Below are 72,089 nucleotides of genomic sequence, written 5' to 3'. Positions count from 1 at the left end.
TTACTCCTGACACTCTTCTTCAATCTCTCAACCCCACATCCTTCAAACCCAGAGCCAGCCACTGGCAGGGCTGAGAATGTAGCAGGAGGTACGCCGAGTCTAAGTCCCCACATGACTCTGGCCGTGTTCCCTCAGTTTCATAGAAGGACCACACCCCAGCAGGACCGAGGCGGAGGGACCCAGGGGGAGGTAGCAGAGAATCCTGACCTTCTTTGCCAAGCAAGTGTGTCCTCTCTGCCTTAGGCAACCAGATGCTGTTGGTGAAAAGAGAAGATTGAAGAATGCTGTCAAACTGTTCCAGAAGAAATGCCTACTGTCATAAATCCACTGCCTAAAATACCAAGCCCTACTCAAGTCCCAACTTGAGGGCAAAGCCTTGGCCTGTCTGCCTGGGCAAGAAGCTGAAACAAAAGCAGTGCTCTGAGTGATGGCAGCAAAAAGGGCAGGATTCAGGATGACTCCTAGGAGCCTTGACACCAGGACAGCCACAGCAGAATCTGCCCTTGGAGCAGAGCCACCGCTTGACAAACAAGTCAAGCACCGGGTTTGTGCCAGAAACAGGGCTTGATCGTGGTGGAGGAAGCCAGGAGTTTGCAGGGGAGGCAAGAATGTCCATGGGGCTTGGCTCTTCATAGGAACTGAACAGGCTGGCTGGACCAAATGCATTGACTCTGCAGAGGACCCTGTTTTTGTAGAGCTCCTTTCTTCCTCCCTTCCCACGGCAGGGCAGTGTTAGGAGAAATAGTGTAGGCCTTAGAAACGGAAGTGGCTTCAAGTCTTACTCTGCCTTTGCTAGTTTCGTGACCTTGAGCAAGTTGCTTAACCCCTCTGAACCTTAATTTCCTCATAGGTAGGATGAGGACCATTAACCTTACCTCTGAGAGTAGTGGCAAAGACTGAATGAGCTAATGTAGATGTACCCTGAAGTGCGGCATGAGTAACTATGACATGGGGACAAATATTTTTTTAATTCTAATAGTTATATGTTTATTTAAATACGCATTAGAAAAATAACTAACATACCAAACCATTCTATAGATATTGATTGGTAGACGGCTAAAGTAGGTATATAAGTTAACGAAAACAAGAGAGTTGATTTAAAGAAAACGAGAGAGAGGCATGGACATATATACACTACCAAACATAAAATAGATAGCTAGTGGGAAGCAGCCGCATAGCACATGGAGATCAGCTCGGTGCTTTGTGATCACCTGGAGGGGTGGGATAGGGAGGGTGGGAGGGAGGGAGACGCAAGAGGGAAGAGATGGGAACATATGTATATGTATAACTGATTCATTTTGTTATAAAGCAGAAACTAACACACCATTGTAAAGCAATTATACTCTAATAAAGATGTAAAAAAAAAAGAAAGAAAACTACTAAGTAGATAATGGTATAGCTGGTGTGTAGACATGGCAAAACCCATGAACGTGCTATATGAGTGACTGAGGAGTGGGAAGCTGTACAGAACCCAACACAGTGGCTGGCACATGGCAGGCTTTGGAGGTCTTTTCTCCTTCTTTCTCTTCTACTCCCAAGAGATGAAGGAGAGTAGGGAAAGTAGGAGGAAAGAGGGAGGAAGCAAACCTACTTACTTATGACCTACTTGACTTGTATGTCTATTTCAGCCCCACCCTTCTTGTTCCCAAGTTTCCCTCTATGTAGGAATTGCCTCCTTACCTCTGTTTCCTCCCAGATGCAGGTCTTAGCTGTTCCACTAGAACATGATTTTTGCCTTAAGTCTTCTGATATAATCAGGTATTGGAAGCTCTAACCACCTATACTAAATCCTCACAGTTCAGTACGTCCTCCTCCGGCGCTTTGCAGGAGATAAACGTTTTAATGGATGTGAGAGAGAAAGAGACAGAGAGAGCACGAGAGGAGATGGGAGGAGAGGGAGCCGAATTCAGGAGGGGGAGGCTGTGGGGCTGCAGAGTCAGATCATGGCTCTTGAGTCTTTGGGACTCTCCGGAGTTGTCTTCCTGTTTCCTAAATGTTTTTGTTTTTGTTTTTTCTCTTGAGGAAGTGGAAATTCAGAGAGGGGAAGTGATTTGCTCAAGAAAGCAGCAACTTAAACCTGGATATCTCAATTCTTGGTCCTATTTCTTGCTTTCTGTCATAATGGGGGCTCTGGGCTTTACAATCCTAGGAGAACCAAAGCAGTTCTTAAAAAGAAGCTCTGCTGTTCAGAACAAAACAAAAGCCAAAACACTGGGACGAAATATCTCTAAAACCCATACTCTCTCAGGTCAAGGCCCGGCTTTTACATAGCGCAGGTGAATGGGCGCTGGAGAAAGAATCCCTGCCTGGATGAAGATTTCACCACGTGGAGCTGGGGGAGGGGCACGTGACCCCAATGTCACAGGCTCTCGCTCTTCCTACTGAGATTTAGGAGTTTTTCTTAAGTAAATGCATTTGCTGTATGGCTGTAGAATAATTTCCAGAGACGTTATATGATTTTTTAATAATTTTCACCAGTTAGATGTTTGTGTTGCTTGGGGGGAGTCCATTAAGTTCCCCACACCACCAGTCACACAGTCACTTCTCTCATGGTGACTCTTTGCTCCCCTTATTTCAAGGATTTTTGGTATGTATATGTATAAAGTACATATACATAAAATATATAGGTATATATACATATATATAACATATGTATATATGTATATATACATGTATATATACATTACATAAAACATATAATAAATATATATATATATTTTAAGACAATACACATCTATCAGAATGACCCAGATCTAGAAAACTGACAACACCAAAGGCTGGAGAGACTGTGGAGCAATGGCAACTCTTATTCTTTGCTGATGGGAATGCAAGATGTCACAGCCACTTTGGAAGACAGTTTTGCAATTTCTTACAAAACTAAACATGCTCTTACACTGAGGAACTGAAAATTTATGTCCACACAAAAACCTGCACACGGTTGTTTATATCAGCGTTCTTCATAATTACATCTTGGAACCAACCAAATGTCCTTCAGTAGGTAAATGGATAAATACACCGTACATGAAGAAAATGGGATATCATTGGCATTAAAAAGAAACGAGCTATTAAGTCATGAAAAGACATGGAGGAAATTTAAATGCATATCACTAATTTAATTTAATTACTAATCTAATTACTAATGCAACCTGCAAAGGCTAAACACTGTATGATTCCAACTACATGACACTCTGAAAATGACAAAACTATGGAGACAATAAAAAGATCAGTGGTTACCAGGGACTGGGGAGGGGTAGGATGAATAGGCAGAGCACAGCGGATTTTTAGGGCAGTGAAGCTATTCCGTGTGATACTATAATGATGGCTACATGTCATTATACATTTGTCCAAACCCACAGAGTATATAACACCAGGAGTGAACCCCCATGTAAACTATGGACTTTCACTAATTGTGATGTGTCAATGTAAGTTCATCAGTTGTAACAATTGTACCCTCTGCTGGGGGATATTAATAGTGGGGGAGGCTATACATGTGTGGCGGCTGAGGGTATATGAAAAATCTCTGTACCTTTCCCTCAATTTTGCTGTGAACCCAAAACTTCTCTAAAAAGACAAAGTCTTAATTTTAAAAAGACAACACATATATGACAGACACTACTAATTACAAAGCTCGTATCCTTTCTCTCCATTCTTACTAACAGAACCCCAGTTTTACATGAGGTGGCAATATGTCCCAGCCTCCCTTGCAGTCAGAAGTGACAGAGCCACACAAGTTCTGAGCAATGAAATGTAAGTAGAAGTAAGCTGAGGAGGGTTACCAGACAACTCTTTTAAGTGGTCATAATCGGCAGGCACTGCCCTTTGCCCTTTCACCTTCTTGCCTGAAACACAGGGGTCGTGCCTAGAGGTATAGCAGCTGTCTGTGAGCTTGCCGCCTGATGCAGGCCAGAATCTCAGGAAGGGGAACAGAGAGCTGGAAGGAGCCTGCGTCCTTAATAACATGGTACCAGCTCTGGACAGCCTGCCCCAGACTTCTTATTTAGTAAGAATAATAAAATCCCTTGTTTGCTTAAGTCACTGTTTCTCAGGTCTCTTTTATATGCAGTCAGTTGGCATTCCTAACTTAATATGTATCCGGTAAATGAATTCAATGAGGATACAGTGAAAAGTCAGTCTCTTTGTTTCCTTAACCACCAGACTCTAGGTCTCTTCCCTAGAGAAAAACCACCGTTAGCACCTTCTTTTAAATCTTTTCAGTTATTGTCTAAGCACACACAAGTATATGCAGGCATCATTGTGTGTGTGTCTATTTTTTTCAGTGCTCTTTTGATAATAATTTAAATCTACAATCCTAAACCTTAAGACTTGGGGGTGTGAAACATACAAAGGTCATTTTGTTGAGATTCTCAGAGAAGGTCAGAGAATGGGCCACACTTGTTGACCATCACTGTGTCCAAAGAGGTGTTTTGGATGAGAGTGTGTAGAACGTGTGATGGTGTAGGGGCTGAAGAGAAGGTCTGACCTACTGACTGACACCAAACCCCACATTTCCAAGGTCTCCAAGTAAATTAGTGAAGAGCCAGGACTAGCACTAAGTTTCCAGTTATCTAATTAACTGCTCAAATGTCACCCAAATATAATCATTAAGGACAGAGACTCTGAGCCAGAGGAAGTCCTCCTGGCTGTTTTGCTGCGGGGCAAAGCTGAAGAGAGGCCAAGTGTGTGGGGCCTGTTGGAAGCAGTTAGTGGCTCGTAAATTCTTTAATTGGTCCTGTGTCTCGATTGACTTGAAATTCCACTTCCTCTCATGTTCCCTGTGCACAAGTCCTGTGAATATTGCCACCTCTCTGAGAGTCAGCCTACTTGGACTTTCCAGGACTTCATGCTCCAGAGCGGTGAACAGCGCCGTTCCCAGAACTTCTAGTGTCCTGACTCTCTTCCAGCAGACAGGGTTCTAGCATTGTTTGCCAGTCACTCTTCCGGTTTAAAGTCAGTAACTTCCTTGCTGTGAAGGGCCATGTTATGCCAGCACAAACTTGAGCCCTCTGTAGTTTATACCTTTCTTTATAGATGCATGAAACTAAGAGCTAAATCTGATGTGTGGGAAATCCCCACTTGTCCTTGAGAACTGAAGAAACTTTAGTATCAGATACATTCGGTGAAGATGAAAATTGCCAGTCAAACCCAGCCAAGAACCAATAATTCAAACTGTAAAATAATTCACTCATAAGTCACCTAGCGCCAAATCCATGTTTCTTTCCCTCATCCAGTATACAACAAGATCAAAACAGGATGGAAAGTGCACCCTTTGCACTCATTCAGAGCGGGCTGTTTGAAAAGGTGTGGACAAACTTGATAACTAAGCACGATGGTTGGCTGGGAAAGGCGGGCAGCTTACAGAGAAGAGTTGATCATGTGTGATCAAGCCTCTTCCCTGCCTTTTCCCTGCTAAGAATGCCCTTTCCTCCAATTTTTGTTTGTTCATATCTACCTTTTAAGGAGTGGCTCAAATGTCTTCCATGAATCTCTCCTCAAGTCCTCTTCACTGTTATTGTTCCCTTCTCATAGCAGGTAAGCCTGCAGAACGCTGCTGCACAGTGTTGTCAGGTTTTCTCTTCTCATCTCCTCTGTTAGACTGTTAGAGTTAACTCTTTAGAGGCAGGGATTCTATTTTATTAATACTTTTTTTAGAAAAATAAAAAATTTCCTGGTACATAATTTTACTTTCCTGTTAATAATTTATGCATATTCATTCTAGACAGCAGACAATACAGCAAAGCAAAATCAGGGAATACAAATCATTTGCATTTTGTTGTACAACATTCTAAGCTTTTAAAATTCCTACATTTAATAACAAAACAGCAGACTCAGAGATATAGAGAGTAAACTAGTGGATACCAATGGGGAGAGAGAAGGGGAGGGACAATATAGAGATGGGATTAAGAGGTACAAACTATTAGGTATGAAATAAACTAAAAGAATATACTGTACAACACAGGGAATATAGCCAATATTTTATAATAACTATAAATGGAGTATAACCTGTAAAACTTGTGAATCAGTATATTGTACACCTGTAACTTATACAATATTGTAAATCAGCTACACTTGAATTAAAAAAATTCCTACATGGGCTTCCCTGGTGGCACAGTGGTTGAGAGTCCGCCTGCCGATGCAGGGGACATGGGTTCATGCCCCGGTCCGGGAAGATCCCACATGCCACGGAGCCGCTAGGCCTGTGAGCCATGGCCGCTGAGCCTGTGCGTCCGGAGCCTGTGCTCTGCAACAGGAGAGGCCACAACAGTGAGAGACCCGCGTACCGCAAAAAAAGAAAAAAGAAAAAATTCCTACATTTAAAATTCTTACCTTTATAGGTGTATCAAAATTGGATTACCCTATAAAGTTTTTAAATCTTTTTTTATGTTACTCTATATCATTAACATCAGTAAATATGACGTTATTTTTTTAATGAAAATATGTTGTTTTCTGATTTTTTAAAAATGAGAATATGTTGTTTTTCTGATTATAAAAATATGTGATACGATTCATAAAAATTGAAAGAATACAGAATTGCATACAGTATCAAGATTATCTTTTTTTTTAACATCTTTACTGGAGTATAATTGCTTTACATTGTTGTGTTAGTTGCTGCTGTATAACAAAGTGAATCAGCTATACGTATACATGTGTCCCCATATCCCCTCCTCTTGCGTCTCCCTCCCACCCTCCCTATCCCACCCCTCTAGGTGGTCACAAAGCACCGAGCTCATCTCCCTGTGCTATGTGGCTGCTTCTCACTAGCTATTTACTTTACACTTGATACTGTATATATGTCAATGCCACTCTCACTTTGTCCCAGCTTACCCTTACCCCTCCCCATGTCCTCAAGTTCATTCTCTACGTCTCCGTCTTTATTCCTGTCCTGACCCTAGGTTCATCAGAACCATTGTTTTTTGATTCCATATATGTGTGTTAGCATATGGTATTTGTTTTTCTCTTTCTGACTTCACTCTGTGTGACAGACTCTAGGTCCATCCACCTCACTACAAATAACTCAATTTCATTTCTTTTTATGCCTGAGTAATATTCCATTGTATATATGTGCCACACAAGATTATCTTTTAATCACACCACATAGACCACTATTTCCATTCTCGTATGTAGCCTTCTATATATTTGACTAGATTTTCTTCTGAGAGCAAGTGTGCGTATATGTATCACACTCATATATATTAATACTTATTTAAATATGTTCATTCATACATACTTTTTTTTTTCTTTTTGGGTACGCAGGTCTCTCACGTTGCCTCCACTGTTGTGGAGCACAGGTTCTGGACGCGCAGGCCCAGCGGCCATGGCTCATGGGCCAGCCGCTCCGCGGCATGTGGGATCCCCCTGGACCGGGGCATGAACCTGTGTCCCCTGCATCGGCAGGCGGACTCTCAACCACTGCTCACCAGGGAAGCCCCTACATACATTTTTTTAAAACATGAACATCTTTCAGTGTCAAATTCTCATGTATCTACATCATCCCTTTTAATACCTGCATAATGTATGGATCTGCCACAAGTTAATAAATTTCCTATTATTGAACATTTACATTTTTTCCAAAGTATTTCCTTTTATTAACAAATTTATGGATCATTTTGTTATATGCACTTGTATATGTATACTTTTAAAGGTTTTGGTACAAATTGCCCTTCATGAAATGTGTTTATGTTTGAATTTTCCAAAATGTCTAAAGAGAGCCTTGCACATGGTGGACATAATAAATGTGAGGTGGATGAATGCATGGAATATAGAAAAATATTTTCCCCTCCCTCTAATCTTTCTTCTTGTCTTTCGAGACCTCTGTGGAAGATCTGTTGATTCTTCAGGCACCATGGGAAGGGCCCAGGTTACACAGGCAGTGCCTGTGTAAACTAACCACCTCAATTCTCTTAGCACTTTGGAGGCTGGGGAGATGGGCCCTGAGAGGGGGCGTCTGGCTCTGAGCCCGCCTGTGGGTGAGCAGCAGGGCTGGGGCCAGACAGAGCCGCCTGAAGCTATGGACTCCCAGCCCAGCCTATGCCTTCCCCACTTCACTCCCCTGGACAGCTCTTCACCTCTTCCCAAACCTTTAGATTCTGCGTAAATCACATTTATAGTCAAGTAACTTACGTTATGTCAGGTGGTAAAAATAAAGTGAAACGCTGTACATATACAAGTTACTCTAAGCATCCAGCACGTGAGTGAGCTTAAACATCTTTTTTTCCATTTATTGTTGTTATTATTTTTTTAACATCTTTACTGGAGTATAATTGCTTTACATTGTTGTGTTAGTTGCTGCTGTATAACAAAGTGAATCAGCTATACGTATACATATGTCCCCATATCCCCTCCCTCTTAAGCCTCCCTCCGACCCTCCCTATCCCACCCCTCTAGGTGGTCACAAAGCACCGAGCTCATCTCCCTGTGCTATGTAGCTGCTTCCCACTAGCTATTTTACATTTGATACTGTATAGATGTCAATGCCACTCTCTCACTTTGTCCCAGCTTATCCTTCCCCCTCCCCATGTCCTCAAGCCCATTCTTTATGTCTGCATCTTCATTCCTGTCCTGCCTCTAGGTTCTTCAGAACCTTTTTTTTAGATTCCATATATATGTGTTAGCGTACGGCATTTGTTTTTCTCTTTCTGACTTACTTCACTCTGTAGGACAGTCTCTAGGTCCATCCACCTCACTACAAATAACTCAGTTTCGTTTCTTTTTATGGCTGAGTAATATTCCATTGTATATATGTGCCACATCTTCTTTGTCCATTCATCTGTCGATGGAGACTTAGGTTGCTTCCATGTCCTGGCTATTGTAAATAGTGCTGCAGTGAACACTGTGGTACATGACTCTTTTTGAATTACGGGTTTTTTCAGGGTATATGCCCAGTAGTGGGATTGCTGAGTCATATGGTAATTCTATTTTTAGTTTTTTGAGGAACCTCCATACTGTTCTCCATAGTGGTTGTATCAATTTACATGCCCACCAACAGTGCAAGAGGGTTCCCTTTTCTCCACACCCTCTCCAGCATTTAATGTTTCTAGATTTTTTGATGATGGCCATTCTGACTGGTGTGAGGTGATACCTCACTGTAGTTTTGATTTGCATTTCTCTAATGATTAGTGATGTTGAGCATCCTTTCATGTGTTTGTTGGCAATCTGTATATCTTCTTTGAAGAAATGTCTATTTAAGTCTTCTGCCCATTTTTGGATTGGGTTGTTTGGATTTTTGATATTAAGTTGCATGAGCTGCTTGTAAATTTTGGAGATTACTCCTTTGTCAGTTGCTTCATTTGTAAATATTTTCCCCCATTCTGAGGATTGTCTTTTCGTCTTGTTTATGGTATCCTTTGCTGTGCAAAAACTTTTAAGTTTCACTAGGTCCCATTTGTTTATTTTTGTTTTTATTTCCTTTTCTCTAGGAGGTAGCTCCAAAAGGATCTTGCTGTGATTTATGTCATCGGGTGTTCTGCCTATGTTTTCCTCTAAGAGTATTATAGTGTCTGACCTTACATTTAGGTCTTTAAGCCATTTTGCGTTTATATTTATGTATGGTGTTAGGGAGTATTCTAATTTCATACTTTTACATGTAGCTGTCCAGTTTTCCCAGCACCACTTATTGAAGAGGCTGTCTTTTCTCCATTGTATATTCTTGCCTCCTTTATCAAAGATAAGGTGACCATATGTGCGTGGGTTTACCTCTGGGCTCTCTATGCTGTTCCATTGATCTCTATTTCCTTTTTTGTGACAGTACCATACTGTCTTGATTACTGTAGCTTTGTAGTATAGTCTGAAGTCAGGGAGTCTAGTTCCTACAGCTCTGTTTTTCTTTCCCAAGATTGCTTTGGCTATTCGGGGTCTTTTGTGTTTCCATACAAATTGCGAAATTTTTTGTTCTATTCTGTGAAAAATGCCAGTGGTAGTTTGATAGGGATTGCATTGAATCTGTAGATTGCTTTGGGTAGTAGAGTCATTTTCACAATGTTGACTCTTCCAATCCAGGAACATGGTATATCTCTCCATCTGTTGGTATCATCTTTAATTTCTTTCATCAGTGTCTTATAGTTTTCTGCATACAGGTCTTTTGTCTCCTTAGGTAGGTTTATTCCTAGGTATTATATTCTTTTTGTTGCAGTGGTAAATGGGAGTGTTTCCTTAATTCTTCCTTCAGAGTTTTCATCATTAGTGTATAGGAATGCAAGAGATATCTGTGCATTAATTTTGTAACCTGCTACTTTACCAAATTCATTAATTAGCTCTAATAGTTTTCTGGTAGCATCTTTAGGATTCTTTATGTATAGCGTCATGTCATCTGCAAACAGTGACAGGTTTACTTCTTCTTTTCCAATTTGGATTCCTTTTATTTCTTTTTTGTCTCTGATTGGTGTGTCTAAAACTTCCAAAACTATGTTGAATAATAGTGGTGAAAGTGGGCAATCTTGTTTGTTCATGATCTTAGTGGAAATGGTTTCAGTTTTTCAACATTGAGAACAATGTTGGCTGTGGGTTTGTCATATATGGCCTTTATTATGTTGAGTTAAGTTCCCTCTATGCCTACTTTCTGGAGAGTTTTTATCATAAATGGGTTTTGGGTTTTGTCAAAAGCTTTTTCTGCATCTTTTGAGATTATCGTATGGTTTTTATCCTTCAATTTGTTAATGTGGTGTATCACATTGATTGATTTGCGTATACTGAAGAATCCTTGCATTTCTGGGATAAACCCCACTTGATCATGGTGTATGATCCTTTTAATGTGCTGCTGGATTCTGTTTGCTAGTATTTTGTTGAGGATTTTTGCATCTATATTCATCAGTGATATTGGCCTGTAGTTTTCTTTTTTTTTTTTTTAACATCTTTATTGGGGTACAATTGCTTTACAATGGTGTGTTAGTCTCTGCTTTATAACAAAGTGAATCAGTCATACATAAGCATATGTTCCCATATGTCTTCCCTCTTGCGTCTCCCTCCCTCTCACCCTCCCTATCCCACCCCTCCAGGCTGTCACAAAGCACCGAGCCAATATCTCTGTGCCATGCGGCTGCTTCCCACTAGCTATCTACCTTACTACATTTGTTAGTGTGTATATGTCCATGACTCTCTCTCGCCCTGTCACAGCTCACCCTTCCCCCTCCCCATAACCTCAAGTCCGTTCTCTAGGAGGTCTGTGTCTTTATTCCTGCCTTACCCCTAGGTTCTTCATGACATTGTTTTTTCTTAAATTCCATATATATGTGTTAGCATACGGTATTTGTCTTTTTCTTTCTGACTTACTTCACTCTGTATGACAGACTCTAGGTCTATCCACCTCATTACAAATAGCTCAATTTCGTTTCTTTTTATGGCTGAGTAATATTCCATTGTATATATGTGCCACATCTTCTTTATCCATTCATCCGATGATGGGCACTTAGGTTGTTTCCATCGCCGGGCTATTGTAAATAGAGCTGCAGTGAACATTTTGGTACATGACTCTTTTTGAATTTTGGTTTTCTCAGGGTATATGCCCAGTAGTGGGATTGCTGGGTCATATGGTAATTCTATTTTTAGTTTTTTAAGGAACCTCCATACTGTTCTCCATAGTGGCTGAAGCAATTCACATTCCCACCAGCAGTGCAAGAGTGTTCCCTTTTCTCCACACCCTCTCCAGCATTTATTGTTTCTAGATTTTTTGATGATGGCCATTCTGACTGGTGTGAGATGATATCTCATTGTAGTTTTGATTTGCATTTCTCTAATGATTAATGATGTAGAGCATTCTTTCATGTGTTTGTTGGCAGTCTGTATATCTTCTTTGGAAAAATGTCTATTTAGGTTTCTGCCCATTTTTGGATTGGGTTGTTCGTTTTTTTGTTATTGAGTTGCATGAGCTGCTTGTAAATTTTGGAGATTAATTCGTTGTCGGTTGCTTCATTTGCAAATATTTTCTCCCATTCTGAGGGTTGTCTTTTAGTCTTGTTTATGGTTTCCTTTGCTGTGCAAAAGCTTTGAAGTTTCATTAGGTCCCATTTGTTTTTTTTTTTTTATTTCCATTACTCTAGGAGGTGGGTCAGAAAGGATCTTGCTGCGATTTATGTCATAGAGTGTTCTGCCTATGTTTTCCTCTAAGAGTTTGATAGTTTCTGGCCTTACATTTAGGCCTTTAATCCATTTTGAGCTTATTTTTGTGTATGGTGTTAGGGAGTGATCTAATCTCATACTTTTACATGTACCTGTGCAGTTTTCCCAGCACCACTTATTGAAGAGGCTGTCCTTTCTCCACTGTACATTCCTGCCACCTTTATCAAAGATAAGGTGTCCATATGTGCGTGGGTTTATCTCTGGCCTTTCTATCCTGTTCCATTGATCTATCTTTCTGTTTTTGTGCCAGTACCACACCGTCTTGATAAGTGTAGCTTTGTAGTATAGTCTGAAGTCAGGGAGCCTGATTCCTCCAGTTCCTTTTTTCATTCTCAAGATTGCTTTGGCTATTCGGGGTCTTTTGTGTTTCCATACAAATTGCGAAATTTCTTGTTCTAGTTCTGTGAAAAATGCCAGTGGTAGTTTGATAGGGATTGCATTGAATCTGTAGATTGCTTTGGGTAGTAGAGTCATTTTCACAATGTTGACTCTTCCAATCCAGGAACATGGTATATCTCTCCATCTGTTGGTATCATCTTTAATTTCTTTCATCAGTGTCTTATAGTTTTCTGCATACAGGTCTTTTGTCTCCTTAGGTAGGTTTATTCCTAGGTATTATATTCTTTTTGTTGCAGTGGTAAATGGGAGTGTTTCCTTAATTCTTCCTTCAGAGTTTTCATCATTAGTGTATAGGAATGCAAGAGATATCTGTGCATTAATTTTGTAACCTGCTACTTTACCAAATTCATTGATTAGCTCTAATAGTTTTCTGGTAGCATCTTTAGGATTCTTTATGTATAGTGTCATGTCATCTGCAAACAGTGACAGGTTTACTTCTTTTCCAATTTGGATTCCTTTTATTTCTTTTTTGTCTCTGATTGGTGTGGCTAGAACTTCCAAAACTATGTTGAATAATAGTGGTGAAAGTGGGCAACCTTGTTTGTTCATGATCTTAGTGGAAATGGTTTCAGTTTTTCAACATTGAGAACAATGTTGGCTGTGGGTTTGTCATATATGGCCTTTATTATGTTGAGTTAAGTTCCCTCTATGCCTACTTTCTGGAGAGTTTTTATCATAAATGGGTTTTGGATTTTGTCAAAAGCTTTTTCTGCATCTACTGAGATTATTGTACGGTTTTTATCCTTCAATTTGTTAATGTGGTGTATCACATTGATTGATTTGTGTATACTGAAGAATCCTTGCATTTCTGGGATAAACCCCACTTGATCATGGTGTATGATCCTTTTAATGTGCTGCTGGATTCTGTTTGCTAGTATTTTGTTGAGGATTTTTGCATCTATATTCATCAGTGATATTGGCCTGTAGTTTTCTTTTTTTATGACATCTCTGTCTTGTTTTGGTATCAGGGTGATGGTGACCTTGTAGAATGAGTTTGGGAGTGTTCCTCCCTCTGCTATATTTTGGAAGAGTTTGAGAAGGATAAGTGTTAGCTCTTCTCTAAATGTTGGATAGAATTCATCTGTGAATCCATCTGGTCCTGCACTTTTGTTTGTTGGAAGATTTTTAATCACAGTTTCAATTTCAGTGCTGTGATTGGTCTGTTTATATTTTCTATTTCTTCCTGGTTCAGTCTCAGAAGGTCGTGCCTTTCTAAGAATTTGTCCATATTAGCACTTGACATGAGGTGGAGAAGAAGGAGGATGAAATTAGGAGTCAAAGGTTTAGATTTGAGTCTGGCTTCTGCTAAGACACAGAATCTATCTGGGCCTCCATTCTCTTCCTTATAACATGGCAGTTGTACTAAAATCTACTCCTAGGAGCCCGGTAAGGATCAGGGGAGATGGTGAATATAAAAGCAAATGTTGTGATAATTGTACAAATATTTAACAATGTTAATAATATTTGCTGCTATTGATAAGATTGAAAAATATTTCCTTAATCTTGCATATCCGACTCTTGAGGCCTTTCTAAGATGGGTTTCTTAACTGAAAAAAAGGAAGGGACCAAAATGGCAGCATGTAGAGCAGAGTGTGGCAAGCAGGGAAGCCCGCATCCTAGTTCCAGGTGTTGGGGCTCACTGTTCTCTTTGGTGGAAGGAAGAAGTGGGACAAATGACCTTCAATGCTCTTCCAGTTCTGAGCCCAGGCCAGTTTATCCTGTGACCATAGGCAAATCATTTCTCCAAAGGCCTCAGTTCTCCCATATGCAAAAGGCAGGTTTGGGCTGAATGAACTTTCTGGGCCACTTCCTTTCTGAGGACTTATGCAACTCCCCGGGGACCTGCCCTCTGTCCTTCTTGTTTCCTGGCAGGCAAACCACGGGACCTGCCCTCTGTGCTCTTGTTTCCTGGCAGGCAAACTCCGGGACCTTCCCTCTGTGCTCTTGTTTCCTGGCAGGCAAACCCCGGGACCTGCCCTCTGTGCTCTTGTTCCCTGGCATGCTCTTGGTGCCTGTGCTCTTGTGCACACCGCCAGCCTTCTGGTGGTGGCTTCTTCTCTTCCTTGTTTGATTTTTCACCCACACACTCACAGGTGGCTGAGTGACAGCTTGACAGAGTGAACCAACCCTTCCGTCAAGAGGCATCACGGATGCACTGAGCGGGGCTGCCTTCTGATGTCCCTTCCTCATGCCCCAGGATCGTGTCCTCAGCCTGTTTCCGGGCAGAGCTGGCCTCCCCCACCCTCTCCCACTGTCTTCACGCTGGTGCTTCCCATAAACTCACGTGCAGTCTTTTCCTGAGAAGGCTACCTGCTCTCCTCTGCCTGGAATGGCTCTCTCTGGTCTTTTCCTGCCTCCCCCTCAATAAATAACTCTTTTTAATCTCCGCAATCGGTGGCCATCACTTGTTCTGCAGCTCTTTCCAGCTCTTATGAGTTTCTGCTTTTAAAACAAGTTCAGCTTCTCCCTAAGCTGCTCCCTCTCTTCCTGAGGGCTTGGAGTCTCCAGTCCTGACCAGTTCCCACCCCTCCGACAGACATTGCGTGAAATGAGCACTGACATGAACTGTGAGGGACTTTTACAAGTCTACTCTCCCTCCAAGGTTTTGCTTTATTTGTTTGTTTGGGTGGGAGTGGAAAATTTGGACATAAACACATTGAAGTTGAGGCTTTGATATCAGTTCCGAAGGGGCCCTTCCTTCTGTCCAGCCTTGAGTTAACATCATTGTCACCAGTATCAGTAACAACAATATCCTGAAGGCAAGACCCAGAGACACCCTGGTGTCACTGAACTGGAGGATTCATCAGAGACAGGGTAACATAGATAGGCCTCTGTTGTCCAGCAGACCCGGGTTCAGATCCTGCTTTGCTACATGTTAGCTGTGTACCCTTGTCAAGTTCCTTAGCTTCTCTAACTAAGCCTCTGGTTTCTTATTTATAAAATGGAATTGTACTATCTCCCTGGGAGGATTGTTGCGAGGTTTAAAAGTCAACTGATGTGAAACACTTGGCACAAGGCCTGGTGTCAGGAAACGGTGGCCAGCCATGCAGACTCACACACTCCCCTCCTGAGGAAACGTCACTAACAGAGTCAGATCGTGTATCGTTAGGTGCCTGATGCATGACACTGGACAAGTTCCAGAGGCTCACACGGAGAGAAGTCAATGCACCTTGTCATTTACAAAGAGCTTTTACGTGTATCATCACATGATTCCTCAGAACGCTCTGGAGGGTGAGCAGTGCTGGCATCATCATACCCATTTTTCAGAGGAGAAACCTTAGGCTCAGAGATGTTAAGTGATCTGCCCAAGGTCCATGTGATTATAAAGATATGTGCTCATGAAATGTGTCTGGGGCTTAAACCTAGGTTTGCTTGTTTCATCACAAACCCTTTTTCCACAACATACTGGAATGACCAGGAGGAGAGGAGACACTTGCTTTGGGCCTTGGAAGCGATGAGACCTTGATACAGTAGGAATAGGGAAGGTGTTCCAGGCAGGGGCATTTTATAAACAGGTATAGAGGCAGGGACAATCATGTGGGGTTCCAGGAAAAATGATTAGACATGCTTTGCTGAATAGGAGAGTTCGTGTAAGAGTGGTAGAAAAAAACAGAATTAAACTGGACATTCGCTGAAGTGAATGCCAGACTAAGGAACTTGAGCTGTGATAGGCCATGGGGAGCCACTGGGAGCCATCGAAGCTTTCAGAAGAGGGGAGCACATGATCTCATCAAGAGGAGAGGCCTCTAAATCATGACTCACCAAGAATGGTTGGAGAGACGGACGTCTAACCTAGAGAAGAACAGACTTATTGGGAGAGATGGGGGTGTTTGCCAGACTTGGGGGAGAACACGATGGCTGTTGGGTGAAGAGGGGGATGGGGGACTCAGGTGGGATCAGTGAGGGGTGGGGAGAAGCAGCGAGGATCAATGGGCAGAAGCTCTAAGGAGACAGATTCTCAGTTCAAAGGAGAAGAACTTTCTGGTCCTTTCAACGCACTTTAAACCCCAGTTCCTGAGAGCCCACGGTGTGCTCTGGGCACAGTGATGCACTGGGGATGGCGCAGTGATGGATCTGGAAAAAAGCTCCTGCCTTCACAGAACTCCTATGAAATGGGGGAAGATATGCCTTAAACAGAATCATCCCAGAAATGGATGTTACAGCCAGAGCTGTCTGGTTCGTGTATGGGCTGCTTTGAGACTGTGAGTTCCCTGTCACCGGAGTTTTCAAGAGAAATGTGTCAGGAAAGGGGATTCTTACACTGGGAAAAAGGCTGAGTAGATGACTTCTCATAAGGTTTTGTACCTTTACACGTGTAGTGAAATCTTCAGCAACTCTAAATCCCTTAATTAGAGGGAGAAAAAAAGGCAAATGATCAAATAGCGTCTCCTTTTTTTTTAAAGCCCATATTTGCATGTTCCATCCTAATGGAGTCTGAGGTGCAGAAAGGGTGGCCAAGCAGGAATTTCATCATGCGTGTGGCTGGGTGACTCCACCTGTGAATTGAAAATCATTAGCTGAAATTGTGACACAGCATGCCAATTACAGCATTACCCCCGCCTGCAGGCTGGGGCTGTGGCTGCATCTGTGGCCGTGGTACAATCCTCCAGCAGCTAATGTGAAGTCAGCTCAGAGCAAGGAGGCAAGGCCCCACTGCTGGGCAGTTAGCAGACTGCAGGGAGCCGGGCCAGAGCGGCAGGCAGGGCGGAGGGACGCCGGCACCACCCTTCTATAGGGGAGTGTCATATCTACGATTTCAGAGTTCTGAACCTCACAACAGCACTGGGAGGTGTGTGCATAGGCTGATGAGGAAACTGAGGCTCAGAGAAGGAAAAGGATTCTGCCAAAGTCACACAGTGGGCAAGCCCCAGAGCCCGGTGTTTAGTTGGGCTCCTCTGAATCCAACTTGGGCATCTTTCTACCACACCACCCTGGGGTCAAGACTGATCAGCTACAGATCTTTCCAAGGGGAAACCAAGGGGCCGGTGGGCAGGCACCACTGTCCATACTGTGGGTCCCATCGCGAAATCTATGACACTCGTTACTGCGGGGTGCTGTACGGGCAATGAGCATACCAATAGCATCAGTGCTACTGTGTTATGCTGAGTGGTGACAGAAGTGATGACGAGCACTTGTATTCATGCTCTCTTTCGATCCTCGTGGGGCTTGTATCTCAGCTTTACTGATGAGGGAACGGAGGCTCCAAGAGTTGAGGTGGTGGCACAGCCGAGTTTGGACCCCGGTCTGTGTGACTTCAGGATTCTTCAAGGGCAGCACTGCCTCCCTGTCCCCTTGTCAGTTTTTCCTGCCAGGTCACTGAAAGGGATGCCCAGGGTCCAATTCTTGGCTGCCAGGCCAACAACAGCAGTAGTAGTAATAAGCAGCCCCTCCCCCCATTTCTTTATCCCTCGCTTGAGGGCTTGTGCAGCCCTTCACATCCGCTCATCCCCTTGGAATCACGCAGCTCTCGGGGTTTCTGGCAGGACTGACTCAGCATAGTGAGGGCCTTGCCCAGAGTGCCAGCCAGTGCCACGGCAGGGGCCAGGATGCATGCCACACACCCAGCTGCTGCTGGGGCCAGCTCTCCCCGCCATTACCTCTCTACACTCTGCTCTCTTCCGAGTCATCTGCCAGAGCCAACAGTGGCCACAGTCCACGGGGCCATGGGTACAGAGCCGCCAGAGGCCTGGGAAAGGCTGAGGTCCCACGTCACTTAGGCGGCCAACCTCCAGGTTAAGCAGATGGGCTCTGGAGTCGCTCACATATGGGTGTGAATCTCCTGGTCACACAGACTTGTGTTAACCCATTTCTCCCTCCCATAAGATAGCAAAATGGTACCCATGCCATAGGACTGATCTGAAGACAAGAAAAGGTAATACATGTGAAGCGTTTAGACAGTGCCTGCCCAGGGTGGGCTCTACATTGATGGTAATTATTTCCACCTTTACACTGATTGTTTGATCCACTCATTCAAAAATATGTGTGCTCCTGCCGTGTGACAAGCCTATGCTCTGTTCTGAGAAGATGTGGATAACACACAGCCTGGACCTTCAGAGAGTGAGTAATGGGGACAGACCTAACCAGATTGCCCCAGTGCAGGGAGATGCATTTGGTAAGAGAGGCCCTAAGATGTACCAAGTGCTGTGGGAGCCCAGAGCACAGAGACACAATGCGGATGCCTCTTTCCCCGTCCGCCTGTCTATTCACTCTCACTTCTCTCAAGATCCAGCATTCCCACCTTCTCCCTAACGCCCTAACAGTGTCCTGGTGCTTCCCTCCCCCTCCAAGCTTGGGGGAAGCCTTGGGAATCTCCACTCTGTCATGGACCCTTGGAGCACTATCACGTTTTAACAGTCCCTTGTCTGTCACAGGAAACCTTGGAACTTGTAAACAGCCACAATAGGATCTTTTGAAAAATATATCCCCTTAAAACAACAAACAAGCAAATAAAATACGTAGAATGAGAGTCTCCCTCTCCTTTATGTAACCAGTATAGAAGCTAGGCTCAGAGATGGTCCGTGACTTACCCTCCAGTGTTACGGAGAGTACATGGCAGAGCCAGAATGAAAGCATGCCACAGCTACAGGTTCAGGGGCTGTCCCCACTGCCTCATTAAAAAGAACAGTCCCCCCCCTGCCCCTCCCCACATCTGAATCAAACCGACATTTGATTCCAGGTGACAACTGGATTTAATCCATTATGGTGCACATCCGTGCACTTCCCACTCACATCACCTATTTGATTATTCCCCCACTTATCGAGTTGAGAAGGGTGGGCATGCCTCCACTCTAGTCAGAGGAGGCTTCCAAGGTTTCAAGGTTTAGTGATAGCCCAGGACCCAGCCAGCATCGGAACTGAGTGCTTCTAACCCCAAATCAAATGCACTTTCTGGCACACTGCAACCTGAACAGTGAACCGTGATGAGCATCTCACGCCCCTCATGCAAGTGGAGACCATCAGCGTGTGCAGATGGTGAGAAAGGACTAGGCAATTTTCTGCTTGCATTCTGGGGAGACATTTCTTTGACCTCCCCAAGGGACTTCTCAGCATCAGCTCTGGACAAACTACTTCAAGAAAAGCATGACATCGGGCTTCCCTGGTGACGCAGCGGTTGAGAGTCCGCCTGCCGATGCAGGGGACACGGGTTCGTGCCCCGGTCCGGGAGGATCCCATATGCCACGGAGCGGCTGGGTCCATGAGCCATGGCCACTGAGCCTGCACGTCTGGAGCCTGTGCTCCGCAACGGGAGAGGCCACAACAGTGAGAGGCCCGCGTACCGTAAAAAAACAAGAGAAAAACATGACATCATTTCCTAAACCCTACGATCCAGGAAGTTGCTCATCTTGAAAAAAAAATCATAAACTCAAACTCTGCATGTTTTTTCTTACCTCCCCTCTTCTCCCCAAGCTGGTCTTGCACAAGCAGCATAACCTTCCATTGGGTGACAAGTATGTGGTTAGTGAAACGCTTACAGGTACTACAGGAAGGACCTGTAATGAGGTGGGTGCCTCACCCACCTCATTAGGACTCTCACTGGGGTGTGTAGGAGAAGCTTCTATAAATGGTAAGGTGATCCCAGCGGCCAGTCTCCCCACACCATCTGTGCCATTCCCAGACGAACCCAGAGAGGAGGCAAAGGAAGGTGAAACATGTCTGGTGAGTACATGGAATCTTCTCTGCCAGCCCCCGCTGGATGCCCATGCTTCTGGGCCGACTGAGAGGCAAGAGTGTCCAGCTCGGGACAGCTGCCTTGGGAACTCTGAAGGCTAGACCTTGATATTTTAGGGTTCTCTTTCTCAGTGGCTGCCTATTCCCTCTAGCATGGTCCCGGAGATAGAGCGTGTTTGGGATGGAGTCCTGAATAATGGGCAGGGTCTTCAACGCAGCTGGAGGTCACGTCCCCTTAGACAGACAGACAAGCTTTGCCTTTTCAAGCCAGCTGGTACCTGCTTTCTGTGTTTCTCAGTGCAGTTTTACCAGCTGTCAGTCACTCTGGCAAAGAAAAGTACATCTCAGGGCTACAAGGGAGGGAGGGAGTGACAGCATGTGAGTTGATTTAAAAGAAACCATTGGCAGCGCCGGAATTCTCCTAAGTAAACTACACATCCAGAAGCACCAGCAAGCTCTTTAAAAGTGACTTGGTGAGCTGGAACCGCCAGGAGCAGAAGGGAGCAGGTGTGCCGAGGACAGTTCCTACCAGCGGCCCCTGGGAAGGGGGTGAAATATCACTGCTGAGGAGCTCAGGTTCTCTGGCTCTGAGGTCACTTTGAGGACTGGGCTCGGCTTTGACGGCGCCCCTGCTAAGCAGCAGGCTAATTATTGCCTGTCATGGGTGCTCTGCCCAGTGGTTTGGCAGCTACACCAAATCCAAACAAGGCAAGAGTCAAACCGGTAAAATACTGTGAATGGTGGTTAGGTCTGCAGGAAGGTTTGCCCAAGAAATCGCTGAGCATGATGCAAACGGGCAATGCTGGTTACTTCAGAAGTCACAAAGACCAGGACAGGGTGGCAGCAAAAAGGACCATTCCCTTATCCCCAGCTTCCTCCCGTGAGCATGCAGCAGTGCTGGGTTGCTAAGAAGGGGAACTTTGGATCCTGTAGACTTTAGCAAGTGGGGATGCCAGCTGTCAGCCAGGCCATCTCCCTCCCTCTGGAGGAGATGGTGGCCCAGGAAGGTACAGACACTTACCGGGGTCCCACAGAAAGCTGATAGCAGGGCCCAGACTCGGTTCTAGTAGCACCCTTTCCACTGTGTCCTACTATCAGAGCCGAGCTTATCCATGAGTGTGGGTGACGTCTGCGACACAGGAAAGCAATACTGAACCTGGTTCCTCATTTGAGCCTGAGCCTCTGCTGCCGCTGAGCCTCAGGCTCCCGATTCAAGACAAAGGGCTTGAAATGGATAGACTTCCAGGCTCCTGCCAGTACTGACAGCTCTCTCACCATGAAAGGGCACCCGGGACAGAGAGCAATGGGCCCCAGCAGAGGCTCACCCTCTGGGGGCATGTGCACCCACAGCAGCCTGCCCACCGGGAGACCTGCATGACGTCCTGAGGGGCCCAGTGTGTCAGTGCCTGTGACTCATGGAATTGAGCTCTTAAGGCTCAACTTCTGGATCCACAAGATATTCTAAGGTCACAGTGAAATGTGGACGATGGTCAGTTCAGAGAAAATCAAATTTTTAAAAAGAGAGACAGGGAAACACCTTCACTCCTTTGAAGCTCTCACACCTGAGTTCCTGGCCCGTCCTGGTCAGTCAGCCAAGCAGGTTTCAGAAAATGGTTCCTGAATGAACGGGTTCACTTACTGGACACCCAGGGAAAGAGCCACGAGGCGTGGTGGAGCACAGAGATCATGAGCTGCGGTCTCTGCCCTCGTGGGGCTCAAAGTGGATTGTCATTAGGCTGTGTTACAAATCCAAACAAGAGCCAGGGGGCCAAGAGGAGGAGGGGATTAATCTTGGCCATGGTTTGGGGTAGGAAAGACCCTGGGACCCAGGTGGCACTTGGTATGGACGATGAGTTGGACTCAGTCAGAAGTAGTTTTGTGGGGGCTTCCCTGGTGGTGCAGTGCTTAAGAATCCGCCTGCCAATGCAGGGGACACGGCTTCAAGCCCTGGTCTGGGAAGATCCCACATGCCGCGGAGCAACTAAGCCCGTGTGCCACAACTACTGAGCCTGTGCTCTAGGGCCCACGAGCCACAACTACTGGGCCCACGTGACACAACTACTGAAGCCCGTGTACTTAGAGCCCGTGCTCCACAACAAGAGAAGCCACCTCAATGAGAAGCCCACACACCGCAACGAAGAGTAGCTCGCGCTCGCCACAACGAGAGAAAGCCCGCGTGCAGCAATGAAGACCCAATGCAGCCAAAAAAACAAATTAATTAATTTTTTTTAAAAAAGTAGTTTTGTGGAATGAGGAGTGTTCTGGGCGGAGGGAACAGGAAAAGAAACGTGGGTGGTTGGGCACGTGTGACCCAGGGGACTATCAGGGTCACAGCGTGCTGGTCTGAGAGGGCTGCGTCTAGCTCCCAAGTTAAGGTTCGTGTTGGAATCCGGGGTGTGCGGTTACTCCGCCTCCCGGAGTGGGGGATGATGTGGTGGAGGAAGGCCTGGCAGCCTTCTGCACAGAGTGGTCGGGCACCATCTGCCTGCCAGGCACCGAGGCCAGAGCCCCACGCCAGACAGGAATGCAGGCTGTGGACACAGACGCTGGGCCCAGTGTGGAGGGGAAGCATTGTTCCCCATCCTTGAAGCCACTCGGAGGCCCTGGGTCAGAGGCAGGATCCCCAAGGTTCCAACCTGGATGCAGACCTCTGCCTGCAGGAGGCCAGAACCTCTGTGCTGAGGACTGACGCCCTGTCCCGCTGGGATGGTGCGCTTTCCCGCCAGCCGCTTTGCTGGGCAGAGCGCTGGCTTCAGGACTTACCCTCTCTGGCCTCAAGCCCCAGTGTGCAGAGGACCCGTGCCGTTCTGGGCTGTGGGTCTGTACAGAAGCCCTTTCCTGGGAGCTGGGATGCCAGCGGCTCTTTCCCCATTTCCAAGCCCCTGCGCTGTGTCCGTGCTGCTCTGTTCACCTCAGAGAACTTCTCGGCTTAGCCTCCACCCTGCTGGGCTGCGCTCCACAGCTGGAGCAATGGTTCCTTCCCCAGGGCCCACGTGTTGGCCTGGGATGTGAGCTGGAGTGAGGAAGTAAGGAACGGGGACTCAGGTCTCTGGATCGCTGAAGTAAGGAACGGGGACTCAGGTCTCTGGTAGGGGCTGAGGGGGATTCCGAAGGAGTCTGCACTCGTCTCTCTCAGCCTGTTTTCCTCCTTTGTAAACAGGAGATGGTGACTGCCCCATCTGCCTCCCTCTCAGAGCAGCTGTGTGGCTCAGGGGAGAGAATTCACTGAAAGGAGCTTTGATTAGTGTAAACGCTATGTAGGCCTAAGGCAGTGATTCTCAGTCCTGGCTCTGGCTCCGAATTAGAATCACCAGGAGAGTTTAAGGGAAAAAAATCAACGCTGTCCCTAACGCAGAGATCGAGATCCTGATTTCGTGGGTCAGTGGTGGGGCTTAGGCTAATATGAATTCTCCAAATGATCCTTGGACTCAGTGAGGGTCTAAGAGATCCTAAACTCTCTCTGGAAGTGAAGGGGGCCCAGAATCCTTCTTCCTTCCTCTCCTCTCATGCTGACCATATAATGTCGAGGCGGGGAGGAAGCTGTGGGTGGCCCTTTCTCTCTGGCAGCTTCCTGGAACTGTGCCCAGGTCATGCCACCACCACGACCTCAGCTGGTTGCAGGGTGGCAGCGTGGAAATTGCGTGTGGTCAGGCTGCACCAGCTCCCAGTCTGGGCTCAGGCCAGGCTCTGCCTGAGCAAGTGATATTTGGCAAGTGACATCACCTGACTGGACTTTCAAATCACTCATCTGTGAAATGAGAATGACAACATAGAAGGGTTTGTAACTATAAAAGAACACATGCTCACACATGCTTAGCAGTGTCTGCACATCTGAGGCCCTCAATGGCAGCCCATGAGAAAGCTCAAACCCTCCTCTATCCTGTGTTGCTGGTGCCATTATGTGTGGGATCCTAAGGCATTTGTATGCCCCTACCAGAGGGCCAGGCCCTAGTGATGGGCACACGTGGGATCCCAACAAAAGCCCTACAAGGGAGGATGTTTGGTTTCACTGTCCCCTTCTACAGAGATGCTGAGACCTTGCTCAAGGCTGCTCAGACCATCCGTTCAGGGCTCATTCATCCCGGGATCCTCAGCAGCCCCTCATTCAGCCACCCAGGGAACCCCCATTTCCCCACGACCTGGGTGCCAAGAAATTGTACCACCCATGCTGCACAGGGATTGAAAATGTCTGAATGTGGGGGAAAGATGAAGGGAAGCAGCACAGGCTAGAGAGAGAGAAAGAAGAGAGTGGCAAGGGCTGGAGTGACTGGGGGTCCTGCCAGGAGCTGGAAACATCCCGGTGCCTGGAGCTGAGGGGGACATTGGGAATGACTCACAGCCCACCAGTGACCAAGATCTAAGACCTGGTTTCTGAGCCAAGCTCTGCCTCTAAACTACCCTGTGACCTCAGCAGATGGCTTCCCCTTCCAACGCCTCAGCTTTCTTACCTGTCATATGGGAATATTGGATCACATCACTGTTTTTCAAGCTGCCAGTTGTCACCCATTAGCAAGTTGTGAAATCAGTTTAGAGGATTGTGATCAGCAAATTAAAAAAAAAACAAACAGAAAATATCAGTGCATTGTACATAGTAAGGGTTAGTATTTTTTTGTGAAGCTTTACGTCAATCATAGACCCATGTGTGTAAGCAATGTACAAAATGTATTTCTGTATTAATGAAGTCTCTAACAAAAAGCTTGAAGACACTTGGCTAGATGACTTTTAATATATCTCTCAGCCCTAATTAACTCTAGAAATCTGTAAGATTAAAAAAAATCTTAGTCTAGAGAAGAGACCTAGGGAATAGGGTCTGGGCAGGTGGGGAAGATGCAGCCCCTAGAGTATCATTATGTGATGGGCACCTGCCAGCAGCTCTCTGTGGTCCTCCCGGAAACAGCAAGTGAAAACCCCAGTCCCACACCTGCAACCAAGTCATCCTCCCCACCTGCTGCAGGTGACTGGATTACAGAGCCCAGCTGATAAGGATGGAGACGGTTGCCTAGTGAGCCCGCTTTCACAATCTGGAATCTGTTCTGTGCTTCTCATGTTACCCCTGCCAAAGGTGGACCACAGAAGAAGGGGAGGTTACATTATCAGGTATATGTAATTAGGTTTAGCTGTGAATGACAGTGAACCCCAAATAACAATGGCTTAGAGAAATAAACAAGACAGAAGTTTACTTCTTCCCTACACAATAGGCCTGGATGTAGGCCATTCTGGTGGAGTGGACAGCTGCACAATCCCCAGGGGCCTGGGCTCTGTGCAGTTCCCCACTCTGATGTCCTGAGGGCATGCGTGGTCTAGAGTTGAGTCTACATCACACCCACACCCCGGGCAGCAGGTGGAAGAAGATGGAAGTGAGCAGGCTAAGGGCATTTGCCAACTTTTGAAAAAGAGGTTTCCTCAGAAGGATTGAAAACAGGTATTCAAACAAATACTTGCAAATGAATGTTCATAGCAGCACTATTTACAATAGCCCAAAGGTAGAAACAACCCAAATGTCCCTCAACTGATGAATGGATGAACAAAATACAGTATATAAACATAGTGGAATATTATTCAGCCATAAAGAAGGAAGGAGCTACTGATAAATGCTACCACATGGATGAACCTTGAAAACATTATGCTAAGTGAAAAACCAGACTCAAAGACTACGTACACGTGTGACTCGATTGATATGAAATGACCAAAATAGGCAAATCCAGGGGAACAGAAAGTAGATTAATGGTTGCCAGGGGCTGCAGTTAGCGGGGAATGGGGAGTGACTGCAGATGAGTGGGGGATATATTTGGGGTTGATGCAAAAGTTCTGAAAGTAGATAGTGGTGATGGTTGTACAACATTGTGAATATACTAAATGCCACCGAATTGTATGCTTTAAATGGTTAAAACAGTGAATTTCACCTCAATTTAAGAAAAAGAGGTTTCCTAGAAGTTAATACACATCACTATACCTACAAGTCATTGCCCAGAACTCATTCACATGACCCCCAGCTGCAGGGGAGCCTGGCCATTAACATGGGGGATTTTATTACCAAGAAAGAAGGAGCAAGTGAATACTGGGATAGACTTTTTTTTTTTTTGCAGTACGCGGGCCTCTCACTGTTGTGGCCTCTCCCATTGTGGAGCACAGGCTCCGGACGCGCAGGCTCAGCGGCCATGGCTCACGGGCCCAGCCGCTCCGCGGCACGTGGGATCTTCCTGGACCGGGGCATGAACCCGTGTCCCCTGCATCAGCAGGCGGACTCTCAACCACTGCGCCACCAGGGAAGCCCTGGGATAGACATTTGTCAGTTGCTACCACATTAGTGTTGCTGGTGGCACTGATATTCTCAGGAAAAAAATATTGGGGAAATTGCCCCCGGCCTGATGGTAGAGTTAAGCAGTGACTCAAGGAGGCGGTGTGGGATTGTGAGACGGGCCCTGGATGAGAGTTCAGAAACATCCCACTGTGGGCAAACCACCTCCTGGGCCTCCACGTCCTCACAGCCAGAATAAGGGTGTGGGGAGATGCTCGGTCTCCAAGGCTTCTCCCTTGGAGAGTCTGTGTTTTTGAGTCAATTGTAAGGGCAAAGCCACTCTCCTTTCATCCCTGCCCTTCATCCAGGCAGGTGTAAAAAACAGCTCTGAGGCTCATAAACATCCATGGAGTTGTAAACTCAAGAAGAAACTTGGATGGCTGTGCACCTCCCCTACCCCCTGCCCTACCCTTTCTAGAACACTCTGGCTGTGATTAGTGCTATGCCAAGGGGTGGTGGGTGGGAGAACAAAGGCCCTGGATAATCCACAGACAGGATCATCAGATCCTTGATTTGGGGCTGGCAGAAACGATCCTAGGGCTCACACGTGGGGCGGTGCCCGAGGGAGGCAGGAACCACCTGGGGACTTTGGGAGCGTGCACTCAGCATGCCGTCCCCCTCGGGATTCAGGGATGCTCCTCTTCTACTCACCTCCCAGTAGAATGCCCTTTGGAACACATTTCCCCTTCCAGGTGCTCACTCTCTCCTCCGTGTCAGGATGCAAATGCCAGAAGAGAGGACAATGCACAGTGAGGGCTTCTCACCACCTGGGTCCCCCTCCCAGGTGGAGAACAGGGGACCATGGTAACAGGGAGGGTCAGTAAGACCTGGGTTCAGAATCCTGGCTCTGCCAATCATTAGGTATATGACCTCGAATAAGGTATCAGTTTCTTTCTTTTTTTTTTTAGTTGAAGTATACTTGATCTACGATGTTCTGTTAGTTTCAGGCATACAGCAAAGTGATTTGGTTATACTTATATATACATTCTTTTCCATTATAGGTTATTACAAGATATTGAATATAGTTCCCTGTGCTATACAGTAGGACCTTGTTGTTTATCTATTTTATATATAGTAGTGTGTATCTGCTAATCCCCCCCTCAGTTTGCAGTTTCTGTAAGATTTCATCGATGACAGGTGTAAGGTGCTCTATGTACTGTTTTGGGTTTTTTTTTTAGCAATACAAAAGGTAAATATTTTTTCAGAACAAAACTTTAAACAATCGATTTTACATTCTAAGCCACGAGGAAATCGCAAAACATAAAGGAAAGACAAAAACTAAAAGAAAAGCAGTGTACTGTCTTTTCTACTTGAACTTGATAACACTTAGTAGACCCAATGCCCTCTAGCTTGGTCTATTTCCCAAGTACATTTCAGAGTTAACAGCTCCCCTGGAATTCCGTCTTTCTCCTGAGAGTCCGGAGGTTGCAGATGAGCTCCAGTCCGCTGCTTCTCTGGGGACACTAGCTATTGAGGCTAAGATGCAAATGCAAACCTTTACTCAGGAGCACCTCTATTTCTCACTGATGGCAATGAACAGGGAAGGGGAAGGCCACAAAGAAGTGGGACCACTTTAATCCAGATACGGTACCCAAGGGGGCAATGAGTACACCCTGGATTATGGTCCTTTGTCCCTTCCGTATCTCCCAAGTATTCTGAAGCTCCTGCCAAATCTTCTGCTTCCTTCCCCAGATGATTTCTTAGCATTCCCCTGGGCTCATTATTCTGGAAAGAGCAGACTTTCTGGGCCCTCAAGTGTTGAGGAAAATGTTGTGAGGTGTGAGAGGTAGTGGAATGAGCACCGGGCTTGGGGTCAGGGAACTCTACTCTAAGCTAGCTCTGGCACCAGACAGCTATGTGATTTTTGACCCAGTCATTTAACCTCTCTGGTCCTGTTTCATCTGTTGGAAAACCAGTGGATTGGTCTAGACCAATTTTTAGGTCCTTTCCAGCAGGAAAATTCCAGATTCGATTCCATGATTCTGTGAAGAATGGCTTCTGAGCCACTGAAAGCGCTGTCACAAAGTCCATGCATTTTAATGTCATAAGAGAGGCCCTTGGCCACCATTCAGAGCCTATTGACTCAGGTTACATACACTTCTAACAACACTGGTTTCACAAATTCTCAGACCACGGAGATTAGAAGCAGCAAATTAAAAGGGGACGGGATGAGCTTCAAAAGATAGACACCCTGACAGAAGCCAGGGTCAACAATATTCTCAATTCAACAAACATTGATCTTCAAAAACAATAAAAAATGGTTTAAAAAAAAAAGGTTTGGCACTTAAGAGGGGTAAGCTGGCTCTGTGTTCACCCTGGCAGGCAGGCGGGTGTTCAGTGCCCAGCCACGCCGGTTAGCTGAGCTGCCACGGAATTGTGAACCGCTTTGGGACGCTGGGCAAAGGCGTGTCCTCGTTTGCCACAAAGGTTACACACGATGCCCTTCCGGCAGTAAGGGCTCAGGTGCCCCTCCTCCCCGCACCCGAAGGGGTGCTCTGTGTACTGTTAAGAGCAGTTGACACATAGGAGACTGATGACAAATGTGTCATGCTCTTCCTCACCCTCCAGCTCAGAGAAGCTCTGCATGTCCCACGAGCACCCCATGAAGGAGCAAGACTCCTTCATGCCGGGGCTTATGCTGGGAGAGGCAGAGATGACCATCTCAGTCATCCCAGGACTTCACCTAGTCCGCGCAAAGTGCCCTTCGTCTCCTTTCGGTGTCTCTGCAGCCAAGGCACCCTGGAGCTCAGTCTTCTTCATCATTTTCCCTGCAGACAAGCCACTGCGTTCTGGCATGAAAGGGAGACATCGCTACTATTTTTCTGATAGTTAGAATTGTTTTATTTTTCAGGACTTAAGCAAACCTAGGTACACTGGCTGTGTGTACTTTTGCATGTTGATTCATCTTTTTTTCATATAGCAAACAGTGCATAACCCTCGGCACAGCAAAGAAGGAGGTGGGCCTGTTGGAGGGAAGGCAGAAGCTGGCTATAGATGGGAGTCGCTGCCACCCCTCTTTCCTCACCCCTGTGCTTGACTGAGGGCTGTCTGGGGACATAATTGCTGCTCTCCAAGAGTCCATGGTCAAGAATAATAAGCTTCTCCTGGGGAGAAGGCGCATATCTTTTAGGGTTTGGGAGCGGGGAAGAATCTCCAGGGGGGCTTGTGTGACCTCAGACCACACATTTCTAAGAGCTCTTCTTTTTTCTAAAACGAGACAGTGAGTGAAGCTCTACCGGATCCCATGCACAGAAGGCAGTGAGCACAGTTCGTAAGAGGCAGGGGTTTAAAAGGTGGAGACGTTGCCCTAAAGAGTCCTAGCTTTTAGCAAACCAGCTCTCTGCAAGTCACGTAGAGCTTGATGTTTGCCAGAGGGTGCCTGAGATCTGAGCTGTCGCCATTCAATGTCTGCATTCAGGAGCGTTCATCCTCTTCTGTCCCACCTTCTCTCCGTTTGCCTTGCCCTTCATTCAATAGATATTTTTGATTGCATGAATGTTTTAGTTTCCCTGAGTAAAAAAAAACTTAATTTATTCTTTCAATAACCATTTGTTCAATGAATGAATGAACAAGTGGGCATTTGAATGAATGAATCTTTAGTACTCCAAGTGGAGGTGAGATCACCTCCTGAGCCCTGCTTCAGCAGCAGCCTTTGGCTCATCACCCGAGTCTGCGTCCCACTCAAGAGAGTGTCTCTTACAAGCCTCTGCCCATCTCCGGAGTTGCTTGGATGGGAGCCCCCAGCCCCAGGCCCGCCCTGGAGCCACGCCCTCCCTGCCTCCCCTTTCTCCTCTGTGCAAAGCCTCTGCTCTAGCCGAATGAGACACCTGCTCTCCTGGGCCTTGGGCCTCTCTGCCTGTTGCCTGGAACGCACCTGACAAAATTCTCTCTTCCTTCAAGGCCCAGCATTTTCAATGAATTTTTTCTGATCCCTATAACTGAAAGTGATTCTTACCTACATCTCCTAGACACCTTTTCTGGGGGAGATTGGATTTACCTCATTCCACCATTCATTCTGACATGTTGTCTTATGCACTCCTGAAGCTCTTTGAGGATTCAAACTACTTTTCATACATTTCACACCCCCAACATTGTGCTTTACGTAGTGTTCTATAAATAATATGTATTCTCTATATGTTTATTGAACAAATACCCCATATACACCTTTCCTTATAGACTAAATTTAGAGCTCTAGTCATGATAGTCATTGCATGACATTAGTTTTATGTTTGTTTGCTCATTTATTCCCTCGGTTGTTTGTCTAACTGTCCTAATACAGTCAAGCAATGTGCTAGGCATCAGAAGATAAAGTTCAAGAAGGCACATTCTGATGAACACAGACAGACACGTATAAACAAGAGCTGTGCCTGGTGCTGGGATGGGCTACTCCACTCCCATCATAGCCATGGCCACATCATAAAGACAGAGACCACTTTCATTTGCAGAAGAATGGGTGGTGAACATCTCAAATGTAGCTCAAAGGAATTAAATATCTCAAAAGGTTTAAATTGGCTAAACTCCTCGTATCTCCTGGAATCTTTCTTCTCTGAAACCCTTCTCAGCTTAGCTCCCTCACCTCCACAATCACCTGAGAAGTTTGGGGGTGGATTTTGAGGTGTTAGTCCTCAGGGTCTTATCCAGGGATCTCACGGCCTTAGGCCACTCTTGCCAGTGAGCATTTGAAAGACCTTCCAGGCCAGTGATTGCCCAATGTCCAGCCTCGAAATGCTTGTCAGGGTTACACAATCCTCCTCAGCATCAGATGCTCAGGCCAACACCGAGGTGTTGCACATATAAAGTACAGATGACACAGCTAAATGTTTGCTGGGTGTTGGAGTGATAGAAGACACCTGGTATCTGGGAGGACACAAAGGAAAAAGCAAGGAAGCCAAACCAGGATGGTGGATTCGAGAGAAGTAGCCTCCTCCCAGTTCTACGTGAGCCCCCATCCACAAAGGAAGGAGGATAAAGTGGACAGAATTGGTTACTCAGTTCTCCTGGCCAGTTGGGTGAAGCTACTTCTTTGAGAGCTGAGTGACAGTTGGCCAGGGGGAGGGGGAAGTGGGACTAGTGTGTGCAGAGCTTCAGCAGCCTGAAAAGGCAGATGGGAATAGGTTGTAAAGTGCTTGCTATGCTTGCATTTTCATGTGATTCTTCCTAGAATATTCTTCCCCAGCGAGCCTGTCCAAAAGCAGTCTCTTTGGTAACTTACACTTTTTCCCCCACACCACCATCCCTTGCCTCTGAGGATCTCAAGTCTTCTTTTCTGTCTCACGGCTTTAGGACTCCAGAGTGTCGACTGGCAGATAAGCCTCAATGAGCAGGCACATCACACAGACAAGTTCTCCAGCCAGGAGCTTGTCGTGCGGAGAGGCCAACTCTTCTACATGTCATTGACCGTATACCGATGTCTCGGCTGTAACAGAAGTGCGACATTCACAGCTTCCACAGGTACCTGCTCCCTGCTCTCCCAGCCAACACACATCTGAGTAGACCTCGGGGCTGTGCATCCGAGGGATGGTGGTGGTGGTGGCCCCGGGCTTTAGCCCAGCTCTACCATTGACTTGGTGTGACCTTGAGCAAGTTTCGGCCTGTCTCTGAGTCTGAGGGTCACGGTCTTCACATCAAGAGGGATTTGGCCCACGTGGTCTCTCCAGCTGCTTCCAGCGCCATAACACAATGCTTCATTGTATGATGTCTCCCAAAGGGCCCCGGCAGTTATATTGGAATCTGGTTTCTCCCCACAGTCTGGCCAACACTACTTGGTTTCCATTGTCCTATGCCTTCTTTTACAGGGCCTTACCCCTCAGAGTCGGCCAAGACAAAGGCTGTGTTTCCACTCTCCAACAGGATAAGTGGCACTGGCTGGGGTGCACAACTTCTGAACAACAAGAACAATGTTCTGAGCATCTCCATCCTCAGTCCTGCCGATGCACCCATAGGAAGATACACGCTGAGCATTGAGATCTCCTATGAGGGCAATGACTCCACTATGGAAGTTGGAACATTCATACTGCTCTTTAACCCCTGGTTGCAAGGTAGGCACCTAGCCACCCACACTCCCAGCCATCAGCCAAGCGATGCCCATGGAAAGAAGACGGGGGGAATGATTTTCATGGACTCAGGTTTGATTAGGGAAAGTTTCTGGAATATGGAAACCGCACAGAAGCTAGAAGTCAGAAGCCAGGGGTTTGAGTCCAGCTCTGCCACTTAACCAGCTTTGTGTGTCTGACAGTCACTCTACCCTTCCAAGCATCAAATTCCTCACCATTAAATGGACATCCTGCTATTTCTGGAGCTATTGCAGGGATCTCATGGGCTTTTGAAAACTGTATAGTACGGTGTAATGACCACAGCACAATTCTGCAGTGCGGAGATAGCTTGTGCCTGAAGAAGCAAGTGTTTCATTCCCAAGGGTCTCATTTTCAGATTCTCAGGTCATCCCAGCTTCTTTTTCAAGCTCATAGTTCCCATAATATGAGGTGGAAGCATTATAGCCCAAGGCTTCACTCCTCAGTGGAGGTTGGGTGAAGGGTTGCAGGTGGGGCTTGCTCCAGCCCCCAGGAGGATACTCAGGACTGAGAGGACGACTGGTCTCTATAGTCCTCTCTATAACCCCTAATATCTGCTTTTTGTGTCAAACAGCCGATAGTGTCTTTATGAGTAACCATGATGAGAGAGAGGAGTATGTTCAGGAAGATGCTGGCGTCATCTTCGTGGGAAGAACAAGTTACATTAGCGTGATTGGCTGGAACTATGGACAGGTAAAAAGATCATAAAGCCTGGTGGTAATGTCCCTATTATACCCAAGAAGCTCAGCCGCTGGCCCCACAGATAGGTGGAAGTTCCCAAATCTGTCCATTCGCCTGCCTTCTCTTCATTCATCCATTCAGAAGGCATTTACTGATGACCTACTATGTGCCAGGCCCCAAGCTGCACACTATGGATACAGGAGATGGATAAGACAGATTTCCTGTCTTTGAGGAGGTCACAATCTAGTGGGCAAAACAGACACATAACTAAATTGATGCAATGAAGTGTTATTGGTACCATGATGCACAAATGAGGATAAGGCCCAGTAGAGACACTTGGGACAATAATGTAGTTTCTGTTATTCATTCTAGGTAAGAATGTGAGGAAGCTTCCTTGGCGTGTGCATTCGACCTTTCAAAGGTCCTTCATTAGTATGACATCTGAGTCCACAGAGTTCCCAGGTTTGCTCAGCCTGAAAAACATCCAGGGATTCCCTCCACCTTTTCTTTTCTCCAGTAGACAAATGAAGACATTACAAGGAAGTGCCTTGGGTGGGGTACCTTGCATGTCCAGCAGGGGGTGGACAGGTGCATTCTCTGCCATGTCCAGACCCCATTCTGTAGTCAACCAGAGCACATCTGCCGTATATTTTATATGTTGAGTTTTATATGTTGGGTTCTGTGTTAAATTTCATTCAAAAAGAAAGTGGGATGGGGTGGGTAAGGGCATAAGGTGCACCCGGGGATGGAAGGGAAGATATTTTTGAAGGGCGAGATCTGGGTAAGCCTCTCTTAGAAAAGGACTTTTGATCAGAAACCTGAAGGAGGCAAAGGAGCCAGATAGATCTCTTGGGGAAGAGCACTGGAGGTCGAAGGAACTGCACATGCAAAGACCCTAAGGCAAGAAAGAGCTTGGCCTTCTCCATTTGAGAAGCAATGACAAAAATAAGTCTTATTTTGTGAAAATGGCTTCAAATTCCAATTTAATGAGACATTTTATCTTTTTAATCAGTTCCCCCAAAGTCTGAGTAATATGCTCAAGATCAATGTCAGATCTAGATGGAAACTTTGAGATGAGCTCAGTCTGATCCCCTGTTATAAAGATGGACAAATTGAGGCCCAGACAGGCCAAGTGATTGCTCTCAAGTTCATAACAGTGAGGGAGTGCCATTAACTTTAGGGGCCTCAGTTCAAGGCCTTGTGTATAGCCAGAGCTCTGGATGAGTTTGCAGGGTTAAAGCCCAAGTTGGGTGGTTGTTCCTCAGATTCTCTCAGCTCTGGAGGCTGTGGAGTAGAAGGATCTGGGCAGAGCCCATGGTTCTTACCAGGGTAGCCCCCGTGCCTTCAATAAGCTGATACTATTTGTCATTTCTTTCATCGTAACATATGGTCCCATTTTGAACAGTTTGAAGAAGGCATTCTGAACATTTGCCTCTCTCTGCTGGATAATAGTCTGAATTTTCGCCGTGACCCTGCTACTGATGTGGCCCGCAGAGACGATCCCCAGTATATTGGCCGGGTGCTGAGTGCAATGGTGAGTGATGAGAAAACCATAATAACTAGTTATTCCTGTATATCAAACCCAGCTATGGGTCAGGCACAACCACTTATAGCGTTGGTTGACATCTCACAAAATGTAGTTGTGGCTGTTACCATCCCATTTCGCACGCATGGAGCCTCTACATTAAAGAACATTCCTGAGACACACAGCGAGTGGGTGGCAAAGGCAGAACTGGACCCAGGCTGCCTGGCTCCAAAGCCCTTTCCACTGTATTGCGAGGCCTTCCTCCAGTGACGAAGGATTTGGTCTTTAGGTGTCTGCCAGGACCAGAAGGAGGCAACGCTGAGAATTTGCTCCATCCCTGGGGCTCCTGGGAAAGGGGGTAAGCTCCTGAGTGAGCCTGAAGCGTTAACCTCCTTTGCTCTGACTCATCCCATCCTCAGCACAGAGGGCTCCAGTGCCAGTGGGGAGGGCAGAGGCCAACACAGTCATTGTCTAGATGCGGAAACTAATGCCAGGGGGCTGAAGTGACTCACTCACAGCCTCAGCCTGTGAGTCTGGCCAGAACAAGGCCTCCAGCTGCCCGCCCAGGGCCTCCTTCACTTGTCCAGTCCCTCCACGTGAGAAACCTGTCCCCACTTCCCCAGACACATGTGCACGTGCACTCAGAGGCACACATAAGCTGGATGCTGGAGGAATGCACTGCTCTGTAGTCAGTGTGCAGAGAGCACCTCCATCAGAAATTATCCAAACAAGGGATAGCCCGCTCAAAAGTTACAAAGTAAAAAGCTAAAAGTCAGAGAGTTCTTGAACTTTAACCCTCTGAAACTAAATGATTACTCAGGAGTGTCTTTACCTTTTTTTTTTTTTTTTTTTTTTTTGATTAATGGACTAGGCATTTCAAGTCTCTTTTGAGTTGGGAGAATATCCAAGCTAACAAGCTAGTTACATGGTTAGAAATTTGAATGACCTTCTGACTGCATGATAGATATCGGGGGTCATCAGACAGCACTTCTTAACCCAAACTTCACAGGACAGCTGTGGGGAGGCCCAGGCAATGTGGAGGTGCTGAGGAAATGGTGGGGACCAAGGCAGCTGGGAAGAGTGCAGAGAGGGAGTGGGGCCTGGGCCCAACCTGGAAAACCAAGTGGCCCAGGAGGGGGTGGATTAAAGCCAACGCCAAGGTCGAGGGAAGCTGGATTCAGGCACTTTAGGAAGTTGAGCCTCCTCAGCTCAGGAGAGGGGAGGGGAGGCAGCTGGCTCCAGTAGCTGCTGACTCACCCCTGCCCTCCAGACAAACCACTTGATCTCAGAGCTGGGTGCCTCAGCGGAACCTCCCCACTCTCTCTCCAGCCCTCCTGGTTGGGCTGGGCCACGAGCGAATGGCCTGTGTGGGGCTTTGAAACCTCAGCTTTCAGTCAGAGATGACCCTGCTGATTACCACTTTGGAGGCTGATGCACCTGTGACTCAGGAGATGGGGATGGGCCATGCAATCTTCCATCTTGAAGGAGCCCCATCTGGCCCCATCCTGCTATTCCAGCCCAGACCATCCTGGAGGGGCTGTGGAGCTCACCCACCACACGGAGGGACCGCGGAAGGCTGGGTCAGCCTGTCCTGGGCAAGGATCCTTCCATTTCCAGACTGTTCGTCCTCATAGGCCTTGCCCTTGTGGCCCCCACTGAGAGAGGGAGCCGTTCTCACTGTAAGGTTGGGATAAATGCTAGTCAAAGTTTCATAAACTCTGAAAACGTGGCTGCTGGAAGACAGCTGAGGAAGTACTTGTTTCTAAAGTTCCCTGTGTTGGAAGGTGAAGAATGAAGGCCCAGAGAGGGGAATCGACTCCCGCGCAAGCAGTCACCCAGCTGACAAGCAGCCAGGCTGAGCTTGCAACTCGGGTTTCTTCTTCTTCTTTTTTTTTAATTTTTTATTGGAGTAGGGTTGCTTTACAATGTTATGTTAGTTTCTGCTGTAAGCAAAGTGAATCAGTTAGACGTATACATCTATCCTCTCTTTTTTAGATTTCCTTCCCATTTAGGTCACCACAGAGCATTGAGTAGATCTCCCTGTGCTATACAGTAGGTTCTCATTAGTTATCTATTATTTTACTTTATTTAAAAACTTTTTTTAAATTGGGGTATAGTTGTTTTACAGTGTTGTGTTAGTTTCTACTGTACAGCAAAGTGGAGTTCCCTGTGCGATACAGCGGGTTCTTATTAGTTATCTGTTTTATACCTAGTAGTGTGTGTATGTCAATCCCAATCTCCCAATTCATCCCACCACCCCCTTTCCCCCCTTGGTAACCATATATTCGTTCTGTACATCTGTGTGTCTAGTTCTGCTTTGCAAATACGTTCATCTGTACCATTTTTCTAGATTGCACATATAAGCGATAATATACGATATTTGTTTTTCTCTCAGGTTTCTCCTTTTTTCATTCTCTTTTAACTTTTTGTCATGGAACAGTTCAGACTTTCACTAAAGTAGAGGAAAAAGTAAAATGAACTCTTACGTACCCATCACCGGCTTCAGCCATTACCCACTCAAGGCCATTCTTGTTTCATCTCTGTCCCTTCCTCCACAGATTGTTTGATAAATCCCAGACATTATATCATTTCATCCCTAAATATTTCAATATGAGTCTATAAAAGACTAAGACTAAGAAACTCAGATCTTTTGATCGCTAGTCCAGTGCTCTTTTCATACTGCATCGTGGTTGTGTTACTTATACAAGAATCATGCCTTAAGTTGAGGGAATGAATAAATGAATGAATGAATGAAAAGCAAGAGTCCATCTTTATTCTTTCCAAGAAGAAGTTAGTTGCTGAAGTTCTAAGGGGATCTGTTTAGAAGACCAAGACACCAAAAGAGAGCTTCAAACCGTGGACTCTCGAGTCAGGCAGCAGCAGCTGCCCATGAGTTCTGGCCAGAAATTGCCTGCAGGCTGATTTTTTGCCCGTCCCTCACCACTGACAAGCCCCGGAGCCTCAGTTTTCCCTGTGAGCTGGGGATGATATGTGAATTAGGGGCAAACATGGCCTGTTAAGGAAAGCACTGTTAAATTCATATACCGCTTGATACCCCTAGGGGGATCATTGTCACAATTATCATCCAAATCACCCAGAAAGACAGAAAATCCTCTTGAAGGAGGCTCCCTGGCTTCCTTCCGTGTCTCCTTATCTTGTCCCCTGAACTCTGCACGTCACTCTCTGTGCTGATTTCTTTGGGGTTTTTTTCCTGCCCAGATCAATGCCAATGATGACTATGGTGTGGTTTCTGGGAACTGGAGTGGTAACTACGTAGGTGGCCAGGACCCTAGGAACTGGAATGGCAGCGTGGAGATCCTCAAGCGGTGGCAAAGTTCTGGCTTCAGGCCAGTCCGATACGGCCAGTGCTGGGTCTTCGCTGGGACCCTCAACACAGGTACTCTGGGTGTGATGTGCCTTTCCTGGGTGGGCAGCAGTGGGGTACCCCAAGATACCACCTCCACTGCACCCCAAGTCCTCAGACTGCCCTTGACTTGCAGCGCTGCGGTGTTTGGGGATTCCCTCCCGAGTTATCACCAACTTCAACTCAGCTCATGACACAGACAAAAACCTCAGCGTGGATGTGTACTATGACCCCAGAGGACGGCCCATGGACAAAGGCAGTGACAGCGTATGGTGAGTGTCTGACCCTTTCTGAGCACCACATCTGAGCAGCTTCTCCCCAGCTCTCCCCAGCTCCTGGGACCCAGCTCCAAACAGGAGTTAGGAGGCAAGTACCATGTCAACATATGGTTTAGAGTGGAAATGCTATCCCTTCTTGACCTTTTGGCTAAGATCAAGTGTAAAATGAAAATGCTGAATCTAGCAAGAATCTAGCAAGACCCGAAACAGCTCTTCTCAGAGTTCTGCAAAATCTGATGGTCTACTTTATCTCGCCGCCAGATGAAGGCTGTTATACCAGTGCAAGATATGATTCCTGGGCTCTTCCCTGAATTTGTAGCGCCCACTGGACTCCATGCTACTTTAGAAGATAAACACTGAAACTATTGATTTTCTAGTAATAAATATAGACTTATGTCACTTCAGGCAACCCATATGACTTCTGGGTTTTCTTAGAGAAAAGCGACACATTTTCTCTTATGCATATATACTTGCTGTGTATCATGGTTGATAGAATAACATGTTAGCTTATTCTGGATTCCAGCTGAACAAAAAGGAGCTTTCTATGTAACTGGGCATATGTATTTCTAACCATAAATATGCTATGTGCACACGAATCTATCCACACACATGTGTATGTAATATATAATAAATGTCAACTGGAAGTAAGTTATCTAAAACTTATAGACATATATTCATAACTTTGTATAGCTGCATATATACATAAAATAGATATTGTTACAGCTATTTAAGATTAAACCATATGCCAAGTTATTACCAGATGGCAACTGAAAATAATTATGTCTATATCTGTATATACACATAGATATCTAGGTGTCTATGTATATAAAGTACTACATGCATATGTCAATAATCCATTGTTTGAATCCATTTCAAAGGCTATACACACACATAATCCCTCACATGCATATACTTGTCTAGATAACCTGATAACAGATGCCATCTTATTTCCAGATGTTCAACTTTGAAATGGTCTATAAAAAAATTCTTTATTACTTATTATTCCCAGAATAAGTAGATCCAACTTTACTGAAATGTACTCAGGGTAACTAATAAAGTCAAAGCAATAGTAAAATGAACAGAAAAAGCTTTTAAAACAAATAAACAACACCCCACACCAATAATGGCACTGGGTAGTGTAAGCAGCCCCTCCCCTCTGAAGGGAGGGAGGAGTATGAATTCACTCAAGGTCACATGGATTCTAGGGTTTAATGGGGCAGAGAAAGCTTATTTCAGAGGTTCTTTCTTAACCTGCCCGTACACAACGTTTCTCTCTAGTGGCACGGCTACTTACAGAGAGGTTTTTTTCCCAGCTTCTCATAAATGAAGGTCTTTTCTTCTGCCTGTTTTTTTCTTTTGTTACTGTGTCCAAAATCCCATTGTAACCTGTTCTGATCCTTGGGGCAATGACAGTCCTGACTTTGGCTTCCTTCACAAAAGGAGATGCTTGGTTCAACAAATGACTGATTTGGGGAAGGGGAGGTCCCCTTTGGCGTAACCCTTCTGTGATCATCCTGCACACTAGCAACTGCAGAGAGACCAGAATGCTTAAGGCTCAGTCCCTCCACTGAGAGCATATCTGGTGCTGCTAGGAGATAAGGAGTGGGGAGGCCATTAGTAGAAGCTATTTAGCAATGTGGGATGGTGTGGGGTATGCCAGGTGCGTGATTCAGACTGTAAGCACTGTGGGAACTCAGGGAGGGAGCCATCAAGGAAAACTTCCTGGGAACAGGAAGGTGGGGCCTTTAAGCTGAATTTGTAATTAGTCCTGAGATCTCTTGGTTCCTGGTTCATGCTACCACTCCACATTAGCTTCATAATTCATTCCAAATATAATCACCTTGGGGCAAGTCTGGGCCTGTGGAGACATTCCAGGGTGTCTCCACTGTCATTTCTCTTGGCCTCATTGCAGGGTATTGGGCCCTAAAGCTGTGATTTTTCCTGGGAGTCTCATCCCCCCTCATCAGAACCGTCCTCAGAAAGCAGTGAGAGCTGTGAGTCCCTCCCCACCCTCCTCCCTACCAGCTGTGGGTGGGGAACCTGCACTGGGTGGTGTGCACACAGGGAATCCTGAGCCCTAGTTCCAGCCCCACTACCATCTGGCTCTAGAACTTGTGAAAGCCACTTCATGTTTCTGGTCCCCAGTTTCCCCAGCAGTGAAATATAAAGGTTGGCCTGAAACTAGATGTTCACTTAAGTCTTTTTAATTATTTTATTCTCTGCAGCTTCAGTTTGCCCCACTTTTTATGTAAGAGCTACCCCTCCCAAGGGAGCTATTGCATCCCTTCAACATGGTTCCCACCAGGGGGTAGTGGGGGAGCTATCCCACGAGTCATTTTCTGCATAGAGTGGGATTCCTAACCTATTATTAAAAGGACAGTTTGGGTTTGAACAGAAATCCTTCCAACTGAATCTTTGTATGTTGTAAATGTTAAAAGTTTTTAGAACCTTGTCCAGATTTGCTTAAAGTAATAGAATGTAAGGATCAAGTGAGGTTAAGCATATGAAAATGCTTAATAATAATACCAGCAGCAACTAATAATTTGCTGAGCGATTGTTGTGTTCCAGGTAATGTTCTGAGTGCTTGCATGTACTCTTCAGAAACAATGAAGTAGGCACTATTATGAACACCCCATTTTACAGTTGAGGAACCTGAGACACAGAGTCATTCACCCAAGGGCAGGTAACTAGAAAATGGTGGAGCTGGGATTTGAACCCAGGCGGCTTTGTAAACTATGAAGCACCAGAGAGATGCCAAAGAATGTTATCACTACTCCTGACTGATGTTTGAGAATTCAGACCGCTTACTTTGAGATTTTCCAGAAAAGGAGTGGCTGGACACCAACCAGGTGGAAAAGCTGGGTTCTTAGGTTCACACTTAGGCAGCAAACGCAACTTTTCTATGATACTAGATGCTGTCTCAGCAACTCGGTGGGGAGAAACAATTTGCCCAAAGTCAAACTGAAATAGCATCCAAGTTGGAGGTGGACCTAGGTGTCTGTCAACATGACTCTCCCCAGTCAAAGAACATTAGAGCTGGAAGGGATCTTAGAGAGAGACCTACTCATTTCATAAAGGAGAAAACAGAGGCCCAGGGGGAAGCACCGGTAAACAGCTGGAGACATTCGGACGCTCTAAGTAAATGCCTAACTTTACATAAATTCCTTAACTTTTCTGTACCTTTGTTTCCCATCTGTAAAATGAAGGGCTAGGTCGGGGACCTCAAAAATTTCTTCTAGATCCTTCTTTGAATCACATTACAGGATCCAGTGGGGTCCATTTTCTTCTAAGCCATTCTGCTCATGACAGTGGTTGGGCTTAAAAGGCACAAGGCTCTGGAGTTTTCACTTCTTCGGAGTCAGGACACTCTGGGGGAAGCTTCTTTAATATGGTTCCCTTCTACACCACTATAAAGGAGGTTTCTGAGACCTGCAACCAAATGATTTGGAACAGTTCGGCCAAGGTTATCTTTACCTTGGCACTTCTGGCTCATTTTCTTATTTCATTCAACTTGATTCCCCAGTTTCTCGAGTCACAGACTTGACTCTATTTGTAGCCTTTTATAGAGCTCCGAGGCGGAAGGCAGATGGAGATTTCCCGGCCCTGTGGTCAGGGAGGTGGCGTCGGTCAGTTCTGGAGAAGAGCTGTCAGAACCCATACCCCCCACTCGAGCCCTGGCTCCTAATGCGTCTCTCCATGGCCACCAGCCTCCACTAATACTTAGCTAGTCCCCAACGTACCTGGAGTAGCTTGCTCAGACCCACAGCAAGGAAACCAAGGCTGCAAGAGTGTCCAGGTTCCACAACAATTCAATTCAGTGAGCATGGTGTAAGTACTGCATGCCAGACCCTGCACTGGGCACAGGGCACCAAGAGGAGTGAGATACAGGAATCTCGCTAGAGGAGTTCCTAGCTGCATGAGAAGCTGGGTGATTACTGAGCAGAAGTCAAATAACTGAATCATGCAAGATGCAGAGATAGCACAGAGGTAAGGTTGGCACCCTCTGAGTATGTTAGGAAAAGATTTTCTGAAGGAGGTGGTATCTGAACTGCATTTGGAAGGACAAATAGGCAGAATGGGTAGGGATTTGGGTCACTTTCTAGAGAGGGTCTCCTGACCCCGTGAATTCAAAGGTTAGCATAACTCAGTTGCTGTCTCTAGGGGCGGTGGTTCATAAACTTCAAAGGTCGCATTAGAACTGATTTGAGTGGAGGGAGCTGGGATGGCAGGAAATCTGCATCTTTTTAAATAAATGCCTCAGTCTCTCCTTTTCCTAAACTCCTACTCCTGAAACACTCAAGACAGGAGCAGAGCCCAAGGTTGGGAGGTGGGAAAGTATGTGGCACACAAGCAGAAACAAACCCGATGGTGCATTTGAAAGGCACATACATCCCAAGTAGCTGTGAGCAAAGTGCTGGCTTTCAAATGATGGAGGGACCAGGATGAACTTGTTATCTGCTTTGTCTTAAATTCCTGCCTTGCAAATAAGTATTCAAACATAGCTACTTACCAATCTATCTTAACCAACCCGCCCTTCTCTGGGGCTCTCTGCCAGGAATGAGATGAATGTGAAACGTGGTGTTCTCCCTGTTTCCTCATCCTCTCTTTCTCCTTTCACCCTTCTAGGGTCATCTTCCCACACTCCTCCTACTTTCCTGGGTGAATTCTAACTGATCTTAAGGACCCAATCAAAAAGGCATTTTGTGGGGCTGCCTGGAGATAATTTTTATGATGACTTTTTTTTCACAGTCATAGGAAATCTCAGAAGTATGTAAAGTAGTTTTCTATCCAATCTTTTCTTTATTAGTTGTTGTTTTTATAGAATTGGGATCATACATTTTACAAAGGCATGGGTAAAAGACGGAGCATATGATAGACACATCCTACTTTTCTCCACACCTGGAAACCAACCACTTCATAGTTTTAAATCGTGTGCTTTGGACTAAACATGATATTATGAACATTTTCACAATGTCATTAAATAATCTTCAAAAAATAAGATTTTAAAAGTATTATATTCCATTGAATGGTTAAACCATTATCTCTTTTCCTGCCATAAACTATCTCCTATTCCCTATGTTACCTATCTCCATTTTTTCCTACTGTAAATAACACAGTAACGAGCATTGTTATATGTAAATCTTGAGCATGTCTGTGATTAGTCCCATAAGAAAGATTCCTAGTAACGGTATATGCTGGATTAAAGGGAATGGACATTTTAAAATCATCTAGTGCTGTAGCCTTCCAGAAATTTTGTAATGACCTATGTTTCTTTTTTTTTTTTGAATTTTATTTTATTTAATTTTTTATACAGTAGGTTCTTATTAGTTATCTATTTTATACATGTTAGTGTATATATGTCAATCCCAATCTCCCAGTTCATCCCCCCCACCCCACGCCCTGCTAAAGACGCACTAAACATTCTTTTTTTTTCACACACACACACCGTATTTTATTTTTATAAGAGATAAATAAACTGACACCAAGCATTGTAAATGGATGACCACAACAAAAGCAACAATGATTGCAATTACCAAACACGAAACACACTCATACTATGTCATAATATTGACATTCAGTCCAGTAATCCTCCACTGTAACAGCTCCTTTACTTTGCAGTGATAATTGATTTGTACATTTTTTGCCTCTGAGTCCTTGTGAGATTTTTTTTTTATTCAAACAGAAAGTCACAAAAATTATAATCATCCTCATCAGTTCACTCAGTCCCATGTAATTCATTTTTTTTATCTTGATCTCTTGTTTTTGTATCCATTCAGCAAGACTGTGTCTTTTGGTTGGAGCATTTAATCCATTCACATTTAAGGGAATTATCGATATGTATGTTCCTATGACCATGTTCTTAATGTTTTGGGTTTGTTTTTGTAGGTCCTTTTCTTCTCTTGTGTTTCCCACTTAGAGAAGTTCCTTTAGCATTTGTTGTAGAGCTGGTTTGGTGGTGCTGAATTCTCTTAGCTTTTGCTTGTCTGTAAAGCTTTTGATTTCTCCATGGAATCTGAATGAGATCCTTGCCCAGTGGAGTAATCTTGGTTGTAGGTTCTTCCCTTTCATCACTTGAAGTATATCATGCCACTCCCTCTGGCTTGTAGAGTTCCTGCTGAGAAATCAGTTGTTAACCTTATGGGAGTTCCCTTGTATGTTTTATGTCATTTTTCCCTTGTTGCTTTCAATAATTTTTCTTTGTCTTTAATTTTTGCCAATTTGATTACTATGTGTCTCAGTGTGTTTCTCCTTGGGTTTATCCTGTATGGGACTCGCTGAGCTTCCTTGACTTGGGTGGCTATTTCCTTTCCCATGTTAGGGAAGTTTTCGACTATAATCTCTTCAAATATTTTCTCTGGTCCTTTCTCTCTCTCTTCTCCTTCTGGGACCCCTATAATGTGAATGTTGCTGCATTTAATATTGTCTCAGAGGTCTCTTAGGCTGTCTTCATTTCTTTTCATTCTTTTTTCTTTAGTCTGTTCCACAGCAGTGAATTCCACCATTCTGTCTTCCAGGTCACCTATCCGTTCTTCTGCCTCAGTTATTCTGCTATTGATTCCTTCTAGTGTAGTTTTCATTTCAGTTATTGTATTGTTCCTCTCTGTTTGTTTGTTGTTTAATTCTTCTAGATCTTTGTTGTGCAGTTTCTTGCATCTTCTCGATCTTTGCTTCCATTCTTTTTCCAAGGTCCTGGATCATCTTCATTATCATTATTCTGAATTCTTTTTCTTGAAGGTTGCCTATCTCCACTTCATTTAGTTGTTTTTCTGGGGTTTTATCTTGTTCCTTCACCTGGTATATAGCCCTCTGCTTTTTCATCTTGTCTATCTCTCTGTGAATGGGGTTTTTGTTCCACAGGCTGCAGGACTGTGGTTCTTCTTGCTTCTGCTGTCTGCCCTCTGGTGGATGAGGCTATCAAGAGGCTTGATGGGAGGGACTGGTGGTGGGTAGAGCTGACTGTTGCTCTGGTGGGCAGAGCTCAGTAAAACTTTAATGCACTTGACTGTTGATGGGTGGGGCTGGGTTCCCTCCCTGTTGGTTGTTTGGCCTGAGGCCACCCAACACTGGAGCCTACCTGGGCTCTTTGATGGGGCTAATGACAGACTCTGAGAGGGCTCACGCCGAGGAGTACTTCCCAGAATTTCTGCTGCCAGTGTCCTTGTCCCCATGGTGAAACAGAGCCACCCCCTGCCTCTGCAGGGGACTCTCCAACACTAGCAGGTAGGTCTGGGTCAGTCTCCACCGGGGTCACTGCTCCTTCCCCTGGGTCCCGATATGCACACTACTTTGTGTGTGCCCTCCAAGAGTGGAGTCTCTGTTTCCCCCAGTCCTGTTGAAGTCCTGCAATCAATTCCCACTCGGCTTCAAAGTCTGATTCTCTAGGAATTCCTCCTCCCGTTGCCGGACCCCCAGGTTGGGAAGCCTGACGTGGGGCTCAGAACCTTCACTTCAGTGGGTGGACTTCTGTGCTATAAGTGTTCACCAGTCTATGAGTCACCCACCCACCAGTTATGGGATTTGATTTTACTGTGATTGATTGTGACCCTCCTACCATTTCATTGTGGCTTCTCCTTTGTCTTTGGATGTGGGGTGTCTTTTTTGGTGAGTTCCAGTGTCTTCCTGTCAATGATTGTCCAGCAGCTAGCTGTGATTCTGGTGTTCTGGCAAGAGGGAGTTTGACCTGTGTTTCTTTACAGTACTGACAGTATGTGCTCTTCCTACTCATATCATTGGTTGGTATTATTTATCATTGTCTGTTTGTTTACCTCTTATGGTCTTATTCCTTCTGTCTTGTTTTGGAGCTGACTTTGTAACTCTCCCCTTGTTCTCTGAAGGATGTAGCAGGGTCACAGTGCACCTGATCAGTACTTAGGGAGCACTTCTAACTCCTGTCAACTGTATAGTGTAGAACTCCCAATCTGGTCCCCGTAGGAAGCCTTGCAGGTTTCATTTTACAGCATGCAAAACAAAAACAATCTTTTCCTGATTATAAAACACTAAAAAAATAAATTAGTGAGAGTAATAGTAATATAGCTACCCAAAGAAAAACACTAACAACATTTTGAGGTAGATCCTTCCAGACATTTCATTCTGTTTTTGTGCATTGAGTGTTAATTACCCAAATGAGACCAAGTTAACTAGTCTATTTCATAATTTTTAATATCTTTCTTGTCAATAAATTAAAATTTAGAGGGACAGTATAGTTTAGTAGTTAAAAGCATGGACCCTGCAGCCCTCTGCCTGGGTTAAAATCCCACTCTGCCTATTTACTCACTTTGAGACCTTGAACAAGTCACTTAACTTCTTCTCTGTGCCTCAGCTTCTAGAACTGTCAAAAGGAGATAATAATTATTCCTATCTTATATGAGCATTGTGAAGATTAAATGAGCTACTATATAAGACAGAAAACTTAATAATATGCTGTGTTGACACAACTGTATTAGCTATTAGTGTTTATATAATATACATATTTTTAAATATCTATTTATTTTGTAAATATAGAATTACAGAAGTAATAAGTAATTTTCATTATAGAATATGAAAACATTACAGAAATAAATAATGTGCAACTTAGTTCATATGCACCAAAATCTGTCCATGTGCACAATATATACACCAAACCATTATTTAAACTGTGGTTATCTAAGATAATAGAATTATGGGGGACTAACTTTCACTGCTTTTTTTAATGTATAATTTTCTAAATCGAAATAGTTTCATCATATTAATATGTTCCTTATAAACTTCTACATATACACACTATTTTGTAATTTTTTTTCTTACTTGGTCATATAAGTTAGACATCTTCCATGTCAGTGCTAGATTAATTTTCCTCATTCTTTTGGACAACTGCACGATATTCTCCTGCATGGCTGTGCCACAATTTATCTGACCAATTCCTTATTGATAAATTTTTCCTCCATTATTTTTGCTATTACAAACAATGCTTCAGTGAACATCTTTCCATGTACATCTATGTGCACTAATGTGAGGGTTTTTATAGGAGAAATTCCTAGAAGTGGAACTACTGGCTCAGTGAGTATATAGTTTTTTAAGGGTATTTCAAACTCATTGCCAAATTGCCCTTGACAAATATCATACCAATTTAAACTCCCACCAGCAGTGTATAACACTGCTTGTTTTCCCACACAATGATGAGTATCACACAACAATGTGTATCATCCTATGCTTTCATCTTTGTCAGTCTAATAAGTGTAATGGTATTTCTTTGTCGTTTTAATTTTCTTTTAATGGTGGTGAAGTTAAAACTATTTCCATATGTTCAGTGATCATTTGTGTTGCTTATGAAAATTGCCTGCTCATTGTCAATTATTGACATGTTTGACTTCCTCTTTTTTGTCTTTTTCTTTAACCTCTTTATTGGAGTATAACTGCTTTACAATGGTGTCTTAGTTTCTGCTTTATAACAAAGTGAATCAACTATACATGGACATATATCCCCATATCTCCTCCCTCTTGCGTCTCCCTCCCACCCTCCCTATCCCACCCCTCTAGGTGATCTTTTGTGTCTTATTGATTTGTAAGTACTTTATAATATTCATTATAGTAAATCTCTGTCTAGTATACATGTTGCATATATTTTCCCTGCTTAATGGATTTTTTTCAACGCTTTTTTCTCTCTTCTTCAAATTGGATAATTTCTACTGATCTGTCTTCAAGTTTGCTGACTCTTCCCTCTGTTTTCTCTATTCTGCTAGTAAGCCATCCATTGAATTATTTAATTCCAGATATTGGTCTTTTTCCCAGTTAAAATATTCCATTTGGTTCATTTTTTCATATTTTCTATTTTGCTGCTAAGAGGCCCCCTCTTTTCATTTGTTATGATCATATTTTCCTTTATTACACTGAGAATAGTTATCATAACAGCTTTAAAGTCTTTATCCAATAATGCCAACACCTGGATTATCTAAGGGTTAGTCCCTGTTGATTGTCTTTTACCTTGAGGACAAGCTACACTTTTCTGGTTCTTTGTATGTTGAGTAAATTTGGATTGTCTCCTGGACATTGGCTTCTTCTTGATTCTACATTTTGTCTTAGCAGTCTACCTGAGGTAGACTCAAACTGCAAATTCTATCTCACCTATGGTGGGCAGCAGCCCAAATTTCAGTTCATTTTTTGAATTTTTAGCTGGACTACTTGTAGTTTGCCTCATATATGCCTAGCTCAGAGGTCACCCAGAAGCTTAGGCAGAGTTTATATACAAATCTGGGTCCCCCTTTCTGATTCTTTCCTTTCTAAGACTTCCCCTTCACTCTCTAGCAACCCTGGTTAACCCAGGCTCAGTTTCTTATCTCCCCAGGTCAGAAAGATGTAGGCTATCTGTTGGAGTTTTTACTGCCCTGCACTTTACCTCAACTGCAACCTGTCCTTAGGGGCAAGGGCGCCAAAGTACAACTTGCTCCATGCTGGCCCCTTCCTAAAAGTTTTGGCACCCTCCCAAAATCCTCCTGCTTTCTTTACTCTCAGCTGTCTTTTGTATTTTTTTCCCCAGTTTATTGTTTTCTACAGAAAGGACTGTCTATTATGAGCTTATTCCCATGCTGGGAACAGAACTATAGTTTCTTTCTTTGTTTTTTTGGTATATGCGAGTTTAATATTTTTACCTAGTCACATTTATCATTCAGAAGTTGGTTCTCTGCTTAAAACTATCTTCTCCAACTCATGAGTATAACAAAATTTTTTTTCAAGTTGGATAGAACTTGAATTTATGTCAGACTTACTTACATTTTCTTCTAAGTTGGACTCAAAACTGCCAAGCCAATGTTTATGTAGTTGCTGTGGGATTGGAGAAGGGGAGAGTAGAGGGCAGAATCAAGAATGCATAAAGCTTTGGCTAACTGGTTATACCTGCTGAGGGAGAAGACAAATGACTGAGACATATAGATTGGGAGACAAGGGGCTGCCATGGATGAAGAACATTTTAAGACTGGTATATGTCATTCTTCAATCCGGACCTCAGCCCAAGGGCTTTGTGGCTCTTAGCCAGACCTGGCACTCTTGCTGCAGCCCCATTCATTTTCATCCCACACGAAATACAGTAGTGTCCCCCAACAGGATGCATAGGAGAAAGCTGTGTGGGTTTGCTTGCTGGATTCTGGCTCTAACCTAGATCTGTTCTGCTCCTCAGAAAGGCAGTAGAACATGGTGGTCAAGGACCTAGGTTTTGGAGTTAGGCATACCTGGGTCCAAACTTTGACTCTGGCATTGTTAGCTGCTTAACTTCTCTGAGCCTCAGTTTCCTCTTTTAAGAGATGTGCATAAAAATAGTACCCACTTAACAGTGCTGTGAGAATTTAAGTGCGACAATGCTTGCCAAGGTCTAGCACAATATCTGGCACAGAGTAAACTCGCTTGATGAGTATCAGGGTGCTGCACTGTCAGATCAGAGATGTGGTGTTTTGCCACTCCTCTGCTGTGTGGCCTTGGCCAAACTCTGTAGTCTGTGGTTCTGTCTGCAGGAATTTCCACGTCTGGAATGAAGGCTGGTTTGCACGGACTGACCTAAGCCCATCATACAGTGGATGGCAGGTTCTGGACGCCACCCCCCAGGAAAGGAGCCAAGGTAACCAACCCTCTGACGGCCCCCTTCTCTGGGTTTGGCTCTAAGTCATGACCTCTCGATTCTTTATAGTGGTGGACAGCGGCACAGCAAGGTCACCCAAATCCTCTCTACCTCCAGAGGGAAAGGAGGGATTAAAACAAAACTATTTGGAAAGTAGATTTCCCTCCTAACTTTCTTGGTTCAGGCTGCTATTAAAATGACTGCCATACCTGCACTCACACGGCTGCTGCAGAGGCCCTGGCACATGCCCTGCAGCAAGGGAAAGGAGCCGTCCCCTGCCAGCCATGATTCTCCTGCACCACCTCTGGTAGCCCATCCCTCCCAGCACAGAAAGCTTCCAGGTCCCCATTGCCTTGGGACTTAACCCAAATTCCCTGGCTCAGCTCCAGACCTCCGTGATCACGGCCCCCATCACCTCTCTCACCTTCACACGTGTCCCCTGCCAGACCGAGCTCTCCACACAGGCTGGCCCGGCCCCATCCCTGTGCTCCCACCTCTGGCCACTCTCCCATCAGAGCTTGGGTCTCAGGCTCTCCGGGAACCTTTCCCCTTCCCTCCCCTGACCTCCAGAGCATTCCTGTCCGTTACCCTCATTTTCAGTTGTTTCTTTCAAACTTAAAAAAATATCATAAAGGTCATATAGGCACATGGCTTAAAAAAAATTCAAATCATTCTAAAAGCACTTACAATGAAAATGAAGTCTTACTCCCTTCCCCAACTGCAGCGTCTCTACCAGAAGCAAAGAACGTTAGATTTGGGGAACTTGGGTGTGAGGAGGGTGACCTTCCAGATATTTTCTAGGCCACTATTCAACCTTTTCACTGCAACCCATTAGCAGCTATAAAATCAAGTTAATGCGTTGTGACCATCATTTTAAGAAATGAAATAGAATATCATGGAAAGGGGTGGGGAAAAGGAAAGGAAAAGAAAATATCAGGGTGCATTGGACATTAAGACTAAGAATTGTCCTGCGGAATTTTTGTTTCAGGGTCATATATGTGCCATGATGAATGATTTGCAGAGTAGAAAAGAGGCAGCCCTGAGCACAAGACAGCAAGACTTTCCCCTTTAGTAAACAGACTGAGGGCAGTGGGTCAGCACAAATTATGCACCCACAGAATACAGGATTGGGCCGTCTTCTGTGGAGGTGGAGTCTCACCAGAGCGCTATTGCAGAAGATAACAATAGCCCCGGAGTGTCCTGCTGAGTGCCCCAAGAAGGGGGCAGACTGTTGGGGTTGAAGGAGTTTGGCGGGGTAGAGGCAGGGGAGTTGGGTGGTCATGGGTGGCCCCCAGAGGAGCAGGCCATGGGGTGTACTGTTGCAGATGGGCCTGGGTTTGGCATGTATCCAACCTCTGCACCCTGGCCCCCAGGGGTGTTCCAGTGCGGCCCTGCTTCAGTCGTCGCTCTCCGAGAGGGTAATGTGGACTGGGACTACGACATGCCCTTCATCTTTGCTGAGGTTAATGCCGACCGCATCACATGGATCTACGATGCCTGGACCGGCGCCCTGAAGAAGAATTTCTCAAACACTCACACCATCGGCAAAAATATCAGTACCAAGGCGGTGGGCAGCAACTCTCGCATGGATGTCACTGAAAAGTACAAGTACCCAGAAGGTAGGAGGGGGTGTGGATGGGCTGTGCCACCCAGGGCTTAACGGTGGGAAGACAGCTCTGAGGTGGAGAAGGAAAAATTGCTCATACTCCTTCCGCATTGTCAGCCAATTCTGCCTGAATGGTAGGACTGCTCCCTGGCATCTAATGCCCAGCTCCCCAGACTGTTTCCCGTGGGAACAGAACCGTCATGAAAAGACACTGTACCACTGGGAATTGGCCATAGGACTCAGGCAGCTGCCAGTCCAGCTCATCTCCAGCTGTGTCCCTTTGCCAATTACACAACTGGGATGACAGCCCCACGATTGAACATCACAGGGAGAAACATGGCCCCCACGAGAGACCCCCCCCCCGAGGACCTCTCAGTCAGCCCACTCCCCTAGCCTCTAAGAAACACAGGCAGGAAACATTCTCTGAAAAAAGAAATGGACAGTCCCCCAAGATGTGGGCACTGCTTCGTCTGCTTCAGAGGCCTCCCCAAAAGCCAGATGAGGTGGGCTTACACCATGAGGACAATGCCCGAGTCCCTGAAATCTTCAGCATCCACATGAGTGCTGGTCTCCCTAAGGTCACCTAGAAGCCTAGTTGCTACGAGGCCACCTTTAACACAAATTACATTTGTTGCTCTATTTAGGAAGTTGCTTTCAGAGTCAGAGACTTATCTCTTTGAGGAGTCTCAATAGTGACCAAAGTTGTACATTTGAAGGTGATGTTCATTTTTAGAAAGAGGCAAAAGTGAATTAATGCTTGCTCTAGCAGGCCAATCACTCCTTAATGGGGTCAACATGTCACTCTTTCTAAAATACTTGGAAATAGTTCTTTCAGCTGATCCTCACTGTTGGTTCTGAGGTGTCAAGAAAAGTGCTCTCATGAAGGTGCCCACGTGCCCCCAACGTGAACCCCACAGCTCCATACCCTGCTGACTGCTGTTGTTGGGTGCCATTTACAGAAGAGGAAAGCTGAGCAGGGGAGTGGGCTCCAAGCCCAGGTGGCTGAACCTCTGGGTGTGGTATTTGTGGCCATTTTGAGGCACGACTCTAGGGTGATGAGATTGGTGCCCTCAGTTGGACCCCAGTCCACCTATGTAGGCCATTCCCCCCAGCTGGGGTCAGATGGCCTTTCTCTCAGTCAGTAAACATGTACTGAGACCTCCCCAAGTGCCCACCCACGCTTGGCTCTGGGAGGCCAGGAAGCATCCCGCAGATGAGCCCCTGCCCCTGCAGAGCTCACAGGCCAGGGGGACAGGCCGGTGTGTGACAAGAATTCTCAACAGTGTCATGATGTAGAAACAAGAGTAGGGGCCAAGGAAAAGATAACCCCGGGCAGGAGGTGAACTCCATCCTACCCCTCATAACCGTGCAACCTCAAGCAGGATGCTTAGCCTCTCTGATCCCTCGTTTTCTCACCTGTAAAATGAGAAGAGCGAGGCCTATCTTCAGTGGGATTTAAATGAGCTAGTGTACAGAAAGTGCCAAGGGCAGTGCCCGGCACATAGTGAGGGCTTAATAAATAGTGATGATTTTTGTCAACTTGAACATCTGCAACCTCATTGGAATGACCTCCCAGAGGGACTTCTGAAGTGCACTGTTTACACGGTTGTGTGATTCTGTGAGGTTCCTTACCTGACTGTCACACCTTGATTCTGCTTCTTGGGGGCTCTGGCTGTCCCAGCCAAACCTCCTGAGAAATGGGAAGGGGCCACGGCCAGCTTGTGGGATCCCTGCAGGAGCCCTGGTGATGACCTAGCCCCCGTGTGACAGCAGGGCTGATCACACCGCCTGCTGTTGATCAGTCCTCCTTACCTAATGATTCCAGCTTGTGTCTGATGGCCCCAGGGAGGAAAAGCTCATAAAATGGGCTGCTAAGCATTGGCGCAACAGCAACACCAAGGGAGAAAACAGTAGCAGGAAGCTTGGTCTTGGGTAAGCCTGGCAGGTGACCTATGTAGCTATGTAGGCTCTGAGCCTCATTGTGCATAACACACCTGCTTCGAGGTTCTGGGCACAGAGGCTCAGCTCCCTGCACAGCCATCAGACCTGGGTGTGGACTTACAGCTCAGCTAGAGAATGGGAATGCACCAAAAGGAACCCAGCCCACCAGGAGCCATCAGCCTGGGTAACTGGGCTGCCTGTCTTCTTTTCAGTAAGCTGTGCAGGAGGAACTACTAGACTCAGGTCTCGATTTCTGGGGACTGGCCTTCTTTCTGCCCCTAATTCCCAGATTACCAGTCCCTTGGACCAGTCGCTCCTCCTCTTAGGGCCTTAACTCTAACAGTTGGCCTCTGGGGTCTCTGCCAGTTGTTACATGTAACTTATGGGAAAGACCTCACTAAATTGTAAAGTGCTTCTAATAAGTCATCTGACGCCTTAAAATTTCACAGGTTGGTTGTAAAGCGCTTCTAAGTAAGTCATCTGATGCCTTAAAATTTCACAGGTTGGTTGGGGAAGTTAGGGGGCGGGGGCAAAAGTATGGTCATTCTTTGTGTATCTTTGTCTGTGTTCCTGGAAGGACAATACCTTCTCCTTGATAGTGGGTCTATCTTCAGGTCAGGCAGGGAGCCTTATGTGCACTGTGTGGTCTACCCGGGCTCAGAGACTTGGAGTTGGCTCTTAGCATCCCAGGAGCCGTGATTTTTAGGCCATGATCTTGGCCATTCTCCAGGGACTGTTTATAGCATCACATTCAGCAGCACCCATGACCCAGGTCAGAACCAGAAACCCAACCTGTGGTTCAGCCTTTGTGTTTATGAAACCTGAACTCTCTCGACAATTTAAACTAGTCATAACCTGGAACCACAACAACTGTGGGAAGTTCTCGTCAACTGACATGGACAAAAGTTCCACTCTTCAATTCTCAAAGCATCTTTAGAAACAAAGCAGAATAACATGGTAAACTGGTTTGAAATTTTTTTCAATGAAGTTAACTCTAAATCATAACCATTTTTTCACTTATGAACTTATTGTAATCTTTTTTAGCTCAGTTTTTGTTATTTTTAAATTATCTGTTTTTTCTTTGTCTCACAAAGGACCATTTATCAAAAGAAAGAAAGAAGGAAGGAAGAGAGGAAGAGAGGAAGGAAGGAAGGGGGCGATCTAGCCTAATTAGCCTAAGCAAAATATCAAGCCATAGAGTAATTTTATGCACCTTTCCCTACATCTCCATGGAAATTTAGAGCTGATTGGAACAGCTGGGATGTGAGCCTCATATTAAGGAGGATGAAATGGAGACCTGCAGAGGTCAGACACTTGCTTGAATCAGAATCATTGGGCAAGCAGCAGAACCAGTGTTAGTTCCAGGCCACCCTTCCAAGCAGGACGCTGTCCTTTGTCCAGGTTGCCACCGCATCCCTGAGGTGCTTCTCTCTTTTCCCACCACACAGGTTCCAGCCAGGAAAGGCAAGTGTTTGAAAAGGCTTTGGGGAAACTTCAACCCTCCATGTCATTTTGCGCAACATCTGCAAGAGTCTTTAGTAGAGAGGAACGGGAGCCCAGCATCTCCGGGAAGTTCAAGATCACTGACATACTGACAGTGGGCAAAGAAGTCAACATGGCCCTGATGCTCAGAAACCTAACGGGTGATTCGAAGACAGTGACGGTGAACATGACAGCCTGGACCATCGTCTACAATGGCACACTTGTACACGAGGTGTGGAAGGAGTCCGTCACCCTGTCTCTGGGTCCCAATGGAGGTAACTCATCCTGTAGGTTGCTGGGGTACCATGCACCCAAGGTAGCTGGTATTCTCTTGGGATTGGAGAGTTCCTGTTGGAACCGAGTCAATTGATTAAGGAAGGAACAGCACGTGACCTCTGTGGTCAAGCCTGGGGCTTTGAAGTTTTGGAGGCTGCTATTATGGTGAATAGTGCAAGTCAGTGTGGTGCTAACCCGAATCCTTTTATGCCCTGGGGGAAGAAGGCGGGAGGCTTTGGCAGTTAATAGACACACTGCAAATACCCCTTACAGGTACATACCACATTGCCCAGTGGGCAGAGTACTTCCTTATATATTCGTAGGTACTATCACATTTGACCTTCTAAAAGGACAGATTTCAGTATTCCCTTTTACAGAGGTGGAAACTGAGGCTTGGAGAGATTGTGACTCGCTTAAGAGATTGTGTCATAGCTAGCAGGTGGCAATGCCAAGTCTTGGTCCTAGATTTCCTAATGCTAAATCCAGTGCCACCACCCATTTCCTAGGTTTTATTGCTGCCACCCCTCTCCCATACCAGCTGCCACCCTACCCCACCCCTCCCCACCACGCAATGAATCACTTTCTGAGTTTGACCCTAGAAGGGTTGCAATATACCACAAGGTCTTGAACCCTCTCCAATGTTCCCCCACAGTTGCCAATGGGTGCGTGGAATTTCTTGATTCCCAGCGACAGTGATAGGTTTTCTCGGAGGTCTGAGCCTCTGGGAGGAACCATGACTTTGTACTCCTGGGTAGCATAGACAGGAGGGGACCAAAGTAGAGGAGAGAGAGCCTGGGGCTGTGGAAGGATTAGAATGCAGGTGTGCCCACAGTGGCAAAATCCTTCAAGCTGTTATGAAAAGTCTGGACTTATACAAAGCAGATTGACAAGGGTGGGGTGGCTATTTGCTTCACATAAGGAACTAATAAAAACTGATTAATTACACAGCCCATCTTGAAGGAATTCTGTCTGCAGAGAAACTGCAATACCTCTGTATTACACCTGTCAGAAGGCAGCATCCCTAGCAACCTCTCTTCTGGCAGAATGTAGCAGAAATCTTCCCCATACCAAGAGCAACTGCCTGGCTCTTATTTACCTTCAAAGCTCAAGGGAAGAGCTATTTCTGTAGAGCAAAAATAATTTACGTGAGGTAATGCTTTCTAAAAATCCATACTTCTGCCAGAGGCAGCAGAGTGAAATGGGAAGGAGAGGAAGGAGGCAAGTGAAGTGGTTCTGGAGGCCTGACATCATCACCTACTTTCTGGGCGACACTGTTAAGTCCCCCTCTTTTGCTGAGCCTCAGCGTTCACTGTCCAAGAGGGCAGGACCAGCTGATGCAAGGGCCTGCGTCTCCACATTTGGGGCAGGCTAGGTAAGTCCCTCCAGTGCTGAAAGCAGAGACAGCTCCTTCCTCACAGACTTTCCTCAAGGGGTGTATGACCCTGTGGATGCGGGGGCCCCCCCAGACCACCCAACATGACTGCATAAGGGAGGGGGGAGTGCCCTGCACCCGCTGGAAGGGGAGGACCCTCGCTGCCTGCCCTGTGAGTCAGAGAGGGGCCTTGAAGCTTAGGGAGGAGCCAGATAAAGGGAGGAAAGCTGGGGAAGGCCTTTCCATCTGAGGGGACCTTGTGAGTCAAAGCTTGGAGGTGATAAGGTACCTATTTTGTCAAAAGGACAATGAGAAGCATGGGAGGGAACGTTCTTTTGAGGGGGAGAGTCACGAAGGGCCGTACTGAGGGGTCTGAACTTTATTCCTGAGGCAGTGAGGGGCCGTGGAAGATTTTTGAAGTGATGTGGAAGAAGAGTGACATGATTTGGGGGTGGGGGTGGAAGTGCTTCTAAAGCCTATCTTCCGGTGTGTGTGAGTGTCTGGGAAGCAGGGGAGACCAGAAGCGGGGAGGTGGTCCAGATGCTGTTGCCACAGAATCCCAGGCTACTGGATGACCGGGGAGGACCCAAGCGCTTATTTAGCCCTGGCTTCCCTTGCTAGTTATTACTGTGTTGTCATCATTACTGTTTTCGTCATTGAGCAATGAGTTAGTACTCGTATTCTTCCCCTGCCCCTTAGAAGGAAACTTGCCCTCCGATATTTTCCAGGACAGGGAGGAGGCTTCAGCCCCTATGAGCCCATCCAGCCAGAGTCCTGGGCTGCCCCTGGCCCCTGCTCTGCAGCCTGCACGGAGCAGACAGATGTTTCCCACAGGGCCTGGCAGGGAGGGCTCAGGCAAGCCTGGGCTACAGATGATCCCAGCCAGCTCGCATCGACTTGGCTTGGCATCAGCTTCTAAGGTTTCGACCCCACTCCCTCTCACTCTGCTCCCTGGCTTCTCCTTCCAGAAATACAGCATCCTGTAAAGATCGCATATGCACTGTACGAGAAGTACCTGAAGGCAGACAACATGATCCGGGCCACAGCCGTGTGCGAGATCAGCGACGAGACCGAGGTGGTGGTGGAGAGGGACATCATCCTGGAAAACCCCACCCTGACCCTGGAGGTAAAGGGGTGCTGAAGGGGTGCCTCTCCAGCCAGCCCAGCCCTCCCAGACTACAGAGAAGGCCCTCCCCTGCTGATGGGCCCAGCTCAGCTCCAGCCTCTGCCAAATGGATCAGTCAAGAGTTCCAATCAGAGTAGCACCCTTGGGACTTCCCTAGCGGTCCAGTGGTTAGGACTCAGAGCTTTTACTGCAGGGGGCACGGGTTCAATCCCTGGTCAGGGAACTAAGATCCTGCAAGCTGTGGGATGAGGCAAAAAAAAAAGTAGCCTCCTTGCTCCCTGTCTGACAATCTCCACAGGCACGTTGCCCTGTGGCTTCTTTGGTTGCAGCTCTAGACCCGCTGGGGATGCCAGCTGAGGATGGCCAGAGGGGCTCTTCAGCTCACTTGCTCTGGACATCTGCTGTGTCCTGGGCTGTGCCAGGCTTGGGAATCACAGGGGGCCACAAGGGGTGGGTCCTGACTGCAAGAAACCCACAGCCCAGCCCCTGGACACACTTGTAGAGCAAATCCGCAATGGTCAAAACTCATGTGCATCTCCCAACTCTAGACCCCAGAGGTACAGAATTGTGGACTCTTGGAGAACTAGTCTCAAGCTCCCATGTCCTGCCATTTCACATATCAGTAAACTGAGGCCCAGAGAGGAGAAGGGAATTTCCAATTACTGCCAGAGCCAGGGCTAGACCTCAGGCCCTTTCCAGGGCACCCAGCACACCCACAGCCAGCAACAGCATCTTCCCAGTGGTTGAGAATGAGGATGCCTCAGTTTTTGGCTGCAGGCTCTGCTCCCAGGCTCCCTCTCAGGAGCCCAGGCATCTGGGGGCTTGCAGGTTGGCGTGAGGCACTTGGGGCCATTCTGTTCCTTCCTCAGCACTGGGGCTGGAAGTATTTGGCTGACTCCAAGCCTGTCCCTGACCACGCCAACCCCAGCCCAGTGTGAAGGCTGCCAGAGCCAGACAGCACACATCTGAGGGGTGAGAGCCTGGCAGGGAAGGACAGGCAGACGAATGGGTCAGGAAGATGGGGTCTTCCCGTGGGATCCCACAGAGAGCTTCAGGGGTCCTTCCGAGGCTCCTCCCGAGTCTGCTGTACCATCTGCACCAGCGGTCTAGACAGAGATTGCCTTTTATTTTCCATCGCAGTGCCACTAGCCTCCCTAGCCCCAGATTTCTAGAGTACTTGTGGCTGCCCTAGCCCCACCCTCCCTAAGCTACACCCCAGCTTCAGAGGTTCCTAATGTCAGACAGAGGGCAGGGGGACCCAGGGCACCTGCTCCATGCAGCTAGCCTGCAATAGAGCTCTTTCATTGTCCTGGTTAGTCTAGACTGTTCTTCAGAATGGGGGGAGGGGGGTTGTCCATCACCTCCAGGGCCAGGAAGGGAAGGCCACCCCTGTTGTGGGCCCATCACACTGGTTGTGAAACAGAAACAGCCCCCCACATTGGGCAGGACTAGAACAGAGCTTCTGGGCTCCAGGCTCACCTTCTTTCCTGCCCGCCGAGTTTTCATCCTCAATCCATGATTGTCCCCTGAGTGTAGAAGCTTCTCCTGCTTCCCAGGACGTTTCCAAGAAACGCACCCCGTCCCTGTAGAATGACAGGCAGCAAGTGTTGTTTCCCACTCCTCAGGCTGCGAAATGAAACATTCTGCATAAAAATTATCAGTGTTTAAATGAAGTTAGTTTTTCCCCCATTATATTCCCTTATCCAATATCCTCAAACCTGCTTATAGCTTTCTCTTGTATGCAGTACTTTTACTCTACATCTTTTAGACTTCCATATCAAATCAGCTTTGTCTTTCAAGAGAGTGTAACATCTTTTCAAAGGAAATCAGAACACACACAGCCTGGAAATATTCCATCAAAAACTTTCTTATTTAATCTTTTTAAAGGGCATCTGCTCTTTCTTCTTTGGGGCGTCTTGGTGTGAATTTGCTCTTATCGCAACCTCTCCTTACTTCAGCCTTCAGAGAATCAAGAAAATCTCATCTTGATTGAATGAATCAATGCATAGCTCACTCAGAGCAGGGCACGCGGGTGATCTGTATGAAAAGAGAATAATTTGGGGAAAATCCTATTATCTTACTTGACGCTGATCGGGAGTAGGTATTGAAGACTTTAGAACCAGACCATACAATCTGAACTTTGTTCCAAAGGGTGATGTCCTTCACGTTGGCCCATGACCTACTGACAATCAGACACAGTCTTCTGGTGGCTCTTATCCTCTTCTTTGGGTGCATGCACAGATTTAGGTCAATAGGACGGGGTGGTAAGCAGCAATAAAGAAAAGAAAACAAATACACGAAAATCTCAAATTGAATATCAGCGTGAAGGATATGGCATCGTTTACGTACCCTCGTGTCCCAATGGCATAAAATTATGCTTCACTCTTCAAATCGTGTCATACACTTAAATGAGTTCCATGGGACAAATTACGGTATAGATCATGGTCTCTAAAATGTTTCAATTATGCACAAATTATTAGCAGGCATTGCAGGGTCTAGCAAGAAGAGCAAATGGCTCTGGAACCAGAAAGGCCTCGGTTATTGAATCAACCTGAACTGCAGATTTATTACTGTAAAATGATTGCAGTGAGAATTGGTGGCAAGAAAAAAAAAAAAACCAAATGAACAAAAAGTAGCGGCCTCTAACAGAGAAAAGAAATCCACCAGTCACCCAGTTTCGGTTTCTGTTTCCAAAACGCCTTCTTCTGCATCCATGATCTCATTTGGTCCCTTGTAGCCCAGGGAGGGAGGAGGGGAGGGATCAGCCCTCTTTATCAGCGTGAGAGTCAAGGCCTAGGGAGACGACGTATCTGCCCAGGCTCGGCGGCTTATCAGCAGGAGCACAAGGTTTCATCTTTGGGAGCAAATAGTCCAGGGTGCTCCTCTGACCAGAAACCTAGGTTTCTCCAGCCCCTGATCAAGGACCCTGTGCAGACCACATGTGGCACGTCCTCGGAAGTGGCGGCTGCCCTTCCTGAGATGAACTAAGAAAGGGCCCGTGAACCTGGCTGGGAATTCAAGCCCTCTCAGCCGCTGCGATGTGCTGCTTCTCTTCCACGCCTGGGTGTCCTGTCTGTATCCTGGGGATGACAGCAATTTCCTAGGAACCCCCTGCATGGATGTCACTGGAACTTAGGAGGAATAAACCTCCTAAGGATCGTTATCCTCCCTACCTTTGTCCTCAGCAACATCCTCCCCATCACCAAGCCTCCGGCGCAGCCCCGTCGGCTCTCATCAAGGGCAGATGAAGTGAACAGCCCAGCCCTGACTCTGTCAACCCCTCTCCCCACAGGTGCTGGACCAGGCCCGCGTGCAAAAGCCTGTGACTGTGCAGATTCTCTTCTCCAACCCGCTGGATGAGCTGGTGAAGGACTGCAAGCTGATAGCGGAGGGGAGCGGCCTGCTGCAGGGCACCCTCGAGATCGAGTGAGTCCCAGGCTGAGGGTCCAGTGTGGGATGGTGGGAGCGGGGGCAGAGGGGCCCTCTCCAGAGCCCGGGGCAGGGCAGACAGAACTCCTCTAGCCTCTGAACCTGGGAATCTGCACATAGGGATACACGTTTGCATTTGGTTTGGGGGTTCACCAAACTTGAACTCAAGGGAAGTCCACGTCACCAGAGCTTGGAGCTGGTCCTCATATTTGGGAGATCATGGGATCCACCCACTGCCCCTTCCCCTGCTGAGGGGTCCCAGAGCTGAAGGGGTTTGATGACCCAGGGTGGCAGCTAGAGGGAGCTGAAGGAGCAGTGACCTTGACCAGAGCAGAACTTGAGGCCTCACGCTGACTCCTGCCTTTCCCCATCAGCATGCCAAACCTGAGCCCCAGGGAGCAGTCCCAAGTGGATTTTGAGATCCTGCCCACCCGGAGTGGCACCAAGCAGCTCCTCGTCAACCTCTCCTGCAACAAGTTCTCCACGATCAAGGGCATGCTGCCCATCAAAGTGGTCGAGTGAAGGGCCCAGGTGGCCCCATACAAACTGGGGAACAGGGAGCAGGCAGGGCTCACCTGTGGAGTGAGCCCCCTGCCCACCCACACTGTCCAGCCTGGGAAACTCACTCCGTCCCCCAAGGTGGCCTGGACTCGGACCTCCAGGCTCCAGCACACACCCCTCCCTTGCTCCCAGGCTGGGCTGGTTTCACCCTGGCCCGCAGCTTGATCACTTTTGCACGTTCCCCAAGCTTCTCCTCAACACCGCCCACTCTGTGAGCTCCATGACCCTGCTCAGCCCTTATACCCTCAGTGCTGTGGGCATGGAGCGACACCTGACCCAGTGGCTCTCCAAATGGATACAGGGGGAGAAGATGGTCTGGACTGTTTGCTGATCCCCAGCCTGCAGTTGGCACATTCCTGCTCCTCTCTTAGGCCACTGTGGAGGTGGGGGGATGATGGTTAGCCATCTGTTGTAACACTCACAAGCGCACCCTCAAAATAAATGTTAAAAAGAGCGCGATCACACAGCACTCACTTTACAGGACTGCTGCTTCAACTCAGGTGGTGGAGAAGGAGAGAGTGGGGCTGGGGCCATGTCCTTCTGGAGAACAGATGGCCTTGGGGAGGCCGTGCTCTCTATGTTCCAGTGTCCAAGAAGAGTGGGCTTGTTCTGTGTGGCTCCAAGTGCAAAACTAGGGAGACGTTTCAAATCAGTTTAGGAAACCTCTCTAAGATGATGTCCAAAAAGAGATTGGCTGCCTTGGAGCAGGCAGGGAGCGCCTTGGAGGGAGCGCCTTGTCCAGGCAGACTTCGGGCACTCTCTGTGTAGCCAGGCAAACTCTTCCAGGGTCTCTACAGGCGTCAGAGTGAGAAGGGACTTCAAAATCTTCACTGGAACCCTTTCACAGAGCAGGTGTGGGTGGTGGCCCAACCTCTGCTCACACTGCACTCGCCCCGACTTGGGCCACACCCCTCCTCTTGCAGCCAGAGCCCTGCTAACTCCACCAGAACCTTCTCTGCCTTCACACATGCTCTCAGGGTTCCTCAGTCTTTGCCCCTTGAAATACCCGAAGCAGATCCCAGAGCTTTCCGTCACTGGTGCTGACTAACCCCATTTTGGCAATCATGCCTCTTTGTTTGGATATAAGGGACCAGTCCAACCTACACAGAAGCTTCAGCCTCACATCCAGTTCAAAGCTTCTGCCCTATGCTCAGCTCAGGCCTGACCTGGGCTTGCAGAAGGAGGCACTGTGCATGCCCCCTCTTCCTTCCTCCTTCCCCTCTTGTTGCCTGATCCATCAGAGTTGGAGAAGGGAGAGAGGAAATTAGGAGAAAAATGACAAAGTTCTATTTCACTGGTGTTGATGCAGCCTGGCCACAGGAGCCCGCCGCGTGGCTGGCATGTAAGTGCAGGCTTTCTGCGTTGCATGTCTCCAGTGTGGCCAACATGCCCCTCAGACTCAGCCTCTGGAGGTTCTCCCCTACCGCTAACTGCTCTGGAAGTAGTGGTCCTATTGTGATGGTTTGAGCCCAGTTCCCTTTCATGGGCTCCACTGCCCTGCCACAGCCACCTCCTCTCCCGCTTCTGCCTCTCAAGCTGGTCCAGCGTCAGCTTCCCATCTCCAAGTGCCCCAGGTGGGCAGTCAGCACCAGAACGTGTGTCCATACTTGCTCCTGGTGTCAAGGAGCTCTCACCAGGGCCCAGTTCTGGTGTCTGAACGCAGCTGGGCCTCCCAGTCTCTGCAGGACACCAGGCCCCCAGCTGTGGAGGGGGAAGCTCGTCTCTCCTCTTGGAGCCTTGCCACTCTCTCAAATGCCCCTTGATTTGGCCTGGAGAGAGACACCAGTGAGCAGGGGCAGGGTGAAATAGTCAGCTTCTGCCCTGGTTTCTATTAGAAAAAAGGAAATCCAGAGGTTTCCATTTCCTCCCATCCACATGAGGCCTGCCCCAGACTTTAAATCCCTCAAGCATCAGCCCTGTCAGCAAGCGTCTCCCGAGTGCCTGCTTTCTGCCAGGCTCTGTCCAGAGAGATTAAAAACCAACAAGAGCATGATCCCTGCCTTTGGGTTTCCATCCTCAAGGGAGTCTCCTAAGGTGTGTCATTAAAAATCCATGGGGAGTTTGTAACCAACCCCAAGTACATGTGTCTTAGAGCTATGTCTATACACCCCTCCCCCCCACTTGGGTTCTGAAGGATTTTAGCAATAAAACAAAGAAATAGCAGGCAGAAGCCACAGCGCCATATTTATTTCTGGTAGAAGAGAAGTTAGAGGTTGTAGCAAAGTGTGAGATGCAGTCGGCCTGCTGGCTGAACCCCAGAATTAGGTGACCTTACTCTATTGGTTAGGATATATGCTCAGTAGCCATAGCAGGGAAACCCAAACTGCCAGGGTCCTAAACAGAATGGGCATTAATTTCTCTCATATAAGAGCCAAGGGAAGCATCTCAGGGACACAGGCTTCCTTGTCTTACAATGCTGTCATCCTCCACACATAGCTTCCACCTATCGATTCCAGGTGGTTCTTCCAGCTCAAGGCAAAAGCCCACAGGCCATCCAGCAGGAAGAAAGAAAAGGGGAATAGATGGGCACCCTCCTTCCCAATCTGAAAGTCAAAAGTTGAAATTATGCATTTCACTTCTGCAAACATCCCATTGGCCAATGACTCTAAAAGTGGGTTGTTTGAAATGAATAACACTGATATATCTCTAGCCAAACTGATTGGGAAAAAATAAAAAATACACAAATTACAAATATCAGGAATGAATGCACCTGCAGCTATTTAAAGGGAGTAAAGGAATATTATGAACAATGTTATGCCAATAAATCAGACAACTTAGATAAAATGAATTCCTTGAAAGACACAGACTATCAAAATTCATTCAAGAAAAGTAGATATTCCCCATATCTGTTAAAGAAATTGAGTTTGGAGTGAAAACCAGCAGAAACTGTCCAGAAGCCAAACAAGCCACAGAGCGGCTGGTTGTTTTGTCACTATGTTTTCCTGTGGTTTGTTATACAGCAAAGGAACCATTTTTCTCCATGTCCATGCATACATCCTTGCCCTTTCCAGTGAAATGTCCCCTCTTCTGAGAAACCTTCTCCGTATCCCTCCTCCCCTTGCTGCACGCATACACAGTTGGCCCCTCCTTCATCTAAAATTCGCTTCACTGTGCACATGTCTTTTTAGACCACTTTGGCTTAAAGTCATCTGGGCCTTTGTACATCCCTCTCCCCATCTTAGACTATGTACTTGTCATGGGCAAGAACCAGGTTTCCCTTAGCCCTCCACACTTAGCAGTGTCTGGTGTAGATTAAGTACCCATAGATATTCATTAAAGACCAAAGAGGTGAATGAGATTGTAGTTGAACAAACAAATGAATGAATGAAGTGACTAATTGGAAGTACTAAAAAATTATAATATCTAACATTCGTTGAGAGTGTAAAATCTGTAAGTCACTGTTCTAAGGATTTTTAAAAATTTATTGAGTGCCTACTATGTGCCAGATATCGTGCTCAATGTTTCATGTCCATTATCTTACTGAATCCTATATAGCATTCTTGAGTGGCAATCATTGTTATTCTTATTTTTGTCCTTTTAACTTTCTTTATAAATGGACTTTATTTTTTAGAGTAGTTTTAGATTCGCGGCAAAATTGAACAGAAGGCACAGATATTTCTCATATATCCCCTGCCTCCACGTACGCATAGCCTCCCCCATTATCAATATCCCTACTAGAATAGTATACTTGTTACAATTGATGAGCCTATAGTACATTTGTTACAATTGATGAGCCTATATTGACACATCATTATCACCCAAAGTTCATAGTTTTACATTAGGGTTCACTCTTGGTGTTGTACATTCTATGGGTTTGGATAACTTTATAATAACATGTATCCACCATTATAGTACCCTCCTTCTCCTCTAACACCTGACAACCACTGATCCTCTTCCTGTCTCCATAGTTTTGCCTCTTCCAGAATGCCACATAGTTGAAATCATACAGTAAGTAGTTTTGTCAGCCAGACTTCTTTCACTTAGTAATATGCATTTAAGTTTCCTCTAAGTCTTTTCATGACTTGATAGTTTATTTCTGAGTAATGTTCCTTTGTCTAGATGTGCCACAGTTTGTTTATCCATTCATCCACTGAAGGACCCCTTGGATGCTTCCAAATTATGGCAATTATCAGTAGAGTTTCTATAAACATCCATGGGCAGAGTTTTGTGTGGACATAAGTTTTCAACTCCTTTGAGCAAATATCAAGGAGCCCAATTGCTGGATCATGCAATAACAGTATACTTAGTTTTATAAGAGACTGCCAAATTCTCTTCCAAAGTAGCATTATGCATTTCCACCAGCAATGAACGAGAGTTCCTATTGCTCCACACCCACATCAGCATTTGGTATTGGTAGTGTTCTGGATTTTGGCCGTTCTGATAGATATGTAATGGTATCTCATTGTTTTAATTTGCATTTCCCTGATGACATATGAAGTCCAGTATCTTTTCATATGCATATTTGTCATCTATATATCTTCTCTAGTGAGGTGTCTGCTAAATGTATTTAGCCTTTATTTTAATCAGGTTATTTGTTTTCTTATTGTTGAGCTTCAAGAGTTCTTTGTATATTTTGGATAACAGTCCTTTATTAGATATGTCATTTGCAAATATTTTCTACTAGTCTGTGGCTGTCTTCTCATTCTCTTGACAGTGTCTTTGGTAGGTGAGAAATTATTAATTTTGATGAAGTCCAGCTTATTAATTCTTTCATGAATCATGCCTTTGGTGTTGTATTTAAAAAGTCATTGCCACGGACTTCCCTGGTGGTCCAGTGTTTAGGACTCCGTGCTTCCACTGCTGCACTGCAGGGGGCCTGGGTTCAATCCCTGGTGGGGAAACTAAGATTCTGCATCTTGCTCAGTGCAGCCAAAAAAAAATTTTTTTAAGTAAAAATAAATAAAGTCATTGCCAAACCCAGGGTCATCTAGATTTTCCCTTATGTTATCTTCTAGGAGTTTTAGAGTTTTGCATCTTACATTTAGGTCTGTGATTCATTTTGAGTTAATTTTTGTGAATGGTATAAAGTCTGTGTCTAGATTCATTTTTTTTGCATGTAGATGTCCAGTTGTTTCAGAATCCTTTGTTGAAAAGATTATCTTTTCTCCATTGTATTGTCTTTGCTCCTTCACCAAAGATCAGTTGACTATATTTATGTGGCTCTATTTCTGGGCTCTCTATTCCATTCCACTGATCTATTTGTCTATTCTTTCACCAATACCGCATTGTGTTGATAACTGTAGCTTTATAGCAAATCTTGAAGTTGAGTAGTGTCAGTTCTTTGATGTTGTTCTTCTCCTTCAATGCTGTGCTGGCTATTCTGGGTCTTTTGCCTCTCCATATAAACTTTAGAATCATTTTGTTGATATCCATAAAATGACTCAATGAGATTTTAATTGGGATTGCTTTGAATCTACAGATCAAGTTAGGAAGAACTGACATCTTGTCAATATTAAGTCTTCTTATCCATAAACATGGAATATCTGTCCTATATTTAGTACTTTGATTTCTTCATTAGAGTTTTGTAGTTTTCCTTGTATAGATCTTGTATGTATTTTCTCAACATTTTATCTGTTTTATTTTGGAGGGTGTTAAATTAAATAATATTATGGTTTTTTAAATTTCAAATTCCACTTTTCATTGTTGGTATATAGGAAAATGATTGATTTTTTTTATATTAGCCTTAAATCCTGCAATCTTGCTATAATAGGTTCTTAGTCCCAGGAGTTTGTTGCTGTTGTGGCTGATTCTTTCAGATTTTCTGCAAAAATAATAATGTCATTTATGAACAAAGATAGCTTTATTTCTTCCTTCACAATCTGTACACCTTTCATTTCCTTTTCTTATTGTATTAGCTAGAACATCCAATATTGAAAAAAAGTGGTGAGAGGAGACATCCTTGCCTTGTTCCTGCTCTTAGTGAGAAACCTTCTAGTATGATGCTAGGTATTTTGTAGATGTTCTTTATCAAATTGAAAAAATCCCTCCTATTCCTGGTTTACTGAAGGTTTGAAATGAGTGTTGCATTTTGGCAAATGTCTTTTCTGCATCTATTGATGTGACATGTGATTTTCTTCTTTAGCCTATTGATGTAATGGGTTACAGTAATTGATTTCTTTTTTTTTTTTTTTGAGTTGCACAGATTTTTTTTTTAACATCTTTTTCAGAGTACAATTGCTCCATAATGGTGTGACAGTTTCTGCTCTACAACAAAGTGATTCAACCATACACACACATAAATACCCACATCTCCCCACTCTGCATCTCTCCCCGCCACCCCGCCCCCCGCATCCCATCCCTCTAGGTGGTCACAAAGCAGCGAGCTAATCTCCCTGTGCTATGCGGCTGCCTCCCACTAGCTATTTTACATTTGGTAGTATTTATAAGTCCATGCCACTCTCTCACTTCGTCCCAGCTTACCCTTACCCTTCCCTTTGTCCTTGAGGACATTCTCTACGTCTGCGTCTTTATTCCTGTCCTGCCCCTAGGTTCTTCAGAAATTTTGTTGTTGTTGTTTTCAGATTCCATATATATGTGTTAGCATACGGTATTTGTTTTTCTCTTTCTGACTTACTTCACTCTGTATGACAGACTTTAGGTGCATCCATCTCACTACAAATAACTCAATTTCATTTCTTTTTATGGCTGAGTAATATTCCATTGTATATATGTGCCACATCTTCTTTATCCACTCATCTGTCAATGGACACTTAAGTTGCTTCCATGTCCTGGCTATTGTAAATAGAGCTGCAATGAACATTTTGGTACATGACTCTTCTTGAATTATGGTTTCCTCAGGGTATATGCTCAGTAGTGGGATTGCTGGGTCATATAGTAATTCTATTTTTAGTTTTTAAAGGAACCTCCATACTGTTCTCCATAGTGGCTCTGTCAATTTACATTTCCACCAACAGTGCAAGAGGCTTCCCTTTTCTCCACACCCTCTCCAGCATTTATTGTTTTGTAGATTTTTTGATGATGGCCATTCTTACTCATGTGAGGTGATACCTCATTGTAGTTTTGATTTGCATTTCTCTAATGATTAGTGATGTTGAGCATTCTTTCATGTGTTTGTTGGCAATCTGTATGTCTTCTTTGGAGAAATGTCTATTTAGGTCTTCTGCCCATTTCTGGATTGGAATATTTGTTTTTTTGATACGGAGTTGCATGAACTGCTTGTAAATTTTGGAGGTTAGTCCTTTGTCAGCTACTTCATTTGCAAGTATTTTCTCCCACTGTGAGGGTTGTCTTTTGTCTTGTTTATGGTTTCCTTAGGTGTGCAAAAGCTTTTAAGTTTCATTATGTCCCTTTTGCTTATTTTTTTAATTTCCTTTTCTCTAGGAGGTGGTTCAAAAAGGATCTTGCTGTGATTTATGTCATAGAGTGTCCTGCCTGTTTTCCTCTAAGAGTTTTATAGTGTCTGGCCTTACCTTTAGGTTTTTAATCCATTTTGAGTTTATTTCTGTGTGTGGTGTTAGGGAGTGTTCTAACTTCATTCTTTTACATGTAGCTGTCCAGTTTTCCCAGCACCACTTATTAAAGAGGCTGTCTTTTCTCCATTGTATATTCTTGCCTCCTTTATCAAAAATAAGGTGACCATATGTGCATGGGTTTAACTCTGGCCATTCTATCCTGTTCTGTTGATCTATAATTCAGTTTTTGTGCCAGTACCATACTGTCTAGATTATTATAGCTTTGTAGTATAGTCTGAGGTCTGGGAGCCTGATTCCTCCAGCTCCTTTTTTCTTTCTCAAGATTGCTTTGGCTATTTGGGGTCTTTTGTGTTTCCATACAAATTGTAAAATTTTTTGTTCTATTTTGTGAAAAATGCCATTGGTAGTTTGATAGGGATTGCATTGAATCTGTAGATTGCTTTGGGTAGCAGAGTCATTTTCACAATGTTGATTCTTCCAATCCAAGAACATTGTATATCTCTCCATCTGTTGGTATCATCTTTAATTTCTTTCATCAGTGTCTTATAGTTTTCTGCATATAGGTCTTTTGTCTCCCTCGGTAGGTTTATTCCTAGGTATTTTATTCTTTTTGTTGCAATGGTAAATGGGAGTGTTTCCTTAATTTCTCTTTCAGAGTTTTCATCATTAGTGTATAGGAATGCAAGAGATTTCTGTGCATTAATTTTGTAACCTGCTGCTTTACCAAGCTCATTGATTAGCTCTAGTAGCTTTCTGGTGGCATCTTTAGGATTCTCTATGTATAGTGTCATGTCATCTGCAAACAGTGACAGTTTTACTTCTTTTCCGATTTGCATTCCTTTTATTTCTTTTTCATCTCTGATTGCTGCGACTAAAACTTGCAAAACAATGTTGAATAACAGTCGTGAGAGTGGACAACCTTGTCTTGTTCCTGATCTTAGTGGAAAAGGTTTCAGTTTTCCACCTTTGAGAACGATGTTGGCTGTACGTTTGTCATATATGGCCTTTATCATGTTGAGGTAAGTTCCCTCTATGCCTACTTTCTGGAGGATTTTTATCATAAATGGGTGTTGAATTTTGTCAAAAGATTTTTCTGCCTCTATTGAGAAGATCATATGGTTTTTCTTCTTCAATCTGTTAATATGGTTTATCACATTGATTGATTTGCATATATTGAAGAATCCTTGCATTCTTGGGATAAACCCCACTTGATCATGGTGTATGATCCTTTCAGTGTACTGTTGGATTCCGTTTGCAATATTTTGTTGAGGATTTTTGCATCTATGTTCATCAGTGATATTGGCCTGTAGTTTTCTTTCTTTGTGACATCTTTGTCTGGTTTTGGTATCAGGGTGATGGTGGTCTCGTAGAATGAGTTTGGGAGTGTTCCTCCCTCTGCTATATTTTGGAAGAGTTTGAGAAGGATAGGTGTTAGCTCTTCTCTAAATGTTTGATAGAATTCACCTGTGAAGCCATCTGGTCCTGGACTTTTGTTTGTTGGAAGATTTTTAATCACAGTTTCAATTTCATTACTTCTGATTGGTCTGTTTATATTTTCTATTTCTTCCTGGTTCAATCTTGGAGTGTTGTGCTTTTCTAAGAATTTGTCCATTTCTTCCAGATTGTCCATTTTATTGGCATACAGTTGCTTGTAGCAATCTCTCATGTACCTTTGTATTTCTGCAGTGTCAGTTGTTACTTCTCCTTTTTCATTTCTAGTTCTATTGATTTGAGTCTTCTCCCTTTTTTTCTTGATGAGTCTGGCTAATGGTTTATCAATTTTGTTTATCTTCTCAAAGAACCAGCTTTTAGTTTTATTTATCTTTGCTATTGTTTCCTTATTTCTTTTTCATTTATTTCTGATCTAATCTTTATGATTTCTTTCCTCCTGCTTACTTTGGGTTTTTTTTGTTTGTCTGTTCTTCTTTCTGTAATTGCTTTAGGTGTAAGTTTAGGTTGTTTACTTGAGATGTTTCTTGTTTCTTGAGGTAGGATTGTATTGCTATAAACTTCCCCCTTAGAACTGCTTTTGCTGCATCCCATAGGTTTTTGGTTGTTTTGTTTTCATTGTCATTTGTTTCTAGGTTTTTTTTATTTCCTCTTTGATTTCTTTAGTGATCTCTTGGTTATTAAGTAGTGTATTGTTTAGCCTCCATGTGTTTGTGGTTTTTACAGATGTTTTCCTGTAATTGATATCTAGTCTCATAGCATTGCAGTTAGAAAAGATACTTGATACAATTTCAATTTTCTTAAATTTACCAAGACTTGATTTGTGACCCAAGATATGATCTATCCTGGAGAATGTTCCATGAGCACTTGAGAAGAAAGTGTATTTTGTTGTTTTTGGATGGAATGTCCTATCAATATCAATTAAGTCCATCTTGTTTAGTGTATCATTTATCATTATCATTTGTGTTTCCTTATTTATTTTCATTTTGGATGATCTGTCCATGGGTGGAAGTAGGGTGTTTAAGTCCCCTACTATGAATGTGTTACTGTCGATTTCCCCTTTTATGGCTGTTAGTATTTGCCTTATGTATTGAGGTGCTCCTATTTTGGGTGCATAAATATTTACAATTGTTATATCTTCTTCTTGGATCGATCGCTTGATCATTATGTAGTGTCCTTCTTTGTCTCTTGTAATAGTCTTTATTTTAAAGTCTATTTTGTCTGATATGAGAATTGCTACTCCAGCTTTCTTTTGATTTCCCTTTGCATAGAATATCTTTTTCCATTCCCTTACTTTCAGTCTGTATGTGTCCCTAGGTCTGAAGTGGGTGACTTGTAGACAGCATATATACGTGTTTTGTTTTTGTATCCATTCAGCCAGTCTATGTCTTTTGGCTGGAGCATTTAATCTAGTTACATTTAAGGTAATTATCAATAT

At 45.3% G+C, this 72,089-nt stretch overlaps 1 protein-coding gene across 1 annotated transcript; it reads left to right on the top strand.

Moving 5' to 3' along the window:
- Nucleotides 1-28,910: 28,910 nt before the first annotated feature.
- TGM3 (transglutaminase 3) lies at nt 28,911-61,779 on the top strand (the record flags this gene model as incomplete). The annotated part of the gene is made up of 14 exons (XM_082670721.1): nt 28,911-28,924; nt 29,042-29,170; nt 31,722-31,924; nt 32,269-32,511; nt 33,119-33,237; nt 34,631-34,759; nt 37,970-38,147; nt 38,251-38,386; nt 49,873-49,976; nt 51,350-51,595; nt 54,972-55,280; nt 57,622-57,779; nt 61,072-61,205; nt 61,583-61,779. 14 exons carry the CDS (start codon nt 28,911-28,913, stop codon nt 61,728-61,730), a joined length of 2,250 nt encoding a protein of 749 aa, XP_082526847.1. The 3' UTR covers nt 61,731-61,779.
- Nucleotides 61,780-72,089: the final 10,310 nt, after the last annotated feature.

This window comes from Grampus griseus, assembly GCF_964374135.1.
Source record: "Grampus griseus genome assembly, chromosome: 14".
NCBI lineage: Eukaryota > Metazoa > Chordata > Mammalia > Artiodactyla > Delphinidae > Grampus > Grampus griseus.
Note: the sequence above shows the minus strand (reverse complement) of the source record. Positions and strands in the feature narration are given on the sequence as shown.